Below are 72,089 nucleotides of genomic sequence, written 5' to 3'. Positions count from 1 at the left end.
AACTAGCAAGTTATAGATTAGTCCTATTAGTGAATCCTACTCGGGTCGGTCTTGACTCACTAATGCAACCTAATTCCCTACAACCAATGCTCTGATACCAAATGTGATGCCCCGTACAAAACCATCGTGTACGAATCATCAACAACAGGATCATTACAAGGTTAAGTACTACATGTTGTAATAAAAGAAGTTGCATTCACGATAAAAAAGATGACGGCATAACCGACGTCAATTGTTTTACACCAACAGTATGCTTCTACGAATAGCAAGCATGAATAAATGTATGTGACCCTTAGGTCGTTACAAAACATAGTTTCAAATGTAATAAAGTTTGAATGCAAGATAAACAGTTCATGCAGTGATAACACTAGAGCAGCGGGTGTCTACGGCAAGACTAGCACGACAGCGGTAGCAAATAACCTTAAGCACCTGAGAAAAACATGCTTAAAAACATCAACACAAAGGTTGGTGAGCTATAGTTTAAGTATAACAGTATGTAAGGTAGGCCACGAGATTTCAGTGCTACAAAGACCGTTTCAAAACAGTAAGATAAAGTATATGTTAACCGTGGGCACTTGGTAACTAACTTAATGTTTATACCCCCTGAAAGTACACTTGGCAAGTGCGTATGTCTACGAAGTATTAAACACTCGTTAAAAGCTAGCGCAACTAGCCCGAGTGGGGATGTCAAACCCTATGGATCCATATCTAAGATTCGCGTTCATGGTTCAAAAACCAATGATTAAATGTTACCGAGCTAAAGGGAATGTTTATGCCGTTGTATAACTCACACATATATAAGTTTAAGTACTCGTGCCTAGTATGTAAAACATAAAATCCGCATGTATTCTCAGTTCCCAAAATAAGTTAAAGTAAAAAGGGAATGCTATAACTCACAATGATAAAGTAGCGGTAAAGTATGACTCGGAAAGTAAGCAAGTAATGAAGGTTGTCCAAACGGGTCCTCAACCTAAGTCAAATAGTACTAAGTCAGTAAATCGTCCGAATAGGTTTAAAAATATGTAAATAAGGTCTTAAGGGTCATCATCATTCATCATTAAACAAAAGGTGTAAAGTAAGTTTCGTTCATGAAAAGAGTTTAAAACAAAGGCTGAGTTAGGTCAGTCACCACGGCCTCTATACCTACTGAAATAAGGTGAGACCAGTGGCCATGGCTCCGTATATGAGTCCTTTAGTTATGGTAAAAATTACAGAAGCAAACTCCTCTTCGTTTGACCGTGGCGACGGTCTAAGTACGAGTAGGTCAGAATTTTCAGCACAACGTTAAATGGACATAGTGATGATCGGAGGGCCATAAATCCTAAACCGTAACTCGGATTAAGACGAGTCCTATATGAAAAGTTATCTACTCGAACAGAGAAATCTGAAAATCATAATTACAGTAGTCCAGGTCGTATAGGTCAGACACAGAACAGTAGAATAGTAGGGTCAGTAGGTTCCGGTAGTTCTTGGTGCTCGATGCTTATCATGGTTCTCATCCTTGATGCATATAGCTTCAAGTGTACAACTCATTGATGTGTTTGCATCATTTTAACCAAGGTTTGACCATCATAACCCAAGTGCAAGTCTAAGACATGAAGCACAACTCACTTAAGTGTTGCAAGTGTTTTGATGAACCAAAGTTACATCAAAGTCTTAGATCTAACACATACATGAACTTTAAAACTAATAATAAGTTACAAACTTGAAAGTAAACTTAAATAATAAAGATCTTAAGATGTAGAACATAGTTCTTAGTTAGATCTTGAAGATCCAAGACCCAAAAGTGATATGTCAGACCATGTTGAGATTGAGAGAAATGATAAGATAAAGAGAGATTCGGTATGTAAGCATGAGACTCGGTATTAGAGAGAATCGGTACAATTACATTCCACAGCTTCTAGAACTCGGTTACAATGCAATGGCTATCTAATTAGGACTACTTGGGTTCCTTATATAGCCCTCCTCTAAGGAACCTTCATTTAAGCTTATTTTCACATTAACACTATACAACTTCGGGGTCCTAACAATCTCCCCCTTAGTGTTAAATGTGAACTTTACAACATAATCCTATTTTGAAACATCTAAAGGAACTTTGTTCCTCTGAAGTGAACTTTAGATTTGAATCCCTTGAGATTCTCATATCTTCGTATATTCACTCTTGTTTTGAGATGACTTTTTAATCTTGTGAGAATGTATCTGACAATCTCAATATCTTCAGTTGAATAGCAGTTATTGATCAATCTCCATCTCATGTACTTGCGAGCATACATCAACGTTCCGTCTGAGTATCTTCTGAAATTTGAGACTCTGATGAAGATCTTTGTATAGTGAGAATTGACAAATACAAACCCATATGGACAGTCGCTCACTTCAAGTAAGGACATGTATCTTAGCTCTTCAATCACTTGATTTGGTGGTTTGATTCCGAGCTTTTTGTGTCCAGATTCCAATCCCAACTGAAAATTATGAACTGACATCCATCTCATCGAATCAAGAATAAACCTGTAGACTGCCTTCATTGCAGTAGCATGATAAATTGTTGCAGATTTATTCAAGTTAATCAGATAGTTGTAAATGAAAATAATGTCATCCATCTTCAGTTTATCAAAATCCGCTTCTGAGAATTGATAATCCTCATCATCCATTCTTGTAACTTGAAACAATGGCATCTTCACTCCATCCTTATTAATCATCAAAATCTTATTTATGCTTTTAATCTCTGAACTCCGCTGAATTTGAAGTTTCTCTTCATTCTTCAATTTGAATTTGTCACGAACACTCAGATAAGCTTTGAGAAATTCTGGTTTCTTATGATATTTCCATGCACCCAAAACACTCATTGATGCAGAAAGGACGAGCTCAGAATCACCATAAATTCTATATGCTTGTTGTTCAATGAATGGTGAACGAAGAATATTTTTCTCTTCATCCTCACTCAGTTGGTAATTTGCATCACGTTCAAGAACAATCTCTGCAATTTGAAAAGGAACATTCAAATCGGGAGGAGTCGTGGTATCTTCTTTGCCATTAGAGAAAATCTCCTTTTCGAAGTGTATTCCAAATTCATCAGTTGGAGATTTCAAATTAACAAATTGATGATCATTGAATTCATTGACGACACTCGATGACCCCTTCAAAATATCTTCAATGTTGTCAAAGTTTTGATTGTCCTCTTGAGTTAACTTTTTCTCTGATAGATCAGCTGAATCCATAATCATTAACATTCCTGAGTCACCCTCTCTCTGACTTTCCGATTCATCTAGAAAACTTTCACACTGAATTTCTTCAATTTCATCACTGGAATCAGATATATCAACAACATCTTTATCCTTCTGTTGACTAGATGTACCAGCTTCATAAGTTGATCTTTGAAAAACACTGGACCGATAACCACCTTGTCTATTCTCCCCCTCATGAAGATTATCGGGATCGAAATCATCATGATCAGGCATGTGAATTGGTCCAGGTGACTTGCATGGAGATAAAGGATACACTATCCTTGCTTGCTCAAGATAAATCATCATAGTTTCGCGAACTTCATCAAGATCAGTTCGTTTAGTAAACTCAGCAAGATAGAGCTCCTCCACCTCATTGTCAGAGAGATACTGTAATCCATATCTATTTGAACTTCGAGAAGGTGACCCAGTTGGTGAAACAACAGTGTAACCATGAACAAAAGCAGCATCAGCAGCAACTGTTGAAGGCGATGTCGGTGGAAGTGTTTGAGTTGCCGTGAGGGCAGGTAAGGATGATTGTGAGATATTATTCTTATATGTAGGGCTGTACATACTACTAGTCAGATTCGTGATATCCCCTTCTGATGGAGGTTGGGTAACAACCGGAGTTTTCACCGGTGAAGTTTCTTTCAAAGCATCCGCCTCCATGACTTTGGTCTCATGGGACTCTGACAGAGTAGTAGAACTACCCGTCTGTTTAGTTCTCGCAGAGATATTGCTATCCCCGACTCCTAAAATCATTGATATACCATGAGGTGGCACATCTCTTTCAGTTAAAGACTCTTCCTCCAGACCCTGAGATTCAGAATCCGGAAGAGAAGTGGTTTGAACCAATGGATCACTTTCATGAACCAAGGGAACAGTCTGCTGGAAGTCTGATAAATATCCCGAAGGATTGTCATGTTGACTCGTTTCCATGGGACGCGGCAGATCTTCCTCATCAAGATAAGACGGACCTCGAGACTCTGTTGCACGTTGAAGTACAGGAGGATTTCCAGCCGATACGCAGGGTGCCTTTTCAAGATTTTCGGCTCCCCTTAGGCCGTTCTGGACTTCAATGATTGAGTTTCCTCAATCGATTGAGTCAACGCAGACTTTACTGCAGAGGAAGACTTTACTTCCTTAGATGCCGAAGCACCTTGCTTTGTAGGATTTATTATTAAGTCCTGTTTAGATTGGATGGGCTTAGTGGTCGTTTTACCATCCGTGCGTTTAGATCTCTTGCCTACCGAAGCTTGCGCTTCATTTAGCGTAGGGCTTACTGTTATTCTTGAATGTGATACGGAGATGGGTGAGGGTGACCTAATTGGCTCTAGGTCTTGGTCCGTATCACCACTGGTTGGAGTAACTGTTTGGCGGACGATGGGTGTCGAAGTCCTAGATCTAGTTACTCGTTAGGTTGGCGGAGTCTGAATCATCTCATCAGGCATGTATCGAGTTCTCTTAGGAGAATGTTCAGGAGATGATTCAGATGTTGTTACTGAAGTGCCACTGCTTACTTCGGGTGTTGTGGAAAGGGTTGGTTCAATCCTAGTTGGACTAGGTTCCTGATCCTCACGGGTTGAGCTTGGTGTGCTACCCTAGATTGTTTGAGGTTCACCCTAAGTGGAAGATTAGCTGGCCCGGGTGGTTGAACTACAGGTTCATCTACAACCTCTGGGGCTGGAACCACGGCAGGTTCAACTTGTTCTTGTTGTACCGGGTTCGGAAGAGGTATTCCTACAGCCTGAAAATAAGAACGCATACGAGCGTCTTGGGGTTCAGCTAGCCTCACTAGCCAATTTGGAATTGGCGCAGTGAATTGATTATCAGACACCATAGGGGTGTTCATCTTCAGCTCTCCAAACCTTTTCATCTGTAATCCATGTGTACCTGGTACAAAGATATTTGCATTTCTACAAGCATTGATAGCATCATGGATAAAGATACAAAAAAACCTTTCGCAAGGGATGTATGAACCCCTTGGCTTTTCAACCTGTGCCTGAACCAAATCCCATATAAGTTCTGCATAATCAGGATTCTCTACTCTTGTGAATGAGTAGAAAAGTTTGAGCATCGGCACAGTTAAGCTATCAGATCCACTTTTTGTCATCAACAAGCATCTGTTGATGATTGAGAAGATCACATACCACCTTGAGTGCAGATATTTCTTCTGAAACTTAGCTGGTGGAACATTGGTAGCTCCAACATAACCAAGATCAAAGACAGAAGTCATCATTTGCCGAGTAGCAGGAAAAGCAGGAGCATTCTGTACAAGAGGAAGTCTGAATATCCTCCTGAAGTATGCTTTTGTGATACTCCTGAATCCTTGTACTCCTCTCAGCCTAAATTCAAATCTGGCTGGTTCGCCCTGTGGATTAGTAGCATTTGGTTGTGTGGCCTCCACAAATCTGATTGATCTGTTAAGAATATACAAGTCTGTTTCTGGCACACTAACTGTGGAGCTCAGAGCAGGCCATAAAGTATGCCTCTCTAGAATTGCAGTCCAATATTTGCAGGGAATATTGGTTTCAGAGTTGATAAAGTCATTATTCGCCATTTAGCTGTATAAATAAGAAATAGAAGACCACAAGATATTTAACAAAAAACATATATCTCTATTCTTATTTGCCTTTGAAATCCTTTTTATATTTTTAAATTTTAAGATTTTTATGGTTTTTCAAATATAAAAGTCTTTTATTCTCAAATATGAACAAATAATTGACAACCATGACATTCATATGATATTCATCTTAGTACAAAATCATCATGCAAAGTCAATTATATAACACAAGGAATCAAAACAACACTTAGTCAATTTCAGCACAATTCAAGCAGATTCGGTAGTTATGAAAACTTTAGATTCTGTAACCAAATAAGCTTGAGTTTTCATATCAGAAAAATATAGAATAAACATGTTAAGTGTTTGAAGATAAAAATCAGAAAATTTCAAGGTACCAAATTTCAGACTCGGTATCAAGAAGGAAAACCAGATTCGGTATCTTCAACAATTAACAGAAAGTCACTCAAACATGCATATTCTATCACATATCATGTAATTTCACAACCATGATCAAACAACCATTCAATTACAAGCATATTAACATGTTAATTGTATGAACAAATTCGGTATCAAGATAAGAACACATTCGGTAGATACAGAATCCATCAAATAAGCAATTAAACATGTAATCAGGCTCGGTCAAATGATAGATCAGTCAATTTAACTCAGATTAGACAAGATTTCATGTTGATTTTCCAAATCAATTGAGTTTAATCAAAGATTAATTGAAATCGACTCAGACTCGGTATAATCAACAAGATTTCAAAAATTAAAGATCATAATCCAGTTATTTTGAACTTTTCTGGTTGATAAAAACATAATTATCTCAGATCTACAATAATATATCTTAAACATTGATTAAAATGAACAATTACCAAGAATTTGAAGAAACAGAATGACGGACTCGGTAGAATTAGGCAGATTCTGTCATAACCCGTCCTTAACCATAAGAACGTGTTAGATAATGTATGATTTCATTGCGAGGTATTGACCTCTATATGCGACATTTTTAAAAGAGAAACTGCATATATTATACATTACAAACCATAACCATTATTTTTGTTACAAGCTTTAGACAATAAAAAGATGATTATCGTTTAGCGATAATCTTCGACTTACAAACTTTACATATAATGATAACAACACGATTTCGAGCATATTTTACAACACAAATCCTTGGGTATGCAGTTTTATTTTTGACACAAATATGCGTACGCAAGATCCTGCTCAAATTCAACATAATGCAGCGGAAGCTTTAGTAATCACCTGAGAATAGACATGTTTTAAAAGGTCAACATAAAGTTGGTGAGATATAGGTTTAATGCCGGCAGCAATATATATATATAGACCACAAGATTTCGTATATAAACAGTTTAATAAAAATATTCTAAGTGGTTGAGCACTTGGTAACCATACTTAACATTTAATCACGTCGCATATTCCCTTTATTATGAAATCTTACTACACCGTACCAAGTGTAGTCACGAAACGAAGTACTGTGCAACCGTTGAATACTGGTCGTCCAGTCCGGTTGGGGTTGTCAGGCCCGATAGATCTATCAACAGGATTCGCGTTTACAATACCGCTGTAAATAACAGTTACCAAGCTACAGGGAAGTATGCCAGTGGTACAACTCAACGTAGAATATATTTTTCAGTTACTTGTGTCCATATCGTAAAACATAAAATACATGTATTCTCATCCCGAAATATTTAGAGTTTAAAAGTGGGACTATATACTCACTTTCGTCTTGAAGATATATATATAATTTGACTTGGTCTCCGGTTGATATCACGAACCTATCCATATATAATATATCAACACCTTTTCTTTTTAAACAAACGTCACATATATATACTTGTTATACTTTTAATACTTTGAATAATTCCTTAGTCCGTAGTTAGCAGTTCGTTGTTAGTAATTCAATTTTAATGGTTCATTTTTAGATGTTTAATATACCCGCAATGAAATAAATAAAACCCCCAACGAAATAAATAAAACCCCATCGTATATGTATTGGTCGAGATTAATCTTGACCCATGGTACCGGTGTTGTCAAATGACGTGTTGCGTACATAAAGTACCGGTGTTGTCAAATGACGTGTTGCGTACAATCATGGGATCTTATGATTAATCTTCTCGTGTTGTTTACGGGTGATCCTGAACCATATAAAATTGAATTATAAGTACATATATATAAAATATCATGTTAACTTAAAAAGATGTGATTTATTTAATTTTTTCCCAATTATTTTCGTGGCTAAACTAGTCTTGGATATCCGATTTTGTTTCGGTCATAGTTTCTTCGTTACAACTCCGTTTTCGTTGATTCAACTTGCCATCTCCTTGGATCGAGTCCCTCTTTAAGACTATGAACTTTAAATACCTTAGTTTGTATTCAAAATCACACGGCATAGGTCAAACTTTAGTAAAACTTATGAAGTTAATCATTTTCCATCATGTAAACAACCTCAAATGATTATTTTTCTAAAAATACTTATACTTTGAGTTAAATCATGAAATTTTTATGTGTTATCATATTCATAGTAAAAATCATTTTTCCAGAAAATAAACCTGCAATTCAAAGTTTAAGATGGTTTTTAATTATCCAACCCAAAACAGCCCCCGGTTGCACTCCGACGTCGTAAATTCAGTTTTTAAGGTGTTCTTTGAAAAACCAAGTTATACCTTGTTAAATTAGCATATATTTATGATATATTACAGGTCTTGAAGTATTTTAAAAGTTAAGTTAGAAGGATCTATTTAGTTTGCGAACAAGTTTGAAATCATTCAAACTATGTTCTAGTTTATAAACTCTTATATATATAGCTTTAAATATATGAATTGAAAAAGAGTTGAAGTAGAGTTTTTACCTCAAGTTTAAAATGTAAAGTTGCTGGAAAGAAGTAGTAAAATAAAAGTTGAGAGAGTTCTTGCAAGTGTGTGTGAAAATTGGAAGTAAAATTTGGAAAATGAATGTGTAAAAATGAGTTAGAAATGGTGCTTATTTATAGGCTTGAAAATTTGGTTTTTAGTGAAAATATCTAAGATAAGTTAAAATTTATTATGTCATGAATGACATATTATTCCAATAATTGAAGATTTCTATTGGTATATACCAATAGTAAATACTTCTAGAAGCTGTGTATAGTACCCTAGATATACGTATAGGATTATTGAGGAAACGGAACGAGAATTCAAATATAACTATCTTTTGTAAACATACTTATATTGTTTTATGTATAAAAGCCCTTTAAAAATGATTAAATACATTACTTATACGATATATGTATAAACATTATAAATCATCAGTATTTATGTCAAAAAACGTTACGTAGGTTATTGTTTTGAAAACTTAAGTTAGTAGTTTCAAAATATACTTATGACTTTTTGTTATTAATACAAAATGAGATATTAAAACATCCTTAGATCATGTTAAATATGTATGTATAATTATCATATATTGTATAGTTCGTGATATCATCGGTCAAACTAGACGGTCAAACGTTGTGTAAAACTCTTTTCAAAAACATAAGTCTCAACAATTTGGATTGCTTATCATGTTGGTAAGGTTTAATTTATGTAAATATTAATCTCATAAGTATAGAACGATCGGAAAAGTGCGGGTCGTTACAGATTCGGTATAATCAACAGACTCGGTAGGTAATTAATAACAGTAAGAGTAATGTTTGACTTTGACTCTCCTTTTATAGATACCGAAGGTAAAATACCGAATGGGCTTTACAGAATGGGCCTAATATACCGAATTCAGTCCAGTTTTTCAAAACATAAATAATTTAACTCCAAATCTTGACAAATTGATTTTTCCTCTTGAAATCCATTTCAATCTTTTCATGAAAAACAATTCTGAGACAAAGTTTTGAAAACTTTGAACTTACCGAATCTGTACAGTTGGTTGTCAGACTCGGAAAATGCTAAAAATAGCATTTATTCAGTAAAATTTAAATATTTTTGGATTTTATCTTTTTCAATTTTTATGAATTTTTCAAAATAAGATTTGTACTTAAAAGAACTTTGAATTTTATACAAAGTAAAAATCTCCAGTGATACCAATTGTTGACACGGGTTGCATACTGAGATATATACAAGCCATAGTGAATTATTTCAGATAAAAACAAAGAAATTTTGAATTCACTTTTGAAAAACAATATTTTTGAATAATTTTCTCATTTTCTCCCTTTTTCTCCCCCTCAAAATGTGATATACAAGAAAGTAAATCAACATTTTGATTATGTTCTCAAGAAAATGAATCAACTCCCCCTTGAAATAGGATATCAATGAGTTACCTCCCCCTTGCGTAACCATTGAACAAATGTACCAAGGAAGTTATCATTAATCTAAAGGCAGTCACTTAAAGAAAAATTATCTAAAGCACTGAAACTTAGTTGCTCCCCCTAGAAAGTATCTAATCCCCCTAAACACAAGATCCCAAAAATAAGTCCCAACAGATCTAAGGAATATCAAGCACTATACTCTACCATGCCAATCTCTTTGATCAAGAATTTTAGCCTAAGTTCATCTAAAGGTTTAGTGAACATGTCAGCTAATTGCACTTTAGTAGGCACAAAGTATAATTCTACATCCCTTTTCTCTACATGGTCCTTAATGAAATGATAACAAATATCTATGTGTTTAGTTTTAGAATGCTGAACCGGGTTGCTTGTTATTGCAATAGCACTTTGTGAATCACAATAGATCGGGGTCTTAGAAATCTTAAAGCCATAGTCCAAGAGTTGAGTTTGCATCCACAAAACTTGTGAACAACAGTGAGCTGCAACAATGTACTCAGACTCAGCTGTTGATAAAGACACACAGTTCTGCTTTTTGGATGACCAACCAACTAGCCTATTCCCCAACATCTGAATTGATCTAGATGTGCTTTTTCTATCAACATGGCAACCACCATGATCTGCATCAGTATAAGCAGTGAGATTGAAATCGGATCCATGAGGATACCAGATCCCAAGGTTAGGTGTACCTTTAAGGTATTGAAAAATCCTAACAACCGCTTTGGAGTGAGATTTCTTAGGGTTGGACTGAAAGCGGGCACAGACAGTTATGGCAAGTGTAATGTCTGGTCGACTTGCAGTCAGATACATTAAAGAACCAACCATGCTTCGATAAAGCGTAATATCAAAGGGTTCCCCATTAGTATCAGCATCCAGTAAAGTCCTCATTGGGGTTGTCATTGGTTTTAAAGCAGTCATTTTAAAACGTTTTAGTATATCATTGATATACTTTGTTTGACTGATAAAAATCCCATTTGGTAATTGTTTTACTTGTAACCCCAAGAAGAAAGTTAACTGGTCAAGCATGCTCATTTCGAATTTGCTGGCCATAAGGTCATCAAATTCTTTGCATAAGGTCGTGGACGTGGAACCAAAAATAATATCATCAACATAAATTTGAACCAAGAGAATGTGACCGTGGTTTTTACGAATGAATAGCGTTGTATCAATCGTTCCATGAGAGAAGCCATTGTCCAGCAAATACTTTGTTAAGGTCTCGTACCATGTACGCGGTGCTTGCTTCAGACCGTATAAAGCTTTCTCCAAGTAGTAAACGTGGTTTGGATGAATGGGATTGACAAAGCCCTCTGATTGATCAACATAGACTTCCTCTTGAAGATAACCATTCAGAAAAGCAGTTTTGACATCCATTTGAAACACCGTGAACTTCATATGAGAAGCAAATGCAAGGAAAAGACGAATTGCCTCAATCCTAGCAACCGGAGCAAATGTTTCGTCATAATCAATGCCTTCTTGTTGTCGATATCCTTTGGCCACAAGACGTGCCTTGTTTTGAACCACAATTCCATCAGAATCTTTCTTGATCTTGAAAATCCACTTTACCCCTATTGGTAGTTGACCTGTTGGTCTTGGAACTAATCGCCATACTTTCAATCGTTCAAATTGATTGATCTTGTCTTGCATTGCAACTTCCCAGTATGGATCTAGTAAAGCTTGAGCAACCGTTGTTGGTTCAATCTTACTAAGAAAGGCTGTGAATAGACACATATTCTGAGTAGCCCTTCGAGTTGACACCGGAGCAGATGCGTCACCAATAATAAGATCTATTGGATGAATTTTAGTCCATCGGGTGTGTGGAAGAGGTTGTACATCAGTGGTATCCATTGAAACATCAACCGTTGTTGACGTTGAGCCTTGATCCGTTGGATCTGATGTAACATTATCTAATGGATTCAATAGAGTTTCTGGAGAAACAGCTGGAGTTGTATCAACTGATGAATCTTGAATTGGTTCAAGATTATCAGTAACAGGAGGTTGGAGGGAGGATGAAGAAGCAAAAGGTGAATCAGTTGGTATTGAATCTTCATCAAAAAGACTTTGAAGAGTCTCCACAGTAGTTGACTGTGATGGTGTAACCGGTACGGCTTGAACATTTGAATCCCGTTGAGGAGTATAAAGACTATCAAACAAGATATCCAGTTCCTCTGATGTAACCGTAGGAACACCCTTCTTTGAGAAAATTGAGTTTTGCACGGAAGAAGTAATAGCCAGATTAGGATCGGGTTTTGAACTGAGTTGTTCAAAAGCCATTCCCAAAAATTCATCGAACTTGACGTTAATGCTCTCTTTAATCATCTTTGTCCGCTTATGATAAACACGATAAGCAACTTTGTTCGAGGAATAACCAAGAAATATGACATGATCGCCATGAGGATCAAACTTTCCGAGGCTGTCAAAATCGTTAAGCACATAGCATATACAACCAAAAACACGAAAATATTTGACATTCGGGCGTCTACCATATAATAACTCATATGGAGTTTTATCAAAACGTTTGTTTACAATACAACGATTTTGGGTATAGCATACAGTTGAAATGGCCTCCCCCCACATTTTTGGAGGTAATTTGGAGTAGGCAAGCATCGTTCGTGCTGCTTCGCACAACGTACGATTACGTCGTTCGACTACTCCATTTTGTTGGGGGGTCCGAGCAGCAGAGAACTGATGTTCAATGCCTTTGTCTTTCAAATAACTATCAAGCGGGTCATTCTTAAATTCCGTCCCATTATCAGTTCTGATGCTCTTAACATGTTTGTTAAAAGAGCGTTGAATCTTTTTAATGAATTCAATGATAATGGCGGGGGTTTCTGACTTAGTTCGCAAAAGAAAAATCCATGTAAACCGGGTATAGTCATCAACAATGAAAAGCACATGTTTCTTGCCACCGAGGCTAGAAATACGCATGGGTCCACATAAGTCCATATGCAATAATTGCAAAGACGATGAAGTACTGGGGTTTTGCTTAAGCGGATGATTAGTCCGTTTCAGCTTACCCATCACACATGATGGACACACATGATGCTTATCATATTGAAAGGTTGGAATACCATCAACTAAATCTTTAGAGACTAGTCTATTGATACCCTTGTAATTCAGGTGTGACATCCGATGATGCCATAACCATGAATTTTCTTTGGTAGAACGAGTGGCCAAACACATGGTTGCATGTGATGGTGCATCATTGAGGTCAATAGTATATAGTGAAGCACAACGTTTACCAACAAGAAGATCATTCCTTCCGGTGGATTGCACCGAGCATTGTCGACGTTCAAACAAAACTTTGAGATCTCCATCGCAGAATTGGCTCACACTAAATAAACTGCACCCCAAACCCTCAACATAAGAAACCCGTTTGATTGTTATGCCATTTTGCACAAAATCTCCGTAACCCGTTATTGTTGCAATCTCATCATTTCCGAATGTAACCGTTCCTAGGAATTTGTCAATGAAGTTGACAAGCAAGGATTTATAGCCCGTCATGTGTCGAGAACAACCGGAATCGATATACCAAACACAGACGTCGAAACCCTGTAAATGTGAATTTCCTAGAGTTTACGTACCCAAAGTTTTTTGGGTCCTTTTCGGTTAGTACCAACAATAAACTTTGGATTAACAACAAACTTTGGATCAATGATGAAATAATCACGTAAAGCATCATGCAGTTTAGACAATAAAGCATCATTTAAAACCACATTACATGAAGCATCATACGCAATATCAATCTTTACATCGTTATCAGAAGTCTTAACACACAATTTATTCCAAGTAGATGTTTTGTTCACAGACGAAAATTGAAAAACATGAGATGATTTCCTAGGTTGACTAGCAGATTGCTTTGGTTTGGTTGCTACTTTCTTAGTCGTGGACTTAGGAACCCATACAGATTTTTAATTCATGTTTGGATTATGACCTGTGACACGAAAAACACCTTTGTTAGTTAGACGTCCAAACTTTTTAGTTGACACATGAGATGACTGATTTTGCAGAATTTCCAATTTGATTGTACGTTCTTTTGCATCATACTCACTTAAATCAGGTTTAGAACTTGTGTGTGTTGTGGACTTAACTGATTTCTTTAAAAGACTCTCTTTTGAAGTTTTTGTCATAGGAATCATAGGAATCTTTTCAGTTAATACAGAACCATTTGGAGAATGAACCTTTTTAACAATATACTGAGTTGTAGAAACAACTTTCAAACCATGATTGCCAAATTAAGAACGTAGAGGATTTTTAAGAATAGTAATGGGTTTTACATCCTTAGATGTTGTTGTTCCCTTCCCCTTCTTAGTAATCCCACCAGTACATTCAAGCACATTAGTTGCAACATTAGACGTTTGCTTAAGTGTGTTAGCCTGTTTCATTTGAATTATCTTTTGTTTTAAGCTTTTAATCTCAAGACATAATTCTTCAGCAGAAACTATCACTTCACCCTCCTTAAAAGCATAAGTACATTCTTTCTTAGGCAGTGAAGGCAATTTTTTCACACAAAGCAAGCATTTGTTCTAATGATTGGCACTTAAGTTGCAAGTCAATATTCTCCTATTCAAGTTGAGCTACTATACGATTCAAATTACGTACAGCAGGCAAATGCAAGTAATAATCATGCAAAGGATCAAGTTGACTTTCAAAATCTATCAAAGGTTCAATGTTCGGTTCATCCTGAGGTTCTACTTTATCATCTAAAGAATTTTAACCTAGAGAATCTGTCTCAAAGAAGACAGTTAGTTCATGTGCTAGGTCTGCACGAAAAACATCATCTGGACATGCAGGTAAAGTTGGTAGAATTGGTTTCACATCAAAAATTGGTTCATCAAACACCTCATCTATTGCAGTAATGCTAGAACTAGGTTTGTTAAACACTTCATTCTCAAGCATTAAAATGTATTTCTCTAGCATGAGTGTTGGGATATAAACCAGTCTACGCTTAGGCACATAATCTTCACGTTGCATGTTCTTTTCAGTTTCAACAAGATTTTTCAAGAAATCAGGATTCGATTTACCTATCTTAGCATTGATTTTTTCATACATTAAGCTAATTTGATGGTATTTCCTAGATTTACGATTTACAATAATATCATCAAAATCAGCATCAGAAGCATGTACAAAATGCGATGGTAAACCAGCTTGAAAATAATCAGAATGATATAATCCTGGAATCTTTTTGGAAGCATCTTCCAAAATTTTCGAATCTTCATAACCCAACCCCCACTTTTCACCATGAATCGTTTTTGGTCTATTCATGAAAATCGTTTGTTTTGAAAGTTCCATATCCATGATAGCTTTGGATTGCTCTGTTCGATAGAGTTTTTCCTCATATCGAGCAAGTTGTGCTTTCATTTGAAAAGATTCTTTTGACAATAAAGAAATTTCAGTGTTCTTTTCAATTATGGTGTTTTCCAATTGAACGATTTTCTTGTTTAGTTTTGAAAGTGTAGGTTCATGTTGGTTTTTCAAATCAGAAAGATCTTTTTCTAAAAATTGAACTTTTTCTGCAAGTCGTTCCGATTTTAAACGATAATCAGTTCTTTCAACTTTAATTGGATGAATTGTCTTTTTCATATCTTCCAACTCAGTTTCCTTAGAGTTGAGTTGGAGAGTCAATTGTTGCACATCCGTTTGCAATTTGGATGAGGAAGGTCTGGTCTCATTCATTTTGATTTTATCTTTTAAAACTTTGTTTTCAGATTTTAAGCCTTTGACTTCTTTTGACATTGAGACCAGATTCTTCATCAAGTCATTTTGCATTTTTATAAAATCAGGTGAGATTTCAGATGATTGTACCTCATCATCATCGGATGTTGAGTCAGAATTCTCCATTGCTTCCTTAGCTTTGATGAGTTTTGTCACCTTGCAAACATTTGCATGTTCCACCTCTGAATCTGAATCGTCAGTCCAGTTAAACCAAGTATCATCAACCGGTTTTAGCTCTCCCCCAGTTTCCACAATCTTAGCCATCAACATTTTCTTCTTGTAGTAAGCTGCGTCCTTCTTCTTAGGCATCTTGCACTAACGAGAGTAATGACCAGCTTTGCCACAATTGAAACAAATTGAATCTTCCTTCTTGGAATCATCAGCACGTTATTGTTTATATTGATCAGCTTTCTTGTAGTACGAGGAAGATGACGAGTTTTTGCATTGATTGCTTGATTTGCCTTTAAACTTGTGTTTGTTCAAGGCTTTTGTGAACATGGCTGCCATCTTGACTAATTCAAGATGAGAATCATCAACATCAGAAAGATTCAAATCTTCTGAATCAGTTGATTCTTCAACAAGCACTTTCTTGGACAAGCTTTTGGAAGACGTCAACGATTTGCTCTTCTTTTTGGCAATTAGGGCAAGTGAATCGCCCGGAGAAGACTCTTTCCTTCCTTCTTGAAGTTTAGACACTTCAGGTTGGTAATGCATAAGAACTCCAACAAGCTCATGAATAGTCAACTTGTCAATCTCTTTAGTAGATCGAACAATGGTTCCATAAGGAAGCCAATCAGCATTGAGCTTTTTGAGAAACTTCATGTTGACTTCAGCATTTACTTTTATGATCTTGCACCTTTTCAACTCATTGAGAACACCATTGAAACGACGATAGGTATCCTTGAGTGGTTCATCAGTTTCCTGCTTGAAATCTTCATAGAATCCCAGAGCCTTATTCAATTTAGTAACGCCTGACATGTCATAACCTTCTTGCTGTCGTTTGATCTCATCCCATATATCTTTTGCTGTTGTGTTGCTATCAACATTTTCCAACAATTCATACGGGATAGCTTGCATAACAATATTCTTTGCCTCTATGTCACCCTGAGCTCTCTCACGCTTATCACCAGAAAGTTCATAGACTGGAATTGGCATACCAGTATCCGAATGATAATCAACAACTGGACCATCTCTCAGAGAAGCCCAAATGTGTTTTGCTTTCTCACCCTTATAGTCTATGTACTGAGTGATACGGTGAAGCCACTGAGTGTATTTGCCATCAAACAACACTGGAGGACGGAAATCTGATCCAATGATCAAAGTATCTTGAGTAGACATCTTGAAAATGAGGTAGATTCGGTAAAGATTCTGTATTACACAAATCTAAGATGAAAAATCACAACAATCTGATCAGAATGTCAGATTCTGTAACAGATTCGGTACTGTAGCAGATTCGGTAAAGTAGCAGATTCGGTAAAGATTCTGTATATCAGATTCTGTAAAAGAAACTGATCAGAAATACAAGAGACACACCCAGATTCAGTATAGATTCGGTAATCACAAGAATTGTAGCCTGTAACCACTTAAAATAATGGATTAAGTGATACAGAAACTCAGATTCTGTATTTGATTCGGTAGTCAGATTCTGTATGAATTTGAAGTTCAAACTCAATTCAATCCTTTTGAATTATATTCTGTAACCTTGCTGCACAAGGAAACACGTTAGTATCACACAAAATATCAAAGATACCGAAAGTATAGGATACCGAATGTCAATTGTAGCAGTTGACAATACCGAGTCTAAGTTTAAAATTTAGAAATATGACAGAATCCTTTCTCAAACCACACCAATTAGCTGCATATAATCAAACCGAATGTGATAGAATCACAATCACACCACAATCTGCAACACTTAAGATGAATTTAAGTAATGAAGCAGACTCGGTATGACAGTTACGATACCGAGTGTTGATCAAATCTTCAAAACTTAATGAATTGAAGAAATTGAACCGTCAGAAATGTGATTTAACACCTCACGAACACAACTGAATCCTTAAATCTTCACAAAAATCCAGAACCAAGCTTGAATTAAGCAATACCGAGAGTTTTAGCCACAAACTCTAAAAATCAACTTGATTCTACATAATTGAAGTTAAAAAGCTGTAATGATGATCGAAACTCTTTCTAAAATACCTAATGCAACTTTGCTGAACTTATCACAAGAATCTGAACGCCAGATTATCAAATTCGATGATACCGAATGTGATTCAAAATACCGAGAGTAATCAGATTCTGTAAACTACAATCACTGGATCGATATAGTGATGTAGAATCACTTCCTGGAAGCTCTGATACCAAATGATAGGTCAGATCATGTTGAGATTGAGAGAAATGATAAGATAAAGAGAGATTCGGTATGTAAGCATGAGACTCGGTATTAGAGAGAATCGGTACAATTACATTCCACAGCTTCTAGAACTCGGTTACAATGCAATGGCTATCTAATTAGGACTACTTAGGTTCCTTATATAACCCTCTTCTAAGGAACCTTCATTTAAGCTTATTTTCACATTAACACTATACAACTTCGGGGTCCTAACAAAAAGTCTAGATCTAAAGTTATTAAGTTAAATCTAACACAAGTGTATGAAGTTATAACTAAAGAGTTACACTTCTATGTTCTTGAACTTTAAAGTTAACTTTAGTTCAAGATTAATGAGATCAAAGTTAACTAGTAACATTTGACCAATATTAATCAACAAAAAAATAAATTTAAAGTGCATAATATGAAGTAACAAACTAAGTAAACAAGTAAATAATTCATGGTGGTTCATACTTTAAAGATTCAAACCAAAGTTTGATCTTTAAGAATGTAAACTTTTAAGTTTACAAACATGATTCACAAGTATGATTTTTATCACCATGAACTTACAATCTTTAAAACAATATATGTAGAATATAAACTAGTAAGTTTAGTTCTTGTGTGTTTTTGAAATTTCAAGATAAAATGAAGAATCAAACTAGAAAGTTTGGTTCTTAGTAACTAGTAAAGAATAACAACAACAAAGTAAGTACTCAACAACAACATGAAACAAGTAACAAACAACAAATGATGATGATTAAGGGTGTGTGTAATTCGGTTTTAGAAAAGAAAGGAGGAAGGAAAAGTTCATGATACTTACAAGTATTTGAGAGGAAAAGAGAGAAAAAGTTGAGAGAATATTGCAAGTAAAAATGTGTGTGTAATGAATGAAGGATACAAGTGAACAAGTAATGTAAAAAAAAGATTTTGAATCCCTCTCACCCCTTGGTAGTCCACGGCCAGCAGAAAAAAAGAAGGGGGAGAAGAATGTTCACTAGTCACAAGCATGTAAAGATCTTAAAAGTTGGTTAATAGATGGCCATGCATGGGGATTATGTGTAAACTAGATTCCAAGTGTAACAACTAACTAGTTAAACTCCAAGGTGATACTTACATGTAGTAGAAATGGACTAGTTAATCCAATAAGGTGTAGGGTGAGCTTATAAGTCTATATTCATGAGTCCATTAACATTAAACAAGTCCAAGTTCCATTAATTAATAAATAAATCCAATTAAAGCCCAAGTAACTAACTAATCACCATAGTTAATTAAAATGATTAATAAAATCAATCATGAATGTAAATAATACTCAAAAATATTATTCGGGTAATGTACGTATTGTCACAAAGATGTTTCGGGCATTTAAAGTCAAGTACGGGCATTCATGACAATATGTAAATGTAATAACATACATTCGTTTAATCACAAGTATTAATAATAATAATTATTAATAATTAACGTTGGAAAATCCATGGTCGTTACATATGTAGTTGCTTGTCCTACATTGATGGATAGAAGAAATGAGTGGGTGAACTTTTTGGGTATAAAATGAGTTTGTCCAACATTTGTAGATGAAAAAAAGTGTGGATAACTTACTTGGTTATAAAAGAAGGTCATGAGCATACTTTCAACTTACACAAATCAATACACTTTAAGTATTTGATTATTATTATTTGATTCTTACTCTTGTTAGAGAGTTGTATTAGTTAAATCTTTTGAGAGTGTAGTTGCTTACGAGAGTTGTCCATATTATTGTAACAATTTGTGATATAGTGAATATCTTTCTTTGGCCCCATGATTTTCCCTCGGGTTTTGCGTTTTCACGTTAAATTTTTGTGTCTTTATTTCTTTATTGTTTTTTCATTGGTTGTGTGTTGAGAGTTAGGGCGACCATTTTTTCAACAACTTTAATATTAGGCTGCATAAGCGACAACCGAAAGCAAAAAAAACATCGATAGACATCATTTATTATGTTAAACTTAACCATCAAAATGATTTTCACTTTAGAATCGCACGAAAGATCACTTTAAATTATCTATTTTCAATTAATAATTTGACGTACGTCTTCTTAAGTAATAATAACTATTTAACATAGTTCAAGTGGCGACCGAGTTCCCAATGAAACAGGAGACTCATGTCCGTCCTTAATTTTTTATTCTTTATAGGGTGTGTTTGGACGAAAGTAGCTGGAGCTGGAGCTTATAGCTGGAGCTGGAGCTTATGAGCAGGAGCTGGAGCTTATTTTTGAAGCTGGTAGCTGGAGTTTATTATTTTTTATAAATGTTTGGTAAACTAGCTGGAGCTTATTTTTCAGTTCATAAGCTCTACTTTTTTCATAAGTTATTACAAGAAGCTTATTTTTTCAGAGCTTATGATTTTCATAAGCTCTACTTTTTTTGTCTACCAAACGAAGCTTATGATTTGGAGCTTATTAAAATCATAAGCTCAAGCTCCCACAAGCTTCCATAAGCTCTAATAAGCTACGCGCCAAACACACCCATAGTCTACTCACAACTTTGTTTTAAATTCTTTTTTATGAGGTTGGGTTCGGCTTTATTTTTGAGTCAACGGCAAGCGTCGATTTATTGGTGTCTTGACTGTCGTTTAGAGCCTAAATTGAATTCTAGGCAGGATTTAAAACCCATGGAAATTTGATTCTACCATTTTCATGGTGTCTCAATTTTATTTTACTATTTAAAAAAAAAATTCTACTTATTGGCCGGAGGTCCAATCGGAAGCAATCTCTTTATCCGTCGAATAGAGAGAGTGATGACTTTCTCTACTTTTGAGAGTGTTTTCATTCTAGGTGGAGAAATGACTTGTTTTTATTCTCGGATAATGGAATGATTGTCTACATCTCACCTCCCCATACACTACTTATGTGGTATTGGGTTTTGTTGTTGTTGTTGTTGTTGTTTTATGAGGTTGGGATTCGACTCCTAATTTATCTTTTTCTTTTTTGTAATATTCTTTTGTTAAATTTTTATTTTTCACTTTCTCTCTTACGTCTTAGTATTTCTCACTTTCCCCGTTTCACAAAATCATTTTCTATTCCTTATTATTTTATTATTTTTCCTTTTCAATTTTTCTAATATTTTTAATACAATGATCCAAGTAATACCTATAGAGTAGTAAAATTCATTTCTCTTTACTTTCTTCTTTTAAAAAATAAACCTTGTATTATTTTTTAAAAAGTTTTGCTAGTTTGTAATAAGTGTAATACAAGTCAAAAATAAAATTCAAAGTTGGAAGTCTTTGAGTAGTGGTTGATAGTGGTGCACTAGTGCTCTTTTAAGCCTTGCTCAGGTCCTAAACACGGCTCGACCACTTTGTTAACGACTAGGTTATTTAGATGAATCATTTTATTTATTTATTTTTAAATTTCAAATTTACAATGCACAATCACTACTACAACTATTAACATCTTACTGCCACATTGCCTAAGAGCACCAGGAGTGGGAGTCAGTCTCCCCCACGTCCCTGCTCCCGTCGCCTATTGTTCCACTCCTTGCTCCCGTCGCATACCTCCGTCCCCCTTAGGTCAGTCGCTATGGCGACGGATGTCAACCTTTTTTTTTTTCTTTTTTTTTCCAAAGGGATAAATTATTAAATATAATAAAATATTATTTTAATACACTGACTAACCCACTAACTGACATAAGTCACCACTCCCCACTTTTTCTGACTCAGCAAGTCACGCCTGACATGCCAAGTGACCTAGGTCACCACTCTCAGTGCTCTAATGTAGTACAAATTCCCAAACATTACATATTAAATCATTTTCTTTTTTTGAATAATTACAACAAGTATTCGGGTCGGCCCGCTTCGCTGGGCCCAAGGTCGCTAGTCTGAAAGAAAAGAAAAAAAAAAGGCCAACTTCAAGGTTCGAACCTGCGTCCCTTCAAATTTCAACAAACATCCTTACCAACTGATCTACATATTCACTTTGATAAATTTATAGTTTGTTTAACATATATCCCTTAAAATTAGAGGGTTGGTCAAAATTAAAAAGGTAGTCAAAAAGGGTGAAAGTTAATATAATGTAAAAATCGGGGAGTAAGGTGACAAAATTACAAAAAAGTTTCAAATGGATAGTTCTATTTTTTTTTTCCTTTTATGTTTTCTATTTGCATATATGTATAATTTTAGAAAACTTTAAACATCTTATTTGAATACATCCAAAATTTCAAATTAGCTACTCCGTATAAAATAGAAAAGTAATCCTTTTCAAAAAAGGATGTGATCTTTACACCATCTCACTTGTGGTTAAAGTTTTATAATGAATTCATCGAACGGCCTAATAATTCTACCTCATCTTAATGCTTAATTCTAATTTCATAATCATATTCACAATTCAAAATTACTCCATTAACGATTCACAATAATAGTGATAAGAAATAGTAAAGGATCAAGACAACATCGTAATCTGCTTATGCTACATAAAGGATTCAACAATTATTAAAAGAAAGTAAAAGATTAAATAATTCACATGGAACACTACTTGAGGAGGAGTTTCAATATTTAAAAAAAAAAAAAAAAAAGAGAGGGGGTAAAACTGATCCTATGACAGTCCCATACCGACCGGTCTCATGACACACATGTGAGAGGAAAATTACGTAACCTTAAATTTAATTTTATTTAGGGAAGGGTAATATTGTCCTAAAATTTAAATTGATGGTCTATGGTGAAAGCGGAGTGGTATACAAATATCTCCCCTTTCAAAAATATTGTCGACAAATACCGATCTAATATTTGTTTCATAAATATACTAGTTTTATGAGTCCGTGCGTTGCACGAAAACGTAAAAATTAAACTAAATATCAATTATAAGAAACAATCATTTTATTAGTTTGTGATTTGAGAATATGTTATATATTCTTGAATTTATCCAAGGTTTTATGAGCTCGTGTATTGTACGAAAACGTAAAACAAAGGAAATTATCAATTATAAGATCCAAACATTTTAGCCCGTGATTTGAGGATATGTTATATATTCTTGTGATTGATCTAGATTTGTGAAAGGAGACGTATTAGATTGCATGAGAATATTGTATAACATGATATATAAAAGTCATTAAACAACAAACACTACTACAAAAAAAGAGTTTCAAAACCGGTTTTAAGGCTTTCGAAACCGGTTTTAAAACCGGTTTTATCTATGGGGGTTTATAAAGTGTAAACCGGTTTTAAAACCGGTTTCGAAACTTGACTTTAGAAACCGGTTTTTTAATAAAAACAGGTTTCTATTCTGGACAATAGAAACCTGTTATTATAAAAAACCGGTTTGTAATGTAATTTTTTTTTTTTTTTTTTTTTTTTTTGCATTTTATTAATAACAATATAATCAAAATCTAAGCAAATCACAGTAGATAGCAAACAATATACCTCAAACAACAATACTTTTATTAATATTTTCGTAACCATAACGTGTACAATTTAATTGGTGTTATTCAAACCAAACAATGGAATTTACAAAAGTTACATGTTTAATCAAGACCGGTACTATAAAACGTAGTTGATCAACGATTTGGACAAGCAGATAATCACTAATCAGGAAGAAGGATCAATGTTCTTGTTGAGTGTCTCTAGTGTAGTCTTCCTCACTTGCTGTAAAAAAAACGTACATAAGAGACAGTTATAAATTGTTACTTTATAATCTGTCCAAAGGTCATAACAATAACAAGACATATTATAAGAATAATTTGGCAAATTATTATCCAACCTTAGCATTAGTTACAAATGTTTTGATCACAGCAAGCTGCAACTACATTGGTATCATCCTGAAAATATCAAACAACAACTAACATTATACATTCACAATATACGTGTCATGATAGTACAAAATTACAATTTTGAAACAAAATAGAATACATCAGTGAATATGTGAATGAATACATCATTGAGCAAGTGGCTAGCTGGATTCCTACCAAAGCCAATTTACAAAGTCAAACCCTTCTTCACAAAATACATATGGCGTGGACTCGGAAAGAAGAACACTTGGATTTAATCGTGGTGCCTTTTGGGTTTGTAAACACTTGATTGGGATTTAAGCTCCCCTGATCTGGTATGGAGCGAACAAGAATGTTAGTAGAATAACATTTGGAGTTAGGGTTCGTAAACACTTCATATTTCAGTATATCGCTAATTAGATTTCAACAAAATTACAGCTACCTTACCATATTCAAACTCTTAAAAGCACATATAAAATAAGAACCCTAAATATCTAATAAAGCTAAGGTTACTTTTCTGTACGTTACTTTTCGTTTTAATCCTAATTAACATTTATATTTGATATGTACAATCTTCTACATGTAATAGCAATTCTTTAAATTAAAGAAGAAAAAACAAATGAAACCTGTGTATATATTGGTAGCAAGCTGTAAAGATCAGTGAGGAATGGTGTTTCTGGTTCGTGTGGAAGCATAAGAATGGTATTGTTTTCAACAATTTGATGGTGAAGAAATCCGAGATTTTTGATTCTATTTGTAATTTTTCTTACTATTGGACTAGATATAGAGGAAAATGTAATATTTCTTGGGCCTCTTGGCTCATGAACCCTTTGTAATTGGTTGGTTGCGGCTTCTCTAGTTTCTTTCTAGAGAGTCGGTGTGTTTTTATAAAATTTTGGCCGTTAAAAAAAAAGATCAGTGAGGGTCGATTGTGACCAAGGGAGAGGTGGAAGGAGATGGTTGAAATAGATTGTGGAGGGTAAAGAGATGGTTTTCATTTTTGATTTTTGTTCCAGATGTATAAATTGGTGGAGGGTAATTTGATTTTTCAATCCCCGCTTAAAATTTAAGAGACAAAGTTAGGATTTTCAAAACAAGTGAAAGGAGAATCGAGACCTCTTTTTAAACAAAAACAGGTTTACAAAGTTGGAACCGGTTTTTTGAGAAAACCGGTTTCTAAAGTACACTTTGGGAACCAGTTTTTTTAAAAAACCTGTCTCATATTTCCGTGCTACTAAAAACCGGTTCCTATACCTTTTCGGAACCGGTTTATACTTCTTTTCCATAAAACCGGTTTGCAAAAGGGGTTTCTATACTCTTTTGTGTAGTAGTGAAATTTATCAAACATTACGAGGTTTGTTAAATTTTGTTTTTTTTTACTAACACAATTATCACTTCACTATCACTATATACATTAAAAGAGAGTCTCGATTAGCTAATAATTGTTTTCAAAACCCCTTAATTACCGTTAGATTAAAAAATTACATCATAATACCCCTTGATCCAACGGTCCTTAATCATCCACTTAAAATATTAGCTAATAAATCATTCTTAATTAAGATTATACCCTTAATACCCTTAAAAAAAAAAAAAAACTACGTGGACCTAAAATTATCGCTGTGTTTTCTCTTTCAACGTTAGGGTTACCACAGTCTTGATCTTCAAAGAAATCACGCATCAAATATCGCTGTATTTTCTCTCTCAACATTAGGTTTACCACAGTCTTCTCCGATCAATGGATCAATGGAATTTTGCATATCAAAATCATTATCAGCCAAACATCATCAGTAAATTTTTATCGACTTCATATCTGAAACGACTTTTGATGTAAAGAATACTGTTAGGAAGAGGGGATCGCCTAGACGTTGGGAGATACAAATTTGAGAGAAAAACAACTCTATTACTCACAAGAATAGATTTACAGAGTATTACAAAACTCTAAAAAAAAAAAAAAACTCTCAAAACTCACACACACTATCTAGGTTGTGATTACACTTCTCTGAGTGATTTGGGATGATTTACAATTGAGGTTTGCATCTCTATTTATAGTAAAAATTCTATGGCGGTGGAATGGTGTGAACGGAGATGGTGGGCGGCCGTCATCGTGTTCATCTTTGCTTCTTCTACATGGTGTTCAAAGAAGGCTACTTTGAACATCTAGAAGGTGAGCTTCTAGATTGTAGGCTGGAAACTTTCAATTCTCCCCCTCCAGCCGAATCCACGAACATTCCAGTTATGTCTCTGCATAACTCCAACTTCTCTCGAGTCACCACCTTTGTTAACATATCCGCATGATTCTCCTTTGTATGGATCTTCACTAGTCTCAACAGTTGTCGATCAATTACCTCGCGTATCCAATGATAGCGAATATCAATATGTTTTGTACGGGAATGGTACATGGAGTTCTTGCTCAAATCTAGAGCACTCTGACTGTCACAATGTACCTTGTACTCCTTTTGCTTGATTCCAAATTCTTGGAGATAACGCTTTAACCACAACATTTCTTTTCCAGCTTCTGCGGCAGCAATATACTCTGCTTCAGTTGTGGATAATGCAACACACTTCTGTAGTCTTGACTGCCATGAAACAACTCCCCCTGCAAAAGTGTAAATGAATCCTGAAGTAGATTTCCTACTATCAGGATCTCCGGCCATATCCGCATCTGTATAGCCTTCCAAGATTGGATCAGCTCCCCCGTAACAAAGACATAGATTCTTTGTACCTTTAAGATATCTGAGAATCCATTTTACTGCATTCCAATGCTCTTTCCCGGGGTTGGAGAGAAAATGACTCACTGTTCCCACTGCATGAGCAATATCGGGCCTTGTACACACCATCGCATACATCAAACTTCCAACTGCTGAAGAATATGGTACTGAAGACATCTCCCCGATCTCTTCCTTGGATGAGGGACAAGAACTCTTGCTTAACTTGAAATGGTTAGCTAATGGAATGCTAACAGGTTTGGCATTGTTCATATTGAAACGTGAAAGCACTCGTTCAATATACTTCTCCTGAGATAGCCATAACCTTTTATTCTTCCTGTCTCGGGTTATCTGCATTCCCAAAATCTGTTGAGCCTGTCCTAAGTCTTTCATGTCAAAAGACTTAGAGAGTTCCTTCTTCAGCTGGTTGATCTTCGTTGCGTCTTTCCGTACGATCAAAATATCGTCTACATAAAGTAGAAGAGCAACAAAATCTCCTTCAGAAAACTTCTGAATGTAGACACACTCATCTGCTGCAGTTTTCTTGTACCCGTGACTCACCATGCACGAGTCAAACTTCTTGTACCACTGCCTAGGTGCCTGCTTTAAACCGTACAAACTTTTCTTCAGCTTGCATACGAGGTTATCTCCTGAAACCTCAAAACCTTCTGGCTGCTCCATGTAAATTTCTTCATGTAAATCTCCATGAAAAAAAGCTGTCTTTACATCCATCTGTTCAAGCTCCAAGTTCATACTTGCGACCAATCTAAGTATGACTCTAATTGAAGTCATCTTGACTACTGGTGAAAATATCTCGTCAAAATCAATCCCTTTCTTCTGTTGGAATCCTTTAACTACAAGTCGTGCTTTGTATTTCACCACTTTTCCACTACCATCCTTTTTCAGCTTGAACACCCATTTATTTTTCAGTGCCTTCTTCCCGCGTGGAAGTTCTACAATCTCATAAGTTTGATTTTTCTGCAGAGAATCCATCTCATCCTGCATTGCGAGCAACCATTTTTCTTTATCCTTATGAGTTACTGCTTCATGAAAACTCTCCAGTTCTCCATCTTCAGTAAGTAGAAGGTACTCGAATTCTGGATATCTACTCGATGGAATCCGACCTCGTTCAGATCTACGAACTTCTGGAATATTCTGAGGAGATCTACCATCATCTTGACCTTGTGATGGTGTTAGAACGTCTGGCAGATGGGGTTGTGGCTCCCCCTGCTCAGCACCGTCATTTTCCTCATTATCTTCTACTTCTGGCATTTCTTCTTGCACTGAAAATTCATTTCTCATGAATAATTCCGTTGTTGCCTCTGGCACCTGAGCAGCAACATTTGACTTCTGAGATATTGTAGGCTTTTCAATATCTTCTATTGTCTGGCTTTCATGGAACACTACGTCCCTACTTCTGATCACCTTTTTCTCCTTTGGATCCCATAATATGTATCCAAATTCTTCATCTCCATAGCCTATGAATATGCATGAAGTGGTCCTTGCATCCAGCTTCTGCCTGAGCTCCTTGGATACATGTGCGTACGCCAAACATCCAAATACTCTTAAGTGAGAGTATGACGGATCCTTTCCAGACCAAAGTTTCTCAGGAACTTCAAAATTCAGTGGTACTGATGGAGATCGGTTGATCAAGTAACATGCAGCTCTGACTGCTTCTCCCCAGAATGACTTTGGCAGCTTAGCCATACTGAGCATGCTCCGAACACGTTCCATGATTGTTCGGTTCATTATTTCTGCTATACCATTGTGTTGAGGGGTACGTGGAACTGTCTTCTCATGTCGGATGCCATATGATCTGCAATAGGCATCGAACTGCCTGGAAGAGTATTCACCGCCGTTGTCGGATCGAAGACACTTTAACTTCTTTCCTGTCTCACATTCTACCATGACATGGAACTGTTTGAAGTAATCGAACACCTGGTCCTTCGTCCGCAAGAAATATACCCACACCTTTCGAGAAGTATCATCGATAAACGTCAGAAAGTATCGATTACCGCCAATTGATTCAACCTCCAAGGGACCGCAAACATCAGAGTGTACCAGACCGAGTAACTCTGATTTTTTCGTTGAAGAGGAATTAAACGAGACTCTATGCTGCTTACCAAACAGACAATGATTGCAAGGATCTAGTGCAGCATCCTTGTCTACATTGATAAGCTCCTTCTTTATTAGGGTAGACAACCCTTTCTCACTCATGTGACCGAGTCTCTGGTGCCATAAATTTTGTGAAGCCTCCTTTTCTGCAACATTAATACTGTCTGTGCAGATCTTCACATGAGTCTTGTACAGTGTGCCACAAATGTGTCCTCGAGCGACTATCATAGCGCCTCTTGACAATTTCCATGTGCCTTTACTGAAATGACTATCATAGCCCTGTTTGTCGAGAGCTATCCCAGAAAGTAAATTCAGCCGAAGATCTGGCACATGGCGGACTTCCTTCAGAGTGATTGTGCTCCCGGAACTTGTCTTTATCCTGACATCTCCAATTCCGACAATCTCAGCGGAACTGGAATTTCCCATCTTCACAACTCTAAAGTCACCAGCTTTATATGTTGTGAAGTATTCCTTGTATGGAGTCACGTGGTAGGAAGCTGCAGTATCTACCACCCATTCTGTTTCTTCTCGTGAGACGTGAAGGCATGTCTCATCATGGGTTGAACAATAAGCTACATCACCAGAGATAGTCACTAATGTTTCTCCACCCTTATTCTTCGGCTGTGAACTGCTTTGACCTTGTTCCTCTTTCAATCTATAGCAGTTCTTCTTCATATGTCCCTCTAATCCACAATGATGGCATTTATATGTTGGCTTTCTGCCATCAGCTGACCTGCCCCTGCTCTTGCTTCTGCCTCTACATTTATTTTTGCTACTCATTCGCTGTCTCCCCCGATTCTCTGTGACAAAGGCATGGGTCTGATCTGTGCCCATGTCCTTTCTCCTTGCCTCTTCACTGAATAGGGCATCCTTGACCATTGACATGGTAAGTTTGCCATTCGGGGCTGAGTTGCTGAGTGTTACTACCAGCGTTTCCCAACTATCGGGAAGGGAACTAAGTAGCAGTAGCGCCTGAACTTCATCGCCAAGCGGCATCTCTACAGAAGATAACTGGTTGACCAAGCTCTGGAACTCACTGGTATGCTCGGTAACTGAAGTTCCACTTTTGAGCTTCATGTTGACTAAACGCCTCATCAGCAGGGCTTTATTCCGAGCAGTCTTGGCCTGATACATGTCCTCCAACTTTTTCCAGAGGACATATGCGTCTGTCTCTTGTGCAACATGGTGGAAGACACTATGATCAATCCATTGACGGATCTGACCAATAGTTTTTCGGTTTGATTTCTTCCACTCTTTCTCTTTGGCTGAATCAGGGTTTATACCCTTCAATTCAATAGGATCGAACAAATCCTTACAGCTGAGGAGATCTTCCATCCGAGGTTTCCACAGCGTGTAGTTTGTGGCTGTGAGCATAATCATAGCTCCGGAAGATGATGTTGACTCTTCTGTGGACATTATCACCTTACAAATAATTTTTTAACACAAACGGGGTTGAATTGTAGAAAACAGAGATCACCGTTACGTCTGGAACGGTTGAAAATGGTGGAATAGACACTTCGCGGCTTAAATTCCACTTACGGGGCAAAATTATAATTTTTATAAACTTCAGGGACCAAAAATGAAATTCTGAAAATTTCAGGGACCAAATTGTAAAATTTCAGAATTGCTACATTACCGCTACAGAAGACCCAAAAACTCAACCAACGTCTCTAACCAAGCTCTTGATACCACTTGTTAGGAAGAGGGGATCGCCTGGATGTTGGGAGATACAAATTTGAGAGAAAAACAACTCTATTACTCACAAGAATAGATTTACAGAGTATTACAAAACTCTTTAAAAAAAAAAACTCTCAAAACTCACACACACTATCTAGGTTGTGATTACACTTCTCTCAGTGATTTGGGATGATTTACAATTGAGGTTTGCATCTCTATTTATAGTAAAAATTCTATGGCGGTGAAATGGTGTGAACGGAGATGGTGGGCGGCCGTCATCGTGTTCATCTTTGCTTCTTCTACATGGTGTTCAAAGAAGGCTACTTTGAACATCTAGAAGGTGAGCTTCTAGATTGTAGGCTGGAAACTTTCAAATACTTCGATCGATGATTCAAGGTAAGTTTATATACATTATTTAAATTCCTAATTTTAATTTTTGCAGTTTTATGTAAACATATTTTAAATAAAAACCCTAATTTCTAATATTATAATGAACTTCAAAAAATTTGTGTGTTCGTTTATATTCTATGGAATTTTAAGGTTTCTTAATTCCTTTCAGCCGTGAATAGGTGATGATGATATCAAAGGCCCCCTTCCGAAGTGAATAGGTGTTGCACCAATATCAGATTCCTGCAACTCAAAAGTGGAGAAGGTTGATTGCTTTATATTCATAAGTCATAACTTTTTGATTAGTTCTCTAACACTTTTTCGGAGAGTGAATGCGTTATTTAGTTTGTTTTTTTAACTTTTTTTACTTTTTTTTTTTGTTTTTTGTTTTTTTTGTTTTTGTAGATAAACAACGAAGATGAAGTAGTAGCACCATCTTTAGATGTCCTTTAAGAGATAAGAGAAAACGATAGTCAAATTTTTTAGTGTAAGAAGGAGAATCATCATGGTGGAATTCTAAAGGACCGTTGTCCTCCGAATTTGGTTAATTCATTGATGCATCAGGTATAACATTGTTGTGATTTATAGTGAAATTGACGATGGAAGTTGTAAGGTGCTATAATGTTATTTGATGTTATCGGTTACTCATCAAAATAAATTTGTTGTAATAGGTTGCTCTTGCCTCTGTGTTGTCTGCAGCAGAAGCTGCTGCTATTGTCCTATGTGACGAAAATGAAATTCCAAAGGAATAATTAGATAGTGAAGAAAATGGCAACGAGACGGAGGTTAGATTTATTATGGCTTATGATTGTAATTACCGGAATGACTAATGATCGTATAATATTTTTATGACTAATGATTTTATTAACTGAAGATTGGTAGTGAACGTTGCACTAGCAATCGAAGCTGAAATCAAAGTAGTCAGCCAATTATGTCAAGACATTTTTATCCGAAAATGGCATCTATCACTGAATTGGGTAGTAGTGGGAAGGCGATGTTTTTCTTGTGATTCATGCATGGATAGAAAAGACACAACCTCACTCCCAAGTCTACCATCATGCTATCTTTTAATGATAATAGTGACAGGTATTTGCCCATTACTATTGCTCATTGTGTTGTACAGTATATGTGAACAATTTACCACATACATGTTAATGTTGGTGAGATTAATGTTCATTTATTTGAGTTGTGATAATCTTTGAAATTATGTTTTACTCACTTATGGGTTCTGTTTTACCTTTGATGGTCTTCTAAGTGCACAAGCATAAACCCCATTTAGGCTGTTATGTTACTTTCAAAATAAAACTATAGAAAGTAAATCGAGTAGCTTAGTTTTTTTTAAAAGGATGACTATTATATTTTGTCTGCAGAAGTGCACATGGGATGTTATGGTAATCAGAGCTTGATGCCAGGTAATAAACACTATCAACGTGACGATGTTAATGGCTAATAGATTGGTCTTTGATGGCTTACAAATTACAGGTTTATGTCTAAGTTTGAAGATTTTTTTTATGGTAGTGTGATTTTGGTTTGGACTTTCTGGCGGTGGATTGGTAGATTTACAATTTGTATAGAAGTGATTTTGGGCCCTTTTTTTCCTTTAGAGTCAAAGGAGTGACGTGGATTGTAAAGATGGGCACAGAGATAGAAGTTTTTGATTTTATAATGGTGTAGGAGGTCATTGGGGTATTTGTATTGGTCGTAACTCTTTAATGGTCATTATAAAAGATATAAATTTAAGTGCGTGTTCGGTGGGACTGTTGGTTGTTCACTGAAGAAGTTATATCAAAGTTGCTGCTTTACATTTATTATAGAATAACGTTATAATTTACGATGATGAACACGATGTTGATATCCATGTGGAAAATGAAGAAAAAACCAACTTCGGTTTTAAGGCTTCAAATGGCCAAAAAATTCTTTTGGAACGATCAGAACATGTGAGCATGAAAAAGAATGTGACGCCCCCGTTGTCCTATATTCACTTTGAGTGAATATAGGACTTGCTACACATATGGTTTTGCAAATAAGAACAAGCTCGGTCAAGGTGGTTTTGGACCAGTTCACAAGGTCTGTTCTTCAAATTAAGCGAAATTTCTAATTTATTGATATTGTGAGAATCATATGGTCTCCCATTTTAAATATGATTATCTGATTATTGCGTTTGGAGTTTGTTATTAACATTTTAACAAATATATTATGCTTTTAATACATGATATAATGACTGCAGGACAAGAAATCGCCGTAAAACGGTTGTCGAAATCATCAGGGGCAGGGCTTAGTGGAATTTAGGAACGAGTTGATTTTAATTGCGAAATTGCAGCATCAAAATTTGGTTATATTATTGGGATACAGAATTTACCATCGTCACCTTCTTCGTCGTTCCAGGTAGACCGCCGACTGAATTGGTATTTCCGGCGGCTGAGTGACTCGATATCGCCAACGGTTGTTGCTTATTTTTTATTTTATTTTATTATTATTATTATTATTTTTTTTTTTTTGCGTTTGGTTCAATTTGTTTTGAAGGCTCTTTGAATTGCTAGCACCGTCTTGAAATTTGTGAGACTGTTTTTTGTTCTTTGGTTCCTTTTATTAACATAAGCCTGGATTGTCTAGCCCTAGGTGACAAGTTAAACCTATCATGTGTTATCTCTAATGTATCAAATGGGTAGAATTGGAAAAAGAATGGATTGCCTAAAGGTAAATGGTCGAAAAGTTGCATAGAGAATAGTATGAACGCATAAAACATTCTAAATCAATAAATTATATTATATTAGTATTAAATGATTATCACTGTATATATGAACTTAAACAAGATTTTTTGTAGCTTATTTGTCAAAATATTTATCGGTAGGTAATATTTGTTAATATTATTGTTGGTATACTTTGCTCTTTTGCCAATAGTAACAGTTATGTCATCAATTTTAGTTACTGAACTACCAATTTAAGGTTACTTACCCTGTCATAAGCTTTGAGTTTAAGAAGAATAACTTATCCATCTAATGTTCATTCAAAATGGTTAACTTAGATTCCAACAATTATGACTTCTATATAATCATCAAGGAGACTTATATTGTCCATAACTATCTCATGATTTTAATTTTTAGGGCATGTAAATAAATTAACTATATAGTTGACCACACCTCCAACAATGATAAGTCAATACACGTCACCATTGAGCTTTAGTCCTTTATTTGTTAAAAAAATATGTTATCCATTTCCATTGAATAGGTTGTAGAGCATGTCATATGTGCAAATGAAGAGTTTTGAAATAAGAAACATGCAACACCTACACCTCTATTGAAGGATGTCGTATTCTAAACATGATCATTATTGGCTCTTGGGGATCCATCACCCCATTTGGTATCATTGAGTAAAGGGTTAAAATGGGTTCAGACCGTGTTCTATTGAAACACAACACTTTTTGTTTTATAGAATGCGCAAAAAAAAAAAAAAAAACTTTGCAATATCTAACGTTTAAGACATTCGTGTAAACAGGTCGGGTTTGGATGAACTGAAGGAGAAGTGGTTGATCAATCGCCCCTCTCATCGTCTCAAATTAATCAAATACAAATACAAATATGAAGATTAAAATCAATCAAACCTCTCGAATCACAACATCCGATGTTAACGCATTACATATATGAATTCAACTACAAATTTGAAATTAACCACTTTTTAGCGATGCTTACACCGGAAAGATCAAACATAGGCCGCAAAACACCACGATTTCCGGCAAACGTAAGCAAAAACTCATGAAAAAAATGGCGCAGGGTTTAGATTTAGGGTTTAGGTTTAGGTTAGGGTTTTGAGTTTAGATTCTAGAGTGTTGTGACGACCCGGAAATTTCCGACCAAATTTAAACTTAATCTTTATATAATTCCGACACGATAAGCAAAGTCCGTAATGTTGAGTCTCAAAAATTTTGGAACTATGTTCATATATTCAATTACCCTTCGACTATTCCCAACGATTCATGAACAATTATATGTAATTTGATGTGCATATATATATATATATATATATATATATATATATATATATATATATATATATATATATATATATATACTAATTGAAAACATTAACAAAGTATTACGTGTATGATACCGTACATTAAATTTATTGGTTTCCATATCTATTTGATATATTGAAATATCAAAGTTAAAGGATAATGTCAAACGATTGAATTAAAAGATATTTATCAAGTCCCTTAAGGATTGTGATATTATTATAAGTCTCTGTTGTGAGGTCCACGTTGATTTAAGAAATCTTTCCTTTTTAACAATATTCGGAATAAATGGTAATGTGATCTACACGTGAGAACAAAGTGTCAATTAACGATAACTAGACAAAAGTTAATGGAAATTCCTGTTTGATTTCCAATACATGCTTTACAATAATTTATTCGTGACTTTTGATAAGGTAACTATTTAACTTTCATATTATTTAATGAAAAGGTGAAATTATGAAATGTGGATAATATCGACAAGTTAAGTAAGTCGACGTTTTATATTAAAATAATTTCATTCACTTAACTATTAATTGGACCTTACCCGACGATTCACAAACAATTGTGTGTAAATAAATATGTGTATATATATATACATATATATAAATAAAAAGATAAGAGTATATATAATAATGTGAAATAATAAAATATAAATAAATCAGTAAAATTAAATATGTAAAATAATATATAATATAATAAGGGCATTATTAAAAAGAATCTATAAACATATATAATTAATATATTATTATTATATGAAAGATATAAATATTATGTGTTAAAATTTATAATATCTATTTCTATTATGAAATAATATAATATAGTAAATAGATATTGATAGTGCTCCAAATGAACATATATTTAGTAGCAATTTCTTTCCAATATGTAAAGCTTTTAGTTGCAATTGTTCTATTTTTATGTAATATTCGTTTAAATAAATAAGTGCGAAGACGAAAGGCGAAAATGACGATTTGAAGACGCAAAAGTCCAAAAAGCTCAAATGTACAAGATACAATTCAAGTGGTTCAAATTATTGATGAGAAACGTCTAAAAATTACAAGAGTACAAGACGCGAAACGCAAAGTACAAGATATCTACGCGTACGAAAGGACGTTCGAAAATCCGGAACCGGGACATAAACCGGGCGTAAATGCGCGACGCAACGGGCCTAAAATTACAAGTCAACTATGCATAAGAATAAAATATAATATATAAATAATTATATAAATTATATATATATATATATATATATATATATATATATATATATATATATATATATATATATATATATATATATATATATATATATAATAAATATGTCGACAAAGCTAGGATCCAAAATTTGGTGAGCTGGAATCTGAAGCTCCGCACTCGCGGAGCTGTAAAGGGTAAAAATTCCGCACTCGCGGAGCTGTCTGTTTTAGAAATGGCCTATAAAAGCCATCGAATTCAGCCGAGAGAACACACCAATTCAATCGATCTCTCTCTTTTATATATATATAATTATATATATTTATAATGTATATAATATAGTTTAGTTTTATATTAGATTAGTTTAGTTAATGTAACGGTTAATTACGGGTTTTGAAGTTGAAGTTCTGTCCGTGTAACACTACGCGATAAATAATCAATGTAAGCTATGTTCTCCTTTTTAAATTAATGTCTCATACTTAAGTTATTATTATGCTTATTTAAGCCGAAGTAATCATGATGTTGGACTAAATATTAAAGACGGGGTTATTGGGCTTTGGACCATAATTGGGGTTTGGACAAAAGAACGACACTTGTGGAAATGGGACTATGTGTTATTAATGGACTTTATATTTGATTAATATATAGATTTACAATTTGACGTAGTTATATATAACCACATACACTCGATCGGATACGATGAGCGGGATATTTATAAATACGAATTATTGTTCATTTGACCGGACACGGGGATGAATTAATAGTCACTGGACTCATTAAAACAGGGGTGGATTATATTCAAGGGTAATTGGTGTAATTGTTAACAAAGTATTAAAACCTTGGATTACACAGTCGATAACCTGGTGTATTCATTAAACAAAGTATTAAGACCTTGTTACAGTTCGAATCCCCAATTAGTTGGAATATTTGACTTCGGGTATAAGGTTAATTTGGCGAAGACCCTCGCACTTTATAATTATGACCGATGGACTATTATGGACAAAACCAGATGGACTTATCGAATAATTCAGGACAAAGGACAATTAACCCAGGGTAATAAATTAAAACCTCAAACATCATGATTACGGAAGTTTAATTAAGCATAATTCCTTTATTTTATTTCTTATCGCATTTTAGTTTTTGCTACTTTAATTATCGTCATTTATATTTTGCATTAGGTTTAAATTGTGACTTAAAATATAAAATCGACAAACCGGTCATTAAACGGTAAACCCCCTTTTATATATTATTACTATATATAATATATTTTGTACAAATATAATTGTTTAAAAATATAGTGTAAAATAAGTCGTCTCCCTGTGGAACGAACCGGACTTACTAAAAACTATACTACTCTACGATTAGGTACACTGACTATAGTGTTGTAGCAAGGTTTAGGTATATCCCATCTGTAAATAAATAATTAAAACTTGTATAATTTGTAACGTATTTCGTATTAAAAATATATAGTATTTCGTACCCCACCTCGCACACATCAAGTTTTTGGCGCCGCTGCCGGGGAACTCGGCGAAACGCTCTATTTTTAATATATATTTGTATAAATATATTTGTAGAAAAATAATATAAAATTTAAAAAAAAAATAAAAGTAAAAAAGTAAAAAAAAAAAACTAAACCTGCGTAATTTGAATCTGCATCCTCCGCACTCGCGGAGTTTTTGGGCAGCAGACATCCGCACTCGCGGAGCCTGCTCTGGCAGCAAACCTAGTACGCATTAATTACAGATTAGGGTTAATAATTTTATTATTATTAATATTTAACCTAATTAGGGTTTTAGTTAATTAATATATTTAGTTTAGTTTTAATTTTATTTGTAATATTTAGTGTTTTCATTATTATTAATTATATAAATTAATACTTTTATAAAATCATAATATACAAATAATATTTTTTTAAATTTTTTTTGTATTTTTATAACTTTAAGTTTTATTTCTATATTTCGTATCTTTTTAATCGTTAATTCGTCATTTATATATTTATCGTTCGTAATTAATTTTAAGATTATTATTTTGCCGTAGTTATTTTATATTTCTAGATTTTTAGGCTTTGTCGTAAAATCCCTTAAGTACTTTTTCTTTAGATTAAGATTTAGGTGCTTTAGAATTTTGCGACGCTGTTTATAAATTTTAGTACCTCTTAAGTTTCGACGCGCTACTTTATTATTATTTTTCGACTTTTATTTTTCGACGCTTATTTTTTTTTCGACTTCTTGTTTTTCGACGCGCTTTTTCTTTTTCATTTCGATGCTCTAGTTTTTAGGACCTAGAATTTTCTTTATTTTCTTTAAATTTCGACGAAAAATTATTTTAAGTGGTTAAATTGATAGACATCCAAAATTTTCCGCTTCGTTGTAATAGTTGGATTTGTTAGTGGCGAGTTGCGGGCTTTCGATTTAAAGGGTCCTGGCTACCTGCTGCATCTATGGGCTATTCAAAACGTGGGCAAAAGCAGAAAAGTCTATTAATTTGATAACTTATATAATTTTTAGTTTATAACTAATATGATAATTAGTAAATGCACCACATTGTAGCTAAAATTTGGTAACAAGTGTAGTATGGAAAATCTCGAAAATATTTTGGAAACTCTTTATGACATACGAAATCAATACTCTCAAACGGGTGTTGATAAAAATTCGTTCGGTCAATCTTGGATCACGAATGACGAAACAATAACTGGTTGTGAAATCTGTGGAGATTATCATTCAACATGAGAATGTTATTATTATGTTCCTATGGAAAATTACGCACCCATGGAACCTGAATGGAATGATTATGAAGAATACAATTCAAATTGGGATTATTCCTAAGAATATATCCAAACTCAACAACCAGAGGACGAGGAAAATTATGTGTCTGAAAATTCTTTAGATTATATGAAAATCAAACTCGAAGAACTTGATGCTCAAAATGAACAAATGAGAGAGTTTGTAAATAGGCAAGCTGAAACTCTATCAGATTACACACCTGTTGATCTGAGGAGTATTGTGCAAGAAAATCTCATATCATCGAATTTTGTTGAATTCGAGAGCTCCGAAATCACCAATTATCCCGATGATACTTTTTATTCAGTTTTACCAATTTCACAACATATCGACACATTAGCCTCTACCGACGAAATCATCGATCCATCAATGGATGAAGAAGAAGTAAGGGTGACAAATTGGTACTCTTGGAAAAACGATAACGTTGAAAATTTTACCCCCGAGACCAAAATGGTGGGACCGATAAGTACCGTTAATGAAGAAGAATCTACTTCGATCCCGAAATTCACCATTCCACAACCTTCCAACCCAATATTCTCAATAGACGAGTCATCTACCGAAGATGAACTACGAGCTGTAATAGATAATGACACCTCGGATTTCACCCAATTGGGTAATAGAGGTGAAACCTTTGATCCCGAGAATGAACGGAAGGAAATGTTAGGAATTGTCCACCCTATAATATGTATGTCAGTGTATATCGATCCATTTGACCAAGAACCAGAAAAGAGACATATCCATTTACTAAAAGCTACACTTATAAAAGAATTAAGTAGTGACGATCGGGTGGGTCTAAACTTTAAACCCATTGATATATTATACACCACCCGAGATGTAAATAAATGGCTCACTATTTTAATTCTTGAAACTTATTCTACCGACTTCACTTGTCATCAGCTAAGTGTGGGGAAGTCTAACCCCACTTAATGTTAAATTAGGGGTTCGGGTTAGTGCATAACTCATTAATAAAAATGCACGATTAGGGTAAAAGACGCATTTTCAAATATTAGTAAACAGTTCAGAAAAGCTGCCGTTTTTGAAGAAAAACATGTGTGATAAAACAAGAAGGAATGAACGATGAGGTGCACCATCTATCATTCGACGAGCTTTGAAATTATAAGCTGGGTATTCTTAATCACTTTTCTACACTAATCACCCTCATGAATTTATAATTATAGTCCGATTTCATGCAAATGAGGGCATTGCATGATCTCAAGTGTGGGGAAGGGTTATAAATTCTCTCGGGTTTGTACTTGGTTTATTTTCTAAATTTTATGAAAATTTGAAAAATTTTCAACTAAATGAATTTAAAATCATGTTAATACATATTTATGAACGATAAAACTAGGTGTTAATGCCGAAATTATCGTTACCTCGAAAAGGACATAAATTGAGAAACAATTAAAACGCTTGAATTTATTTATTAAGATATAAAAAGACGCATGAAAAAAACCAAGTGTGGGGAGAATGTACCAAGTTATTCAATTAAAAACTATCTATCACATGTTTCTGTAAAGTTTATTGCAGGTGCTTTTGTTTTGGACTAAATTAATTGTTTTACCCGGTTTACTGTAATATATTTGAAAGAGAGATGGATCTACACGATGAATCAATTCCATCATTAAAAGGAAGTAAAGTCTTCCTAAAAAGACATGCGCTTCTTGATTTAGGTCAAGAAGTTATCATCCAGACCAGCTGTAGGTTGACGAAAAATCTAGAAAAGTCATCACTAAAATCAGCAGAAAATCCACGGACCTCAGCATCAAACAGGGTTGCCAAGTGGTCAGACTTATCCTAACCATAAGAGGATCTGTCTCGTAAAATGGGGAGGGCACCGTGCAAATTAGCTTGATAAGACTAATGAATCAGACCCCCAGAAAGGATAATCTCCTAAAAGATTAAAAATCAGCTTTTAAGCTTGATATTACTCAATCCTTGAGATTGACCTTAAAGATTGAGAATTACAAACTCATGGAATTCGATGATATCTAAACTCGAGCTTGAACGAGAAAATATTTTGATCAAATTAAAACCGATTTGTTTTCTGAAAACCTATTTTCAATGCGTTCATTACCATTGAACGTAAAATCCTAAGAATTCACCGGAATTCATTAGATCACTTGAACCAAATCGGGTGTCAACTGTAGTGACCCGAACTTTTCCATGTTTATATATATTAATTGAGATTGATATTTACATGACTAAATTTTTCCAACTTGTTAAGCAATTAAACTTGTTAAGACTTGATTAATTGAAATAGGTTTTATATAGACAATTGACCACCCAAGTTGACCGGTGATTCACGAGCGTTAAAACTTGTAAAAACTATATGATGTCATATATATGGATATATATATAGTTAACATGGTATTATGATAAGTAAACATATTATTAAGTATATTAACAATGAACTACATATGTAAAAACAAGACTACTAACTTAATGATTTCGAAACGAGACATATATTTAACAATTATCGTTGTAACGACATTTAATTGTATATATATATCATATTAAGATATATTAATATATCATAATATCATGATAAGGTAATAATTTAACATCTCATTTGATATAATAAACAATGGGTTAACAACACTTAACAGGATCGTTAACCTAAAGGCTTCAAAACAGCATTTACATGTATCGACTAACGATGACTTAACGACTCAGTTAAAATGTATATACATGTAGTGTTTTAATATGTATTTATACACTTTTGAAAGACTTCAAGACACTTATAAAAATACTTCTACTTAACAAAAATGCTTATAATTACATCCTCGTTCAGTTTCATCAACAATTCTACTCGTATGCACCCGTATTCGTACTCGTACAATACACTGCTTTTAGATGTATGTACTATTGGTATATACACTCCAATAACCAGCTCTTAGCAGCCCATGTGAGTCACCTAACACATGTGGGAACCATCATTTGGCAACTAGCATGAAATATCTCATAAAATTACAAAAATATTAGTAATCATTCATGACTTATTTACATGTAAACAAAATTACACATCCTTTATATCTAATCCATATACCAATGACCAAAAATACCTACAAACACTTTAATTCTTCAATTTTCTTCATCTAATTGATCTCTCTCAAGTTCCATCTTTAAGTTCTAAGTGTTCTTCATAAATTCCATAAGTATAGTTTCATAAAAATCAAGAATACTTCCGAGTTTGCAAGTCTACTTCCAAGCTTTCTAATCCATTCTAAGTAATCATCTAAGATCAAGAAATATTTCTTATTTACAGTAAGATATCTTTCTAATACAAGGTAATACTCATATTCAAACTTTGATTCAATTTCTATAACTCTAACAATCTTATTTCGAGTGAAAATCTTACTTGAACTTGTTTTCGTGTCATGATTCTGCTTCAAGAACTTTCAAGCCATCCAAGGATCCTTTGAAGCTAGATCCATTTTTCTTATTTCCAGTAGTTTTATCGAGAAAACTTGAGGTAGTAATGATGTTCATAACATCATTCGATTCATACATATAAAGCTATCTTATTCGAAGGTTTAAACTTGTAATCATTAGAACATAGTTTAGTTAATTCTAAACTTGTTCGCAAACAAAAGTTAATCCTTCTAACTTGACTTTTAAAATCAACTAAACAAATGTTCTATATCTATATGATATGCTAACTTAATGATTTAAAACCTGGAAACACGGTGAACACCATAAAATCAGATATACGCCGTCGTAGTGAAACCGGGGGCTGTTTTGGTTTGGATAATTAAAAACTATGATAAACTTTGATTTAAAAGTTGTTCTTCTGGGAAAATGATTTTTCATATGAACATGAAACTATATCCAAAAATCTTGGTTAAACTCAAAGTGAAAGTATGTTTTCCAAAATGGTCATCTAGACGTCGTTCTTTCAACTGAAATGACTACCTTTACAAAAACGTCTTGTAACCTGTATTTCCGACTATAAACTTATACTTTTTCTGTATAGATTCATAAACTTAAGTTCAATATGAAACCATAGCAATTGGATTCACTCAAAACGGATTTAAAATGAAGAAGTTATGGGTAAAACAAGATTGGATATTTTTGATCTTTTTAGCTACGAGAAATGTTTAACAAATCTATACAAATCTTATCCTAGCTAACTTATATTGTATTATACATGTATTCTAATATATTATGTAATCTTGGGATACCATAGACACGTATGCAAATGTTTTGACATATCATATCGACCCATGTATATATATTATTTGGAACAACCATAGACACTCTATATGCAGTAATGTTGGAGTTAGCTATACAGGGTTGAGGTTGATTCCAAAAATATATATACTTTGAGTTGTGATTTAGCCTGAGACGTGTATACACTGGGTCGTGAATTGATTCAAGATAATATATATCGATTTATTTCTGTACATCTAACTGTGGACAACTAGTTGTAGGTTACTAACGAGGACAGCTGACTTAATACACTCAAATCTTTATAATATAATAAAAATGGTTGTAATTATATTTTGATCATACTTTGATATATATGTACATATTTGTATAGGTTCGTGAATCGATCCGTGGCCAAGTCTTATTTCCGAGGAAGGAAATATCTGTGAAAGTGAGCTATAGTCCCACTTTTAAAATCTAATATTTTTGGGATGAGAATACATGCAGGTTTTATAAATGATTTACAAAATAGATACAAGTACGTGAAACTACATTCTATGGTTGAATTATCGAAATCGAATGTGCCCCTTTTTATTAAGTCTGGTAATCTAAGAATTAGGGAACATACACCCTAATTGACGCGAATCCTAAAGATAGATCTATTGGGCCTAACAAACCCCATCCAAAGTACCAGATGCTTTAGTACTTCGAAATTTATATCATATTCGAAGGGTGTCCCGGAATGATGGGGATATTCTTATATATGCATCTTGTTAATGTCGGTTACCCGGTGTTCACCATATGAATGATTTTTATCTCTATGTATGGGATGTGTATTGAAATATGAAATCTTGTGGTCTATTGTTACGATTTGATATATATATAGGTTAAACCTATAACTCACCAACATTTTTTTTGACGTTTAAAGCATGTTTATTCTCAGGTGAATACTAAGAGCTTCCGCTGTTGCATACTAAAATAAGGACAAGATTTGGAGTCCATGTTTGTATGATATTGTGTAAAAACTGCATTCAAGAAACATATGTAGATGTAATATATTTCTATTGTAAACCATTATGTAATGGTCGTGTGTAAACAGTATATTTTAGATTATCATTATTTGATAATCTACGTAATATTTTTAAAACCTTTATTGATAAAATAAAGGTTATGGTTGTTTTAAAAATGAATGCAGTCTTTGAAAAACGTCTCATATAGAGGTCAAAATCTCGCAACAAAATCAATTAATATGGAACGTTTATAATCAATATGAACAGGACATTTCAGTTGGTATCCAACCGTTGGTCTTAGAGAACCAAAAATTTGCATTAGTGTGTCTTATCGAGTTTGTTAGGATACATTAGTGAGTCTGGACTTCGACCGTTTTTCTTTAAAAACGATTGCTTAACACTTTTGTTGGAAATTATATATTATTAACATGTAAATATTATGTGATATATTAACCTCTTAATGTGTTTGATATTGTGTGATAGATGTCTACCTCTAGCACAAATCCCATTGACACACGTAATAATAACGAAGAGTCGAATATATATTGGCAAGATTCACAAGTCCCCGAAGAACCGGAAGAAGAGGAAACGGAACCGGAAGAAGAGGAACCGGAAGAAGAGGAACCAGAAGAATAGGAACCGGAAGAAGAAGAAGAAGAAGAGGTTTCGGGGGGGGGGGGGGGGGGAATAGTAGGAACCACAGAAAACTGGTCAAATAAAAGAAAATCCTCAACCAATGGACCAAAGTTAATAATGGTCAATGGTGTTTCCACTAAGGAAGCAAAATATTGGGAAAATTACCAATTTTCTGATGAATCGGATCCTGATGAGGATTCCGGTGATGTTATAGAAATTACCCCGGCCCAATTTAATGAGGTAAAAGAAAATAATAAGGGAAAAAGCATCAAAATAGAGAAATCTGATTCCGACCCCGATGAACTTTATATGTACCGTCAACACCTGTATTTTCAATATCGTGACAATAACCCGGGAACCTCTAAACCACCAGGTTTTTCTAAACCAATGTGGAAAATGACGACTCGTATTAGAGGAACATCATATATCCCTAGAAGATTAGGAAAAAGAACCAAGTCCAAAGAACAAGAAACCAGTGAATCAGATTAAAGGGGTGTGAGCATGTTGTGTAATAAATGTATTGTAGTGTGCTTGTACTTTTATGTTCTATGTAAAAATTGCTTGTATTGTTTGTTATTACGAATCTAATCCTTGTCTATTTTACAGTATAAAAACAAAATGGACGCTAAGGGTAGACAACCGAATATTTTAGAAGACCTACCAGAGGATATGATTGAGGAAATCTTGTCTAGAGTCGGTCAGAATTCATCAGCACATTTAGTTATGGCGAAATTAACTTGTCAAACATTTGAAAGATGTAATGATCCGGAATTTTCCGACCAAATTATACTTATGAGATTAATATTTACATAAATTAAACCATACCAACATGATAAGCAATCCAAATTATTGAGACTTGTGTTTTTTGAAAAGAGTTTTACACAACGTTTGACCGTCCAATATGACCGATGATATCACGAACTATATAACATACGATAATTATACGTTTGTGTATATATATGTATTTATATATATTTAACATGATTTAAGGATGGTTTAACATCTCATTGTGTACTAATGACAATGAGTTATAAGTATATTTTGAAACTACTAACTTAAGTTTTTAAAACGATAATTATACGTAACATTCTTTGATATATATACTTATAATCTATAATGCTTATACATGTATCGTATATATAATGTATTTAATCACTTTTTAAGGACTTAAAAATATAAAACAATATAAGTATATTCACAAAAGATAGCTATATTTGAATTCTCGTTCAGTTTCCTCAAGATTTCTATACGTATATCTAGGGTATATGTACCCGTATCATACCCAGCTTCTATACGTATTTACTATTGGTATATACACATCAAATCAACATCCTAATCAACATTATTACTGCCCTAGATATGAGGTAACTAGGATTTGTCAAGTAGTATGAATTATTAGTAAGAAAACAAAATTAGGAATCCTTTTCTTTCTTTATAAACTAAAAAAGTTTTTATAAATGAACACCATTTCTTCACTCCATTTTCTCATATCTACACCCTCATTTATCTCTCAAAATACTCCTAACTTCATACTTGATCATCTCCAAGCATTTTCTCCATCATTTAGCTTCAATTACAAGCCTTAAACACCATAAGAAAACTCTTTCAAGAACATATCAAAATAACCACCCATTTGAAGAAGTTTACTTCCAACCTTTTGATCTAACTCCACCACTCTTTGATTCCAAGATTATTTCTTATCTTTTGCAGTAACTTTGTCCAAGTAACTTGAGGTAGTAACCTTGTTCATAATCTTATTCAATTCATATTCATATAGCTATCTTATTTTGTGGTATAAAATTTTAACAACAAGAACATGGTTTGAATGATTTCAAACTTGTTCGCAAACTAAATAGATCCTTCTAACTTGACTTTTAAAACACTTCAAGACCTGTAATATATCATAATGATATGCTAACCTAACAAAATATAACTTGGTTTTACAAAGAACATCTTAAAAACTGAATCTACGTCGTCAGAGTACAACGTGGGGCTGTTTTGGGTTGGATAATTAAAAACCATCTTGAACTTTGAATTGGAAGTTCATGTTCTGGAAAAATGATATTTCTTATGAATATGTTAACACATAAAAATTTCATGGTTTAACTCAAAGTGTAAGTATTTTTAGAAAAATGATCATTAAATGTTGTTTTTATGATGGAAAATGATCACTTTCATAAGTTTCACCAAAGTTTGACCTATAACCTATGATTTCGAATACAAACTAAGGTATTTTCAGTTCATATTCTTAAAATTTGACTCGATCCAAGGAAGTGGCAAGTTGAGCCAACAAAAACGGAGTTGTAATGAAGAAACTACGACTAAAACAAGATTGGGTATCCGAAGCTAGTTTAGCTACGAAAATATTTGGAGAAAAAGTAAATTAATCATATCTTTTCTAATTAATATGATATTTTATATATAATTACTTATGATTTGATTTTATATATTTCAGGACCACCCGTAAACAACACGAGAAGATTAATTATAAGACCTCATGATTGTACGCAACACGTCATTTGACAACACGGTACTTTATGTACGCAACACGTCATTTGACAACATGGTACCATGGGTCGAGATTAATTCTGATCAATACGAATACGATGGGGTCTTTATTTATTTTATTTAAGCAACTAATTGTGGACCACTAACATCGGACTGCTAACTACGGACTAAGAAAATATTAAAAGTATTAAAAGTATATATATATATGTAACGATTACTTAAAAAGAAAATATGTTGATATATTATATATATGGTTAGGTTCGTGATATCTATCGGAGACCAAGTCGAATTAAATACCTTCAAGGCAAAAGTGAGTTTCATTTGTTCCATTTTTAATTGCTTTTGCAATATATATTTTTAGGCTGAGAATACATGCGCTGCTTTTATAAATGTTTACAAAATAGACACAAGTACTTAAAAATATATTCTACGTTGAGTTGTACCACTGGCATATTTCCCTGTAGCTTGGTAACTACTATTTACATGGGTATTGTAAACGCGAATCCTGTTGATAGATCTATGACAACCCCAACCGGACTGGACGACCAGTATTCAACGGTTGCACAGTACTTTGTTTTGGTGACTACACTTGGTACGATGTAGTGAGATTTCATAATAAAGGGAATATGCGACGTTGATTAAATATTAAGTATGGTTACCAAGTGCTCAACCACTTAGAATGCTTTACATACACTTGCGAGTGTATTATGTTTATGATTATGAAATCTTGTGGTCTATTAACATATTGAAATGATTGTTATGATAAACCTATGAACTCACCAACCTTTTGGTTGACACTTTAAAGCATGTTTATTCTCAGGTACGAATTAAGTCTTCCGCTGTGCATTTGCTCAATATAAGGACATTACTTGGAGCCGATCATCGCAATGGGACCAAATGTTGATGACTTCATCCAGGTGGATTAGGACGGGTCCTTTAAGTTGGTATCAGAGCTGGTTTAATGCTGTTTATTAGCGGGTTAATCGTAGAGGGGGTTCTCATAGTGTTACCTGTGACGAAGCATTGGCTCTTACTCCTCGCGGTCCCTATTAGGGTTGGCTGTACTGCCGAGAGGCGGGCCGTAAAATCAGTGTCTGAGGTACGCTCAGTGGTCACAGGCGGTTAGCTGAGAAGGCACTGAGTGGGATGCGTCCCCAACTTTCAGTTGGTATCAGAGCGGTGGTCGTAGCGAACCAGGTCTTGCATTAGTGTGTCTAACTAGTAGTTGTTAGGATGCATTAATGAGTCTGGACTTCGACCGTGTCTACATGTCAAAAGTTTTGCTTATCATTTCTAGTCGAAAATCATCTGCTTATCATCCTTAGAAAATTACCTGCTTATCATTCATAAGTCTAGACACGTTTTACTGCATTTACTGCATTGATAGTGTATAGACGAATTCTTATCTTAGCATATCTGTTATTACGAACTTTGACTGATATCTTTTCAAAGATTCTCCGTAATTTACGGGATTTTGGTATTATATATACATATGTAAATTATGTATTGAAGAGTACCAAATCTAACTCCTATAATCTATTCCATACCAAAAATTCATTTTCCCCATTATACAAGATGGATTCCGCAACTAGTTCGAATTCTTCAGATTCCGACAGTTATGCCGATATGAATTTCCATTCGGGCTCCGAAAGCAGCGTCACCGGAATGGATCAACCAATTTCCCATCATCTATTCTGGATGAATTGGGGATGGGTTTGTAATATACTAAATCACTGGAGACAAGAAGAAGGTGATCCATTCCATCCACCAAATTGCCCTCTTGGCGATGAACCTGAAGCACTTACCGGCGAACCTATTTGAAACACCATTTTCTCTCTCATTTCTAGAGTATCTCGTCACGATTATATGCTATCCCATATTACAAATCTTTTTCATTCGCTCGCTCCAACCGCCAATCATCCCGGTGTACTAGCAGAAGTTAACGAACTTCGCGCTCGCGTGACGGCTTTGGAGAACATGGTGCGAAGGTTGCAAACACCGGCAGCAGCACCAGCAGCATAATCAGCACCACCATCAATAACATCAACAATACCATCATCACCACTAACAAACAACATCCGCATCACACGTCTCGACATCATAATCTATCCCACAAACATCAACATCATACGCACCATTGATACTAAGGAGTACCAACAATAATGAACGATGAAGTATTGATCCATAACTTCATTGATATTCTGCGAAGAATATGTGGTTTCAAAAAGTTTTAGAGATTTCTTATTCTAGCTCAAACCGAAATGCAAATGAGATTAATATCATATTAACTCATTAAATTCATGATTTCATCTGAAGAAAATATATATGTATATATGTTTTCATAAAGATTGTAATTAAAAGTTCTTTTGTACAAAATATTAATAGTGAAATTTTTTTTTAACGGGTAGGTAATACCCGAGGAATAATTAGATTTCATCTTAATAAGTTATATTGTACATTCATCGAAGCTGATTCAACAGTCATTTACTATCCTACTTACAACCACCGATATACGTATCCGTTCACAGCAGAATAACCATTTTCATTCAATTTCATATTTGGATTTTGACTTCCCAGAATCCAACAAGTGGCATATGAAGAAAACATATGACAAAATAAAATCTGTTAGAAACAAACAAATTAACTATGAAAAATTTTGTTAAGAATCCACGCTAACTGTTCCAGCTAACTGTTCCTAGCTAACTGATTACATTTTATTTATCGCAGTTTATTTATCGCAATTTAATTATCGCACTTTTATTTATCGTCATTTAATTTCTGTAATTATTTTACGCACTTTAAATATCGGGACACGTATACAATGTTTTGACATATCATATCGACGCATCTATATATATTATTTGGAATCACCATAGACACTCTATATGCAGTAATGATCGAGTTCTCTATATAGGGTTGAGGTTGATTCTACAATAATCTATATAATTTGAGTTGTGATCGAGTCTGAGACGTATACGGGTCACGACACGTATTAATTAATTCGTATATTATATATTAAACTATATATGAATTATTGGACTGTTACTGTGGACTATCGACTGTGGACTAATGACATTGGACAATTAAAATGAATTAAAATATTGATTATAACATAGGAAACTAAACATTTCTTCAAGATTGCCACTTGATTTCATCTTAAACCTCATTGTATCTCGACGATTACAATCAGCGTTCAAATCTATCATGATTCTTAAAAACAACTCAACCTAGAGGATAAACCAACCACACTTCATCTACGGAAGAAAAGATTGATGCATATAGTTATGCACCTGAAAAACCCTCGGAAACTGAGTAAACGTTTGACACGTATCTGTTCTAGTTCCTTTGACATTGTTATTACCGAAGATCGTTTTGCAATCCCTTTCCAAAGTAACTAATTTTGTCACAGCTCCAGCAAGTCAACTCCGACTTTTCATCCGAAACAACTTTATTATAACCGCGATATATATGCGTACTCTTTATTGTTACTGGGGAATCTTTTATATTCCACAATATTACCATCAGCGATTAATCATTCTAAAAACACAATTCTCCTGAAACTACCTCGGTTTGATAACCGATGACCCAGATCAGTTAACTTTGAAAATGCTGACGAAGCAGCATGTTGTAGATGATCTTAATGGCCAAAAGTTTGATGATAAAGAAAGGAGTGTTAGGAACGCTCGATAGAAAATTTAGTACCGAAAAGCGGATTATGCGAAACTATGAAGAAAGCCGTGGACAAATCACAAAGAATAAGTTTGCCTTCAAAGAATCCAAATGATTCTGTGCCTGCTGAAATCGTTAGCAAACATCTTATTTCTCATTCAAAATCTTCACAGACAAATCTTCTTCATCATCCATTGATATTAGAAATTCTAAGATATTCTCGTATGTTCTATTATAAATATCCTCCATATTTCTGGCGATATTTTCACAACTATTCTTATCTGAGATCATTTATCTCTCCGTAATATCTGCAACATAAAAGAAACGGTGTTAGTTTCTAAATTCTGAAATCTTCGAGTTTAAAATATGAATGATTTAAAGTAGTGTTGGGAACTGAAGCATGGATTAGTATAATATAGTGACACTTGATCAACGTCATTATATTATAGTAAGTCATGCTGAGTTTCTAATAAAGCATGATGATTCACAGTACCGTCATCATGTGCCATTTACACGACTCTTACATTCTATCTAATCTCTAAACATATCAAGAGAATATTTTTCTGGATGACTCGGTCATCTCAAGGGTATTCTGGTAATTTAACAAATCAAAATCGTTCTATTACCATTTTCTTCTTAGAGCATTAGCTATGTTCATTCTGAATTTCATATCTACGAATTCCGGACCATTACTCGCTTGACTCGAAGTCGGGAAGAGAAAACAAAAGCATGAAGCTCCGAAAAATAAGGAAGAATATAAACTCCGATAATAATCCCGAAATTACAAACCGTGTATATCGATGCAGATAGCAATATAGAGACACGGGAGAATTAGAAACACTATAAACACAAGAGTATAGTAGAAGTAAATAGATTCTTCTGGTGGTAGATGAAAAAGAAGAATGACAGATATAAAAGTTAGGAGTATATCAAGAATCAGGACTGGATGGAGCATATTGATGAATGCTTTAAAGTAAGAATCAAGGGAGAAAGAATAGAAGGTGTGAGTCGTGGAAAATAAGGAAATGAAGGGGTGAATTTATAGTGAAATATCCGACAGAGCAATCGAAACAGATTATTGCATATAATCAAAGAAGATCCTGATTTCCTTAATCACCAAAGAACCAAATCTTATTACGTAAGATTCTCTTTAAATCTCTTAAATCCCGAAAATCAATCATAACTACGTCATCGGTTAAGACGAATATATTTTACTCATCTCACTCTTTTACGATAGTCTCATTTATATTCTTCGCATAATCGAATCGTTTTATCTACATTACTCAATGATGATAAAACTCCATTATCACCTTATATTTGTCATGAAAACCTTCGTATTGTTATCCATAACAACCTCTATCAAATTTCGGGGACGAAATTTCTTTAACGGGTAGGTACTGTAATGACCCGGAATTTTCCGACCAAATTATACTTATGAGATTAATATTTACATAAATTAAACCATACCAACATGATAAGCAATCCAAATTGTTGAGACTTGTGTTTTTTGAAAAGAGTTTTACACAACGTTTGACCGTCCAATATGACCGATGATATCACGAACTATATAACATACGATAATTATACGTTTGTGTATATATATGTATTTATATATATTTAACATGATTTAAGGATGGTTTAACATCTCATTGTGTACTAATGACAATGAGTTATAAGTATATTTTGAAACTACAAACTTAAGTTTTCAAAACGATAATTATACGTAACATTCTTTGATATATATACTTATAATCTATAATGCTTATACATGTATCGTATATATAATGTATTTAATCACTTTTTAAGGACTTAAATATATAAAACAATATAAGTATATTCACAAAAGATAGCTATATTTGAATTCTCGTTCCATTTCCTCAAGATTTCTATACGTATATCTAGGGTATATGTACCCGTATCATACCCAGCTTCTATACGTATTTACTATTGATATATACACATCAAATCAACATCCTAATCAACATTATTACTGCCCTAGATATGAGGTAACTAGGATTTGTCAAGTATTATGAATTATTAGTAAGAAAACAAAATTAGGAATCCTTTTCTTTCTTTATAAACTAAAAACGTTTTTATAAATGAACACCATTTCTTCACTCCATTTTCTCATATCTACACCCTCATTTATCTCTCAAAATACTTCTAACTTCATACTTGATCATCTTCAAGCATTTTCCCCATCATTTAGCTTCAATTACAAGCCTTAAACACCATAATAAAATTCTTTCAAGAACATATCAAAATAACCACCCATTTGAAGAAGTTTACTTCCAACCTTTTGATCTAACTCCACCACTCTTTGATTCCAAGATTATTTCTTATCTTTTGCAGTAACTTTGTCCAAGTAACTTGAGGTAGTAACCTTGTTCATAATCTTATTCAATTCATATTCATATAGCTATCTTATTTTGTGGTATAAAATTTTAACAACAAGAACATGGTTTGAATGATTTCAAACTTGTTCACAAACTAAATAGATCCTTCTAACTTATAACAACCCTCATATTTCCATACCTGAATTGACTAATTTGACTATAGGGTTGTTATCCATACGTAATATATAATTAAATTCGACGTTGATCAAATATTTATTTTTAGTTGACACGTTCTGTTAACTAAAGTTTACACTAATTATATAAAATAACTTTAGTTAATATTAATGCGTATTATATTTAAAACTATATGTAACATAATTATTAATTAAATGATAAGTTATTTTAATCATTATATATATTTTTAGCTTATAAAAAACATAAAAATAAAAAGAAATAAGATTTTTTTTAATAAATTAAATAATGAGCCCATGAATTTTGACTAAATATTTTCAAAAACAAAAACTTATTAAAAACATTTTTAACATGTTTTTATTATTTTGTCAAAATTGGCACCTTTATTTTATTATTTTTTTTTCTTTTCACCAACCATTTTTTACCTATAAATACATGGCTCCTCATTCATTTTTTCTTGCCAAACACAAAAACTTAAGTTATTCTCTCAAAACCTTGAAGAAAATTTGAGGTACTTTCTATTTTTTTTTATTTTTTTCAATATTGTCATTTATATTTATATTTATTGTATATTCTTTGTAAAATTTGAAATTAATTATGTTTATATGTTATAATTAGTATTATAAGTGTTATGATGCATAAAAATAATTTTGATAATTTATGGAATATTATTTATAATTAAATACGAATTATGTAGTGTTTAAACGTAAAAATAATGTAAAATTCATAATAAATACTTTTAACCAAAAATAAAATATATATAATTTTTTTCTGAGTTTTTAAAACTTATATAGATCTGAAAAAATTATAAAAATAATTACTTGGGTTGAATTGGTATTTATTATATAATTAAACTCTATTATTATGTAATTCAAAGGTAAATTAAGAATAAATATAAAATAATAAAAAAATATTTTTTAAATATTTTTCTACAGGTTATTAGACTGATAGAAACTTATAAAAATTATAAAAATAATTATTTGGGTTTATTTAGTAATTATGTAGAATTAAAATTTTTTTGTGAATACATTAAGGGTAAAAACAAAAATAAATACAAAAATATAATAAAAACATTTTCTTAAATTTTTCTACTAATCTATATGATTAACTAAGACTATAAAAATTATATATGTAATTTTTAGATATTTAATTTATTATTTAGACATTTTTGAATAATGTTCGATTAATAAAACACTATTATTTTTGAAGTAATTTAGGTATTTATTTAAAGGTAATTATATTTAATATATATAAGACATACTAAGGTATAATAACTAAATATTAAATAAAACTTAGGTTATATTATCACATATATAATTATTAAGTACATTAATAATTCGTTGTGTGTATACACCTAAAGTGAAGGTTAATCAAAGATAATGTATAATTCATGTGAACTTCATCGCTACTCACGGCCGTAAGTGAATGATGTCTAGGTTGCCATTTATAGGTAAGCTTGTGGATCTCGAATGCCATGACTTAGATTCTGGTCAAGAATCCTGGGCCCCCGGTTACATCTGGTCATTCCTGACTTATTTGATAGCAACGAAGTTTGAGTAAAGTTATACAACGTCTTGCTAAAGATTAACCCGAACTTTCTAAAATTGGAAAATTACTATAAGTGGAAACTTTCCATAAATAGTAACCTTCTGAAAATAGAAATTCTTTAGTGAACCATTACTATCAATATAGTACTATATACTATTGTCTGTTAGGCAATGTCTGATCATACGTTCTATCTCTAGGTTGAGATCTCAGTCACGTCCTTCCGTTCAATTCTTTCATGTGCTACTAAGGTGAACTTCATAGCCCCACTTTTTACTGTTTCATAACTGTTTTATAACTTTTGGGGTGAGACACATGCTTGCTTTATAACTGTTTTACGCTTAGACACAAGTACTAAATTGTTAACTATGCTGTCATGCTTTGATTCATGCTAAATCCCTACCGTAATATCGTTAATTGCTACGTTTAAATGCAAACTTAATTATTGTGAGTAGGCCTATTGAGAGTAACGTCTCTAACCATTCGACCGTTGGTCTTTGGTTACATAATAATGATTCCACGACACTGACAGTACAAGGTGTCATAGGGTAAACTTGTTTAGTAGCGATATTACAAAATGCAGCAACACTTTTAGATTGATATTTCTATATCAATCAACTTTAAACTAAATCTTGTGGTCTAAAACTTTGGATATTATTTATAAACCTATGAATTTCACTCAACCTTTTTGGTTGACACTTTAAGCGTGTTTTGTCTCAGGTGATGATTGAGCTAGCTGCTACTTGCTACTAGATGATTGATGTATGCTTTGCTGCTTGCATGGAGTCCATCATTCATATTTATCATTTTGTTTAAGACATTTTCCATTTACTGTACTCTTATGATGTAAAACTTTGAATAATGCTTTTCTGTTTATTTAATAAATAAAACGTCTCATTTAGAGTCGTTCTCGCTTATACAACTGTGTTATGATATGATTGGTCACAATTACCCCTGGTCCATTTTGGGGGTGTGACAGATTGGTATCAGAGCAGGTTGTTGTAGAGAACCAGGATTGCATCTTATGTGTGTCTTATACAATTAGGTACCTTAGCAATGTAGGACTACAACTTCCTTTGACTATAGTGCCTTTAATTGTTGCCTTTAACTGTTAAATGCTACACTATACTTTAGAAACTTTACTTATCTTAGAATGCCGAGCCAATCTAAGAACTCTGCTCATTCTCCTAAGTACTATTCAATTCCGCCACCACATTTAAATGCGACACCGTTCTCGACATTCCTATGTCATTTATCATGGTTTTGTGTATTACATATGTAATATTATCCATGAATTTTTGAAACTCCTATATTTGTTACTATTCATACTCAAACGTATATAACTCCCTGTTATATCACGTACCTATATGCTTTATGCCTTTATGCATCAGTTTGCGAACCGAAAAATGTCATTGAGTTATCGAGAATCTCAAAGACATTATAATGTCATCACTACTCATATTCATTACTTTTATACCTTTTATTTCTCGTTATTGAATTTTCTTGACGGATGGCGTCTACGAAACTCTAGAATGGAAGGGTTTGGATTACCGATTTAAAGGATCCTATAGCTCAAGCCCCTAGACCTGAATAGGCCATTACGAATTGAAAGTCTTTAATCGAAAGATTATCAGATTACATACTTATCATTTTATGATCTCGACACGTCATACTGCTATTATTGGATTATAGACACATCATATCTTATTATATCTTATCATATCTATCTTAATAAACTTTGTCTAACACTTTTCCTAAATTTCCTCCGTAAATTACGGAAATCTTTTTGCTATATATACGTATATCAAGAAGACAAATATATCATTCAATATTCAACACTCATCTCATAACAAAAACCCTTATTCCGATAAGATAATATGGATTTCTCACATGATTCCTCGAACTCCTCGAGCTCCAATGGCAGCGTAACCGGAATGAACCAACCAATTAGTCATCATCCATTTTGGATGAATTGGGGATGGGTTCGTAGTAAACTTAATCAATGGAGACAAGAAGAAGGTGATCCCTTCCACCAACAGAATTCACCTCTTGGTGAAGAACCTGAAGCACTTACCGGCGAACCCGTTCGGAACACTATTTTCACCCTCATTTCCAGGGTATCCAGTCACGAATATATAATATCTAAAATTCTAGATCTTATTCATCCACTTGTCTGAACCGCCAATCACCCCGGAATAATAGAAGAAGTCAATGAGCTTCGCGCTCGAGTGGTGGCTCTGGAGAATATGGTGCGAAACCTACGAGCACCAGCAGCAGCACCAGCAGCATAACCAGCATCACCACCAGTACCAACAGCATCACCACCAACAACATCAGTTTCACAAATAACAAACACCATAATCTGTACCTCGGATATCAACATCATACGCCCCATAGATACCAAGGAATATTAGTAATAATGAGTTAAGATGTATTGACTCATTCTTCCTGAAAATTATATATGTATACTTTATATATATATATATATATATATATATATATATATATATATATATATATATATATATATATATATATATATATATATATGGTTTGGAACAATAATAAATCTTTTCGTATTAAGCTATTACGTGTGAATCTTAAATAGTATGTACTACTTGGTTAATTCATATCACTAATATGCTATGATATACATTCCTCGTTAATCACTGCTTCATCACAATAAACTCCATTTCATAATAAACTAAGTGTATTATTCAAATACATGTTTGGTTTTACACTTTCATTTTCGATGTACTCAAAACTCTTTAGAAAACATCATTCGTGCCTTGTGAATTTCACAAGAATTCCACGAGCATCAACATCATATACCGAGGTATATCAATAACAATGAACGATGGAGTATTGATTCATAACTTCATTAAAGAAAGATTCTGCGATGATTATGTAATCTCTCAAGTTTTGAAGATTATTTATTCTCGCTTCAATCGCAAATTAAATGATTTTAATAGTATATTAACTCATTAAATCTATATTATACGTGAAGAATACATATATAAACGTATATCTTCATAAAGATTGTAATTAAAAATCCTTTTGTACAAACTGTTAATTGTAAAAATATTTTAACGGGTAGGTAAAACCCGAGAAATATTTATATCTCACATCAATATCTTACATTGTACATTCTTCAAATTCTGATTCAATAATTAGTAACTATACTACTTACATCCACATATGTATCCGTTCACTAAAGAACAACCATTTTCATACAAATTTAATTACCTATTCTGATTTGGACATATCGGAATCCAAGTAAAGCTTTAGCAAGTGTAATCTTCCTAAAGATCACTACATTCATGAATTATATTCATTCGTATTCTATGATGAATTATCACATCAAACCACCGAAATTATCGTTCATTACTTTTGAAATCAACAACGCCTATTCATCAACCATTAGAACCGTTGACGATTACAATCAGCGTTTAATCATCTAAAAATGAAATTTCTTGAAACCATCTCGGATTGATAACCGATGAATCAAATATGGCTGCATTAAATGCGGAGGAAACAGCAAAATTGTAGATGGTCTCAATGGCCAAAAGTTTGATAATAAAGAATGGTACGTTGGAAAAGCTCAAAAGAAAATTTGGAACTGAAAAATGGATTGAGCTAACCATGGAGGAGACCAAGGACAAATACAAGGACCAAACCCTATATTCAAAGAATCCAGGTAATTCTGGATCCGATGAAATCTTTGGAGAATATCTTGCTCCGAAGTTATGTTAAAAGCTTGCGGAAAATTTTTCTTCATCAACCTTCGAACTTAGAAATTCCAAAATGTCGTTATAAATATCCTCTATATTTCTGAAGATATTTTCATAACGATTCTTGTCCACAATTAAGTATCTCTTTGCGATATCTTTATAAAGGAAACTATTTTAGTTTCTATATTCAGTAAAATTCAAGTTTAAATTATAAATGTTTTGAAGAAATGTTGGAAATTGAAGCATGAGTTAGTATAATATAATGACGTCAGGCCAACGTGATTATATTACAGTAAGTCATGCTAAATTTTTAATGGAAGATGATGATTCATAGACTTTATAATCATTATTTGCCATGTTACACGACTCTTACATTCTACTTAATCTCTGAACATATCAAGAACATATATTCTTGATAGTTCTATCCTCAGTAATTCTGGTAATTTACCAAATCAAATCGTGATATTACGCTTAGAACATTAGGTTCATTCGAAACTTCATACCTACAAATTCTGGACCATTACTCGCTTAACTTAGAGTCGAGAGCAGAATAAAAAGGTAAAGAGCTCCGACATATAAGGGAAAATACAAAGCCCGATAACAACACGAAAATTACAAATCGTGTATATATAATGCGTATAGCAACATAAAGACACGGGAGAATTAAAAACACTATAACCCCAAGAGCATAGTAGAAGTAAACAGATTCCTCTGGTGGTAAAAGAAAAAGAAGCATGACTGCATATATTGTCAATATAATAACAAATATCAATACGGGATTGAGCATATTAATAAATCTTTTGGAAGTATGAATCTAGGAAGAAAGTATAGAAGTGGTGAAGATAATGAAACGGAAGAAGCTAATTTATAGCAAAATGTCCAAACACAGCAATCGAGGCAATTCATCGCATTTAATCAAAGAAATCCCAAAATTCCGTAAATACCGGATAATCAAATCTTATAGATTACGAAGATTTCCTTTAATCCCTTGAATTCTGGAAATCAATCGTGACTACGTCAAAAGTTAAGGCGAACATTTAATTTACTCATTCACTTTTTTACGATAGCTTCGTTTATACTCTTTATATAATCGAATCGTTCTATCCATATTATTCAATAGTGATAAAACTTTATTCTTCAACTTATATTCATCATTACAATATTCTTGTTGTAAACAATGATGATCTCTATCAAACTTCATGACTATAATTTTCATGAACTGCTCTCTGTTTTGTCTACCCTAACATTGTGGCATAAACGCTCAAGGTTTAAATGAGCTCGATATTATTCATAACACATTTTATATATCCAATTTACTGAAATGACTTGTATAACATCTTCATTTTGAATGATCTCCGCATTAATAATAAAATGCACTTCGTAGAAGAACTTGTAGAAATTATGGTATGTATGATTTTAATTCTTGAAACAGAACAATATTCTATCCGTTGGAATTCACGCAAGGCCCCGAACATACCTGGGAACGTGAAAACCAAATAAAACGTAAATATCCTCGTCTATGTACGAACAACACCGATTAATGGCAACAACTAAATTTCGGGACGAAATTTCTTTTAACGGGTAGGTACTATAACAACCCTCATATTTCCATACATGAATTGACTAATTTGACTATAGGGTTGTTATCCATACGTAATATATAATTAAATTCGACGTTGATCAAATATTTATTTTTAGTTGACACGTTCTGTTAACTAAAGTTTACACTAATTATATAAAATAACTTTAGTTAATATTAATGCGTATTATATTTAAAACTATATGTAACATAATTATTAATTAAATGATAAGTTATTTTAATCATTATATATATTTTTAGCTTATAAAAAAAATAAAAATAAAAAGAAATAAGATTTTTTTAATAAATTAAATAATGAGCCCATGAATTTTTACTAAATAGTTTCAAAAACAAAAACTTATTAAAAACATTTTTAACATGTTTTTATTATTTTGTCAAAATTGGCACCTTTATTTTATTATTATTTTTTCTTTTCACCAACCATTTTTTACCTATAAATACATGGCTCCTCATTCATTTTTTCTTGCGAAACACAAAAACTTAAGTTATTCTCTCAAAACCTTGAAGAAAATTTGAGGTACTTTCTATTTTTATTAATTTTTTTTCAATATTGTCATTTATATTTATATTTATTGTATATTCTTTGTAAAATTCGAAATTAATTATTTTTATATGTTATAATTAGTATTATAAGTGTTATGATGCATAAAAATAATTTTGATAATTTATGGAATATTATTTATAATTAAATATGAATTATGTAGTGTTTAAATGTAAAAATAATGTAAAATTCGTAATAAATACTTTTAACCAAAAATAAAATATATATAATTTTTTCTGAGTTTTTAAAACTTATATAGATCTGAAAAAATTATAAAAATAATTACTTGGGTTGAATTGGTATTTATTATATAATTAAACTCTATTATTATGTAATTCGAAGGTAAATTAAGAATAAATATAAAATAATAAAAAAAATATTTTTTAAATATTTTTCTACAGGTTATTAGACTGATAGAAACTTATAAAAATTATAAAAATAATTATTTGGGTTTATTTAGTAATTATGTAGAATTAAAATTGTTTTGTGAATACATTAAGGGTAAAAATAAAAATAAATACCAAAATATAATAAAACGTTTTCTTAAATTTTTCTACTAATCTATATGATTAACTAAGACTATAAAAATTATGTATGTAATTTTTAGATATTTAATTTATTATTTAGACATTTTTGAATAATGTTCGATTAATAAAACACTATTATTTTTGAAGTAATTTAGCTATTTATTTAAAGGTAATTATATTTAATATATATAAGATATACTAAGGTATAATAACTAAATATTAAATAAAACTTAGGTTATATTATCACATATATAATTATTAAGTACATTAATAATTCGTTGTGTGTATACACCTAAAGTGAAGGTTAATCAAAGATAATGTATAATTCATGTGAACTTCATCGCTACTCACGGTCATAAGTGAATGATGTCTAGGTTGCCATTTATGGGTAAGCTTGTGGATCTCGAATGCCATGACTTAGATTCTGGTCAAGAATCCTGGGCCCCCGGTTACATCTGGTCATTCCTGACTTATTTGATAGCAACGAAGTTTGAGTAAAGTTATACAACGTCTTGCTAAAGATTAACCCAAACTTTCTAAAATTGGAAAATTACTATAAGTGGAAACTTTCCATAAATAGTAACCTTCTGAAAATGGAAATTCTTTAGTGAACCATTACTATCAATATAGTACTATATACTATTGTCTGTTAGGCAATGTCTGATCATACGTTCTATCTCTAGGTTGAGATCTCGGCCACGTCCTTCCGTTCAATTCTTTCGTGTGCTACTAAGGTGAACTTCATAGCCCCACTTTTTACTGTTTCATAACTGTTTTATAACTTTTGGGGTGAGACACATGCTTGCTTTATAACTGTTTTACGCTTAGACACAAGTACTAAATTGTTAACTATGCTGTCATGCTTTGATTCATGCTAAATCCCTACCGTAATATCGTTAATTGCTACGTTTAAATGCAAACTTAATTATTGTGAGTAGGCCTATTGAGAGTAACGTCTCTAACCATTCGACCGTTGGTCTTTGGTTACATAATAATGATTCCACGACACTGACAGTACAAGGTGTCATAGGGTAAACTTGTTTAGTAGCGATATTACAAAATGCAGCAACACTTTTAGATTGATATTTCTATATCAATCAACTTTAAACTAAATCTTGTGGTCTAAAACTTTGGATATTATTTATAAACCTATGAATTTCACTCAACCTTTTTGGTTGACACTTTAAGCGTGTTTTGTCTCAGGTGATGATTGAGCTAGCTGCTACTTGCTACTAGATGATTGATGTATGCTTTGCTGCTTGCATGGAGTCCATCATTCATATTTATCATTTTGTTTAAGACATTTTCCATTTACTGTACTCTTATGATGTAAAACTTTGAATAATGCTTCCGCTGTTTATTTAATAAATAAAACGTCTCATTTAGAGTCGTTCTCGCTTATACAACTGTGTTATGATATGATTGGTCACAATTACCCCTGGTCCATTTTGGGGGTGTGACATAACTTGACTTTTAAAACACTTTAAGACCTGTAATATATCATAATGATATACTAACCTAACAAAATATAACTTGGTTTTACAAAGAACATCTTAAAAACTGAATCTACGTCGTCAGAGTACAACCGGGGGCTGTTTTGGGTTGGATAATTAAAACCATCTTGAACTTTGAATTGGAAGTTCATGTTCTGGAAAAATGATATTTCTTATGAATATGTTAACACATAAAAATTTCATGGTTTAACTCAAAGTGTAAGTATTTTTAGAAAAATGATCATTAAATGTTGTTTTTATGATGGAAAATGATCACTTTCATAAGTTTCACCAAAGTTTGACCTATAACCTATGATTTCGAATACAAACTAAGGTATTTTCAGTTCATATTCTTAAAATCTGACTCGATCCAAGGAAGTGGCAAGTTGAACCAACAAAAACGGAGTTGTAATGAAGAAACTACGACTAAAACAAGATTGGGTATCCGAAGCTAGTTTAGCTACGAAAATATTTGGAGAAAAAGTAAATTAATCATATCTTTTCTAATTAATATGATATTTTATATATAATTACTTATGATTTGATTTTATATATTTCAGGACCACCCGTAAACAACACGAGAAGATTAATCATAAGACCTCATGATTGTACGCAACACGTCATTTGACAACACGGTACTTTGTGTATGCAACACATCATTTGACAACATGGTACCATGGGTCGAGATTAATTCTGCTCAATACGAATACGATGGGGTCTTTATTTATTTTATTTAAGCAACTAATTGTGGACCACTAACATCGGACTGCTAACTACGGACTAAGAAAATATTAAAAGTATTAAAAGTATATATATATATAACGATTACTTAAAAAGAAAATATGTTGATATATTATATATATGGTTAGGTTCGTGATATCTATCGGAGACCAAGTCGAATTAAATACCTTCAAGGCAAAAGTGAGTTTCATTTGTTCCCTTTTTAATTGCTTTTGCAATATATATTTTTGGGCTGAGAATACATGCGTTGCTTTTATAAATTTTTACAAAATAGACACAAGTACTTAAAAATATATTCTACGTTGAGTTGTACCACTGGCATATTTCCCTGTAGCTTGGTAACTACTATTTACATGGGTATTGTAAACGCGAATCCTGTTGATAGATCTATCGGGCCTGACAACCCCAACCGGACTGGACGACCAGTATTCAACGGTTGCACAGTACTTCGTTTTGGTGACTACACTTGGTACGGTGTAGTGAGATTTCATAATAAAGGGAATATGCGACGTTGATTAAATGTTAAGTATGGTTACCAAGTGCTCAACCACTTAGAATGCTTTACATACACTTGCGAGTGTATTATGTTTATGATTATGAAATCTTGTGGTCTATTAACATGTTGAAATGATTGTTATGATAAACCTATGGACTCACCAACCTTTTAGTTGACACTTTAAAGCATGTTTATTCTCAGGTACGAATTAAGTCTTCCGCTGTGCATTTGCTCAATATAAGGACATTACTTGGAGCCGATCATCGCAATGGGACCAAATGTTGATGACTTCGTCCAGGTGGATTAGGACGGGTCCTTTCAAAAGACTTTTCAAAAATGCCTTAGTTTATAAAATGCTTTCCTTTGATAGGTGTGGTATATCACATTGGGGAGACTTTAAGTTACGCCGTGTTTTCTTTAAAGCGTTAAATGCGGGAAACCCAAATGCAATTTTACGCTACGGGTTAAGAACCTATTTTGACTCAACATATCCCAACATAGGATTTCGTGAATTAGAAAGAGCTTCTAACATGCAACATAAAGAAGCATGTTATGCTTACGGGTTAGTGATGTTCGCTTCTTACCAAAGTGAGAAAAAGAACATCGAATTGCAGCTTTTAAATAAAACTTTCCCACAAGTGACAGATTCAGTAGTTGGAGTGAGAAACAAGGTTTTTAGATTATTACGGGGCTGTTGGACATTACGAAACCCTCGTCCTTTTGACGACATTACAACATGCTGCCTAGCTAATGGTCATAACGGTTATTTTACACAAGACCAAGGATGGGAAGTCGTCTTAGTAAAACCAGAATGCATGACTTGTTTCTGGACTTATGAATTACGTGTCTTTATTTCCTTTGCTAAACAACTTGCGTATTAACTAGATTTATCTTCAAAACTGTCATGTATCTTAGTGTACTATATTTCATGTTATATGTAATATATCGAAGTTGTAAGTTTGAAGAATATTTTTATGTGATATATTATTATAATCAGTTTTTCATATGGAATTGTAGTAGTTGAATTGTATATTAGCTACTAAGTATGAACTTAACGGGTAGGTAGTACCCGAATTTAAAATTATAAAACGCTAATATGAAGAAAAAGCTTTTATAAATGAGTTCATATTATGCTACGAGATACTATTGACTACTCTTAATATTCTGTATGATTAAATTGTTTCATTTGACTATTTTGAAGGAAATGGCACCGACTACTCGACACACCTTGAATATGAGCGAAGAGGAATTTCGTGCCTTTCTTGCTTCAAACATAGCCGCAGTACAGGCCGCGCTACATACCAAAAATAACTCTGAATCTAGCAATACAGCTAACGGCGCAAGAAATCGTGTAGGATGCTCCTACAAGGAATTCACTGCCTTCAAACCTTCAGAATTTGATGGGACCGAAGGACCAATCGGATTAAAACGGTGGACCGAGAAAGTTGAATATGTGTTTGCCATAAGTAAGTGTGCTGAAGGAGACAAAGTGAAGTATGCTACGCATACCTTCACAGGTATTGCGTTAACATGGTGGAATACCTATCTAGAGCAAGTGAGACAAGATGCTGCTTACGCGCTACCGTGGTCAGCATTCAAGCACTTGATGAACGAGAAGTACCGTCCCAGAACCGAGGTCAATAAGCTCAAGTCAGAACTTAGAGGTTTACGAACACAGGGATTCAATATTACTTCGTACGAAAGACGATTCACAGAATTGTGCCTATTGTGTCCGAGAGCGTTCGAAGATGAGGAAGAGAAGATCGACGCTTTTGTGAAAGGGTTACCGGAGAGAATCTAAGAAGATATAAGTTCACACGAGCCTGCCTCCATACAAAAGGCATGTAGAATGGCTCATAAACTAGTGAACCAGATTGAGGGAAGAATTAAAGAACAGGCGACCGAAGAGGCCAACGTGAAGTTAGTCAAAAGAAAGTGGGAGGAAAATGGTGATATGAGTCACCAAAATAACAACAACTATCCCAACAATCGCAACATCAATCGCAACTACAACAAATGTCACAACAACAACAACAACAACAACTACAACAATCATCCCAACAATAATAACAACCGCAACAACAACAACAACAACAATCAGAAGCAGCTATGCCAAAGGTGTGAAAAGTATCACTCGGGGTTTTGCACCAAATTTTGCAACAAGTGTAAAAGAAATTGTCATAGCGCGGTGAAGTTTGAGGTCTACGGACCAGGGGTTAACAGAACGACCGGAACAAATGGTGCCGGAATGAGTAATGGCGAGCAAGTAGTGTAGGAGCAAGTTATGCCAATGTAGTTTGTTATAAATGTGGAAAACCAGGCCACATTATTAGAAATTTCCCGAACCAGGAGAACACGAATGGACAAGGCCACGGAAGAGTTTCCAATATTAATGCGGCAGAGGCACAGGAAGACCCGGAGCTTGTTACGGGTACGTTTCTTATTGACAATAAATCTACTTATGTTTTATTTGATTCGGGTGCAGATAGAAGCTATATGGGTAGAGATTTTTGTGCTAAATTAAGTTGTCCATTAAAGCCGTTGGATAGTAAATTTTTACTCGAATTAGCAAACGGTAAATTAATTTCAGCAGATTATATATGCCGGAATCGAGAAATTAAACTGGGTAGCTAAATATTTAAGATTGATTTGATACCAGTAGAGTTAGGGAGTTTTGATGTAATAGTTGACATGGACTGGCTGAAGGAGATGAAAGCAGAGATCGTATGTTACAAAAATGCAATTCGCATTATACGAGAAGAAGGAGAACCCTTAATGGTGTACGGAGAAAAGGGCAACACGAAGCTACATCTTATTAGTAATTTGAAGGCACAAAAACTAATAAGAAAAGGTTTCTATGCTGTTCTAGCACACGTCGAGAAAGTACAAACTGAAGAAAAGAGCATCAATGATGTTCCCGTCGCAAAAGAATTTCCCGATGTATTTCCGAAAGAATTACCGGGACTACCTCCACATCGATCTGTTGAATTTCAAATAGATCTTATACCAGGAGCTGCACCAATAGCTCGTGCTCCTTACAGACTCGCACCCAGCGAGATGAAAGAACTGCAAAGCCAACTGCAAGAACTATTAGGACGTGGTTTCATTCGACCAAGCACATCACCATGGGGAGCTCCTGTTTTGTTTGTCAAGAAGAAGGATGGTACATTTAGGTTGTGTATTGACTACAGAGAGTTGAATAAACTTACCATCAAAAACCGTTATCCACTGCCGAGAATTGACGACTTAATTGATCAACTACAAGGCTCGTCGGTTTATTTGAAAATCGATTTACGTTTTGGATATCATCAAATGCGAGTAAAGGAGGATGATATTCCAAAAACTGCTTTTAGGACACGTTATGGTCATTACGAGTTTATGGTTATGCTGTTTGGATTGACTAACGCACCAGCTGTGTTCATGGACCTTATGAATCGAGTGTGTGGGCTATATCTTGACAAGTTTGTCATTGTTTTCATCGATGACATACTTATTTACTCAAAGAATGATCAAGAGCACGAAGAACATTTGAGAAAAGTGCTAGAAGTAATGAGGAAAGAAAAACTGTACGCTAAGTTCTCAAAGTGTGCATTTTGGTTGGAAGAAGTTCAATTCCTCGGTCACATAGTGAACAAAGAAGGTATCCAGGTGGACCCGGCAAAGATCGAAACCGTTGAAAAGTGGGAAACCCCAAAAACTCCGAAGCATATACGTCAATTTTTAGGATTGGCTGGTTACTACAGAAGATTCATCCAAGATTTCTCCAAAATAGCAAAACCCTTGACTGCATTAACGCATAAAGGGAAGAAATTTGAATGGAAGGATGAATAAGAGAAGGCGTTTCAGTTATTGAAGAAAAAGCTAACTACGGCACCTATATTGTCATTGCCTGAAGGGAATGATGATTTTGTGATTTATTGTGACGCATCAAAGCAAGGTCTCGATTGTGTATTAATGCAATGAACGAAGGTGATTGCTTATGCGTCTAGAAAATTGAAGATTCACGAGCAAAATTATAAAACTCACGATTTGGAATTGGGTGCTGTTGTTTTTGCATTAAAGACTTGGAGGCATTATTTATATGGAGTCAAAAGTATTATATATACCGACCACAAAAGTCTCCAACATATATTTAATCAGAAGCAACTGAATATGAGACAACGCAGGTGGATTGAACGGTTGAATGATTATGATTTTGAGATTCGATACCACCCGGGGAAGGCGAATGTGGTAGCCGACGCTTTGAGTAGAAAGGACAGAGAACCTATACGGGTAAAAGCTATGAATATAATTATTCATACTAACCTTACTACTCAAATAAAGGAGGTGCAACAGGGGGTTGTAAAAGAAGAAAAGTTGAAAAATGAGATACCCAAAGGATCAGAGAAACATCTTAATATTCGGGAAGACGGGACCCGATATAGGGCTGATAGAATTTGGGTACCAAGGTTTGGAGATGTGAGAGAAATGGTACTTAAAGAAGCACATAAAACCAGATATTCAATACATCCCGGAGTGGGGAAGATGTATAAAGATCTCAAGAAACACTTTTGGTGGCCGGGTATGAAAGCCGATATTGCTAAATATGTAGGAGAATGTTTGACGTGTTCTAAGGTCAAAGCTGAACATCAGAAACCATCAGGTCTACTACAACAACCTGAAATCCCGAAATGTAAATGGGAAAACATTACCATGGATTTCATTACTAAATTACCAAGGACTGCAAGTGGTTATGATACTATTTGGGTAATAGTTGATCGTCTCACCAAGTCAGCACACTTCCTGCCAATGAGAGAAGATGACAAAATGGAGAAGTTGGCGCGATTGTATTTGAAGGAGGTTGTCTCCAGACATGGAATACCCGTCTCTATTATCTCTGATAGGGATGGTAGATTTGTTTCAAGGTTCTGGCAGATGTTGCAACAAGCATTGGGGACTCGTCTAGACATGAGTACTACCTATCATCCACAAACTGATTGAAAACCGCCCAGAGTCGACAAAAGAGCTACGCGGACAGTAAAAGAAAAGATATAGAGTTTGAAATTGAAGAAATGGTCATGCTTAAGGTTTCACCTTGGAAAGGCGTTGTTCGATTTGGTAAACGGGGGAAACTAAATCCAAGGTACATTGGACCATTCAAGATTATAGATCGTGTCGGACCAGTAACTTACCAACTGGAGCTACCTCAATAACTCGCGACTGTACATAACACTTTCCACGTCTCGAATTTGAAGAAATGTTTTGCTAAAGAAGATCTCACTATTCCGTTGGACGAAATCCAAATCAATGAAAAACTTCAATTCATTGAAGAACCCGTCGAAATAATGGATCGTGAGGTTATGAGACTTAAGTAAAACAAGATACTGATTGTTAAGATTCGATGGAATGCTTGTATAGGACCCGAGTTTACCTGGGAGCGTGAAGATCAGATGAAGAAGAAATACCCACATCTATTTCCAGAAGATTCATCAACACCTTCAACAGCTTAAAATTTCGGGACGAAATTTATTTAACGGGTAGGTACTGTAGTGACCCAAACTTTTCCATGTTTATATATATTAATTGAGATTGATATTTACATGACTAAATTTTTCCAACGTGTTAAGCAATTAAACTTGTTAAGACTTGATTAATTGAAATAGGTTTTATATAGACAATTGACCACCCAAGTTGACCGGTGATTCACGAGCGTTAAAACTTGTAAAAACTATATGATGTCATATATATGGATATATATATAGTTAACATGGTATTATGATAAGTAAACATATTATTAAGTATATTAACAATGAACTACATATGTAAAAACAAGACTACTAACTTAATGATTTCGAAACGAGACATATATGTAACAATTATCGTTGTAACGACATTTAATTGTATATATATCATATTAAGATATATTAATATATCATAATATCATGATAAGGTAATAATTTAACATCTCATTTGATATAATAAATAATGGGTTAACAACACTTAACATGATCGTTAACCTAAAGGCTTCAAAACAACATTTACATGTAACGACTAACGATGACTTAACGACTCAGTTAAAATGTATATACATGTAGTATTTTAATATGTATTTATACACTTTTGAAAGACTTCAAGACACTTATAAAAATACTTCTACTTAACAAAAATGCTTACAATTACATCCTCGTTCAGTTTCATCAACAATTCTACTCATATGCACCCGTATTCGTACTCGTACAATACACAGCTTTTAGATGTATGTACTATTGGTATATACACTCCAATGATCAGCTCTTAGCAGCCCATTTGAGTCACCTAACACATGTGGGAACCATAATTTGGCAACTAGCATGAAATATCTCATAAAATTACAAAAATATTAGTAATCATTCATGACTTATTTACATGTAAACAAAATTACACATCCTTTATATCTAATCCATATACCAACGACCAAAAACACCTACAAACACTTTCATTCTTCAATTTTCTTCATCTAATTGATCTCTCTCAAGTTCCATCTTCAAGTTCTAAGTGTTCTTCATAAATTCTATAAGTATAGTTTCATAAAAATCAAGAATACTTCCAAGTTTGCAAGTCTACTTCCAAGCTTTCTAATCCATTCCAAGTAATCATCTAAGATCAAGAAATCTTTCTTATTTACAGTAAGATATCTTTTTAATACAAGGTAATACTCATATTCAAACTTTGATTCAATTTCTATAACTCTAACAATCTTATTTCGAGTGGAAATCTTACTTGAACTTGTTTTCGTGTCATGATTCTTCTTCAAGAACTTTCAAGCCATCCAAGGATCCTTTAAAGCTAGATCCATTTTTCTCATTTCCAGTAGTTTTATCCAGAAAACTTGAGGTAGTAATGATGTTCATAACATCATTCGATTCATACATATAAAGCTATCTTATTCGAAGGTTTAAACTTGTAATCACTAGAACATAGTTTAGTTAATTCTAAACTTGTTCGCAAACAAAAGTTAATCCTTCTAACTTGACTTTATAAATCAACTAAACACATATTCTATATCTATATGATATGCTAACTTAATGATTTAAAACCTGGAAACACGATGAACACCATAAAATCGGATATACGCCGTCGTAGTGAAACCGGGGGCTGTTTTGGTTTGGATAATTAAAAACTATGATAAACTTTGATTTAAAAGTTGTTCTTCTGGGAAAATTATTTTTCATATGAACATGAAACTATATCCAAAAATCTTGGTTAAACTCAAAGTGAAAGTATGTTTTCCAAAATGGTCATCTAGCGTCGTTCTTTCGACTGAAATGACTACCTTTACAAAAACGACTTGTAACCTATATTTCTGACTATAAACTTATACTTTTTATGTATAGATTCAAAAACTTAAGTTCAATATAAAACCATAGCAATTGGATTCACTCAAAACGGATTTAAAATGAAGAAGTTATGGGTAAAACAAGATTGGATATTTTTGATCTTTTTAGCTACGGGAAATGTTTAACAAATCTATACAAATCATATATTAGCTAACTTATATTGTATTATACATGTATTCTAATATATTATGTAATCTTGGGATACCATAGACACGTATGCAAATGTTTTGACATATCATATCGACCCATGTATATATATTATTTGGAACAACCACAGACACTCTATATGCAGTAATGTTAGAGTTAGCTATACAGGGTTGAGGTTGATTCAAAAAATATATATACTTTGAGTTGTGATTTAGCCTGAGACGTGTATACACTGGGTCGTGGATTGATTCAATATAATATATATCGATTTATTTCTGTACATCTAAATGTGGACAACTAGTTGTAGGTTACTAACGAAGACAGCTGACTTAATACACTCAAATCTTTAAAACATAATAAAAATGGTTGTAATTATATTTTGATCATACTTTGATATATATGTACATATTTGTATAGGTTCGTGAATCGATACGTGGCCAAGTCTTATTTTCGAGGAAGGAAATATATGTGAAAGTGAGCTATAGTCCCACTTTTAAAATCTAATATTTTTGGGATGAGAATACATGCAGGTTTTATAAATGATTTACAAAATAGACACAAGTACGTGAAACTACATTCTATGGTTGAATTATCGAAATCGAATATGCCCCTTTTTATTAAGTCTGGTAATCTAAGAATTAGGGAACAGACACCCTAAT

At 33.7% G+C, this 72,089-nt stretch overlaps 1 protein-coding gene across 2 annotated transcripts; it reads left to right on the top strand.

Annotated features, from left to right (window-relative positions):
• The first annotated feature begins 30,772 nt into the window (after nt 1-30,772).
• Nucleotides 30,773-33,243, top strand: LOC139862806 (uncharacterized). 2 transcript variants are annotated; one of them, XM_071851438.1, is made up of 7 exons: nt 30,773-30,786; nt 30,950-31,042; nt 31,449-31,562; nt 31,652-31,863; nt 32,148-32,189; nt 32,260-32,844; nt 33,005-33,243. In XM_071851438.1, exons 3-6 carry the CDS (start codon nt 31,546-31,548, stop codon nt 32,298-32,300), a joined length of 312 nt encoding a protein of 103 aa, XP_071707539.1. In that variant the 5' UTR covers nt 30,773-30,786; nt 30,950-31,042; nt 31,449-31,545; the 3' UTR covers nt 32,301-32,844; nt 33,005-33,243. The 2 variants fall into 2 exon arrangements, with proteins under 2 accessions (XP_071707539.1, XP_071707540.1); XM_071851439.1 differs by lacking the exon at nt 30,773-30,786 and having other exon boundaries at nt 30,962-31,042; nt 31,480-31,562.
• The last annotated feature ends 38,846 nt before the right edge of the window (nt 33,244-72,089 follow it).

This window comes from Rutidosis leptorrhynchoides, chromosome 8 (genome assembly GCF_046630445.1).
Source record: "Rutidosis leptorrhynchoides isolate AG116_Rl617_1_P2 chromosome 8, CSIRO_AGI_Rlap_v1, whole genome shotgun sequence".
NCBI lineage: Eukaryota > Viridiplantae > Streptophyta > Magnoliopsida > Asterales > Asteraceae > Rutidosis > Rutidosis leptorrhynchoides.
Note: the sequence above shows the minus strand (reverse complement) of the source record. Positions and strands in the feature narration are given on the sequence as shown.

What these genes read in the sequence shown, in the direction of transcription:
- LOC139862806 (XM_071851438.1), top strand. An exon ending in TTTAATGATAATAGTGACAG is followed by an intron (nt 31,864 to 32,147) that starts GTATTTGCCCAT and finishes TTTTGTCTGCAG; the next exon opens with AAGTGCACATGGGATGTTAT. An exon ending in TAATCAGAGCTTGATGCCAG is followed by an intron (nt 32,190 to 32,259) that starts GTAATAAACACT and finishes TACAAATTACAG; the next exon opens with GTTTATGTCTAAGTTTGAAG.